This window comes from Triticum aestivum, chromosome 2A (assembly GCF_018294505.1).
Source record: "Triticum aestivum cultivar Chinese Spring chromosome 2A, IWGSC CS RefSeq v2.1, whole genome shotgun sequence".
Classification (NCBI taxonomy): Eukaryota; Viridiplantae; Streptophyta; class Magnoliopsida; order Poales; family Poaceae; genus Triticum; species Triticum aestivum.
Genome location: NC_057797.1, coordinates 624,457,055 through 624,529,143, shown reverse-complemented (window position 1 = coordinate 624,529,143; position 72,089 = coordinate 624,457,055). Strand labels below are relative to the sequence as shown.

Below are 72,089 nucleotides of genomic sequence, written 5' to 3'. Positions count from 1 at the left end.
TGTCCAAATATAGTCATCCAATATATCGATCTTTACGTCTCGACCATTTCGAGACTCCTCGTCATGTCCCCGATCTCATCCGGGACTCCGAACTACCTTCGGTACATCAAATCACATAAACTCATAATACAATCGTCACCGAAACTTTAAGCGTGCGGACCCTATGGGTTCGAGAACTATGTAAACATGACCGAGACATGTCTCCAGTCAATAACCAATAGCGGAACCTGGATGCTCATATTGGCTCCCACATATTCTACGAAGATCTTTATCGATCAGACCGCATAACAACATACGTTGTTCCCTTTATCATCGGTATGTTACTTGCCCGAGATTCGATCGTCGGTATCTCAATACCTAGTTCAATCTCATTACCGGCAAGTCTCTTTACTCGTTCCGTAATACATCATCCCGCAACTAACTCATTAGTTGCAATGCTTGCAAGGCTTAAGTGATGTGCATTACCGAGAGGGCCCAGAGATACCTCTCCGACAATCGGAGTGACAAATCCTAATCTCGAAATACGCCAACCCAACAAGTACCTTCGGAGACACCTGTAGAGCACATTTATAATCACCCAGTTACGTTGTGACGTTTGGTAGCACACAAAGTGTTCCTCCGGTAAACGGGAGTTGCATAATCTCATAGTCATAGGAACATGTATAAGTCATGAAGAAAGCAATAGAAACAAATTAAACGATCAAGTGCTAAGCTAACGGAATGGGTCAAGCCAATCACATCATTCTCCTAATGATGTGATCCCGTTAATCAAATGACAACTTATGTCTATGGTTAGGAAACATAACCATCTTTGATCAACGAGCTAGTCAAGTAGAGGCATACTAGTGACACTCTGTTTGTCTATGTATTCACACATGTATTATGTTTCCGGTTAATACAATTCTAGCATGAATAATAAACATTTATCATGATATAAGGAAATAAATAATAAATTTATTATGGCCTCTAGGGCATATTTCCTTCAGTCTCCCACTTGCACTAGAGTCAATAATCTAGTTCACATTGCCATGTGATTTAATACCAATAGTTTACATCACCATGTGATTAACACCCATAGTTCACATCGACATGTGACCAACACCCAAAGGGTTTACTAGAGTCAATAATCTAGTTCACATGGCTATGTGATTAACACCCAAAGAGTACTAAGGTATGATCATGTTTTGCTTGTGAGAGAAGTTTAGTCAACGGGTCTGCCACATTCAGATCCGTACGTATTTTGCAAATTTCTATGTCAACAATGCTCTGCATGGAGCTACTCTAGCTAATTGCTCCCACTTTCAATATGTATCCAGATTGAGACTTAGAGTCATCTCGATCAGTGTCAAAACTTGCATCGACGTAACCCTTTACGACGAACCTTTTGTCACCTCCATAATCGAGAAACATATCCTTATTCCACTAAGGATAATTTTGACCAATGTCCAGTGATCTACTCCTAGATCACTATTGTACTCCTTTGCCAAACTCAGGGCAGGGTATACAATAGGTTTGGTACACAGCATGGCATACTTTATAGAACCTATGACTGAGGCATAGGGAATGACTTTCATTCTCTCTCTATCTTCTGTCGTGGTCGGGTTTTGAGTCTTACTCAACTTCACACCTTGTAATACAAGCAAGAACTCTTTCTTTGACTATTCCATTTTGACCTACTTCAAAATCTTGTCAAGGTATGTACTCATTGAAAAACTTATCAAGCGTCTTGATCTATCTCTATAGATCTTGATGCTCAATATGTAAGCAGCTTCACTAAGGTCTTTCTTTGAAAAACTCCTTTCAAACACTCCTTTATGCTTTGCAGAATAATTCTACATTATCTCTGATCAACAATATTTCATTCACATATACTTATCAGAAATGTTGTAGTGCTCCCACTCACTTTCTTGTAAATACAGGCTTCACCGCAAGTCTGTATAAAATTATATGCTTTGATCAACTTATCAAAGCGTATATTCCAACTCCGAGATGCTTGCACCAGTCCATAGATGGATCGCTGGAGCTTGCATATTTTGTTAGTACCTTTAGGATTGACAAAACCTTCTGGTTGCATCATATACAACTCTTCTTTAATAAATCCATTAAGGAATGCAGTTTTGTTTATCCATTTGCCAGATTTCATAAAATGCGGCAATTGCTAACATGATTCGGACAGACTTAAGCATAGATACGAGTGAGAAACTCTCATCATAGTCAACACTTTGAACTTGTCAAAAACCTTTTTGCGACAATTCTAGCTTTGTAGATGGTAACACTACTATCAGCATATGTCTTCCTCTTGAAGATCCATTTAATCTCAATGGCTCGCCGATCATTGGGCAAGTCAATCAAAGTCCATACTTTGCTCTCATACATGGATCTCATCTCAGACTTCATGGCCTCAAGCCATTTCGCAGAATTTGTGCTCATCATTGCTTCCTCATAGTTTGTAGGTTCCTCATGGTCAAGTAACATGATCTCCAGAACAGGATTACCGTACCACTCTGGTGCAGATCTCACTCTGGTTTACCTACGAGGTTCGGTAGTAACTTGATCTGAAGTTACATGATCATCATCATTAGCTTCCTCACTAATTGGTGTAGTAGTCACAGGAACAAATTTCTGTGATGAACTACTTTCCAATAAGGGAGCAGGTACAGTTACCTCATCAAGTTCTACTTACCTCCCACTCACTTCTTTCGAGAGAAACTCCTTCTCTAGAAAGGATCCATTCTCAGCAATGAATATCTTGCCTTTGGATCTGTGGTAGAAGGTGTACCCAACATTTTCTTTTGAGTATCCTATGAAGATTTACTTCTCCGATTTGGGTTCGAGCTTATCATGTTGAAACTTTTTTGCAGTCCCAAACTTTAAGAAACAACAGCTTAGGTTTCTCGCTAAACCACAGTTCATACGGTGCCGTCTCAACGGATTTAGATGGTGCCCTATTTAACGTGAATGTAGCTGTCTCTAATGCATAACCCCAAAAACGATAGTGGTAATCGGTAAGAGACATCATAGATCGCACCATATATATATATATATATATATATATAATAAAGCATGGTTACGACGTTCGGACACACCATTACACGGTGGTGTTCCAGGTGGCACGATTTTGTGAAACTATTCCACATTGTTTTAATTGAAGACCAAACTCGTAACTCAAATATTTGTCTCTGCGATCAGATCGTAGAAACTTTATTTTCTTGTCACGATGATTTTCCACTTCACTCTGAAGTTTTTGAACTTTTCAAATGTTTCAGACTTATGTTTCATCAAGTAGATATACCCATATCTGCTCAAATCATCTGAGAAGGTCAGAAAATAACGATACCTGCCGCGAGCCTCAACATTCATCGGACTGCATACATCAGTATGTATTATTTCCAATAAGTCAGTTGCTTGCTCCATTGTTCCGGAGAACGGAGTCTTAGTCATCTTGCCCATGAGGCACGGTTCTCAAGCATCAACTGATTCATAATCAAGTGATTCCAAAAGCCCATCAGCATGGATTTTCTTCATGCGCTTTACACCAATATGACCTAAACGGTAGTGCCACAAATAAGTTGCACTATCATTATTAACTTTGCATCTTTTGGCTTCAGTATTATGAGAATGTGTATCACTACAATCAAGATCCAACAAACCATTTTAATTGGGTGTATGACCATAGAAGGTTTTATTCATGTAAACAGAACAACAATGTATTTTCTTACTTAAATGAATAACCGTATTGCAATAAACATGATCAAATCATATTCATGCTCAACGCAAACACCAAATAACACTTATTTAGGTTCAACACTAATCACGAAAGTATAGGGAGTGTGCGATGATGATCATATCAATCTTGGAACCACTTCCAACACACATCGTCACTTCACCCTTAACTAGTCTTTGTTCATTTTGCAACTCCTATTTCGAGTTACTACTCTTAGCAACTGAACCAGTATCAAATATCGAGGGGTTGCTACGAACACTAGTAAAATACACATCAATAATCTGTATATCAAATATACCTTTGATCACTTTGCCATCCTTCTTATCTGCCAAATACTTGGGGCAGTTCCGCTTCCAGTGACCAGTCCCTTTGCAGTAGAAGCACTTAGTCTCAGGCTTAGGACTAGACTTGGGCTTTTTCACTTGAGCAGCAAGTTGCTTGCCGTTCTTCTTGAAGTTTCCTTTCTTTCCCTTTGCCCTTCTTGAAACTAGTGGTCTTGTTAATCATCAACACTTGATGCTCTTTCTTGATTTCTACCTTCATCGATTTCATCATCATGAAAAGCTCAGGAATCGTTTTCATCATCCCTTGCATACTATAGTTCATCACGAAGTTCTACTAACTTGGTGATGGTGACTAGAGAATTTTGTCAATCACTATTTTATCTGGAAGATTAACTCCCATTTGATTCAAGCGATTGTAGTACCCAGACAATCTGAACACATGCTCACTGCTTGAGCTATTCTCCTCCATCTTTTAGCTATAGAACTTGTTGGAGACTTCATATCTATCAACTCGGGTATTTGCTTGAAATATTAACTTCAACTCCTGGAACATCCATATGATCCATGACGTTAAAAATGTCTTTGAAGTCCCGATTCTAAGTTGTTAAGCATGGTGCACTAAACTATAAAGTAGTCATCATATTGAGCTAGACAAACATTCATGACGTCTGCATCTGCTCCTGCAATAGGTCTGTCACCTAGCGGTGCATTAAGGACATAATTCTTCTGTGCAGCAATGAGGATAAACCTCAGATCACGGATCCAATCCGCATCATTGCTACTAACATCTTTCAACTTAGTTTTCTCTAGGAACATATCAAAAATAAAACAGGGGAGCTAAACGCGAGCTATTGATCTACAACATAGATATGTTAATACTACCAGGACTAAGTTCATGATAAATTTAAGTTCAATTAATCATATTACTTAAGAACTCTCACTTAGAAAGACATTCCTCTAATCTTCTAAGTGATCACGTGATCCAAATCAACTAAACCATAACCGATCATCACGTGAAATGGAGTAGTTTTCAATGGTGAACATCACTATGTTGATCATATCTACTATTTGATTCACGCTCGACCTTTCAGTCTTAGTGTTCCAAGGCCATATCTGCATATGCTAGGCTCGTCAAGTTTAACCTGAGTATTCTGCGTGTGCAAAACTGGCTTGCACCTGTTGTAGATGGACGTAGAGCTTATCACACCCGATCATCAAGTGGTGTCTGGGCACGACAAACTTTGTTAACGGTGCATACTCAGGGAGAACACTTTTATCTTGAAATTTAGTGAGAGATCATCTTATAATGCTAACGTCAATTAAAGCAAGATAAGATGCATAAAAGATAAACATCACATGCAATTAAAATATGTGACATGATATGGCCATCATCATCTTGTGCCTTTGATCTCCATCTCCAAAACATCGTCATGATTTCCATCGTCACCGGCATGACACCATGATCTCCATCATCTTGATCTATATCAATGTGTCGTCACATGGTCGTCTCACCAACTATTGCTCTTGCAACTATTGCTATCGCATAGCGATAATTGTAAAGCAATTATTTGGCGCTTGCATCTTATGCAATAAAGAGACAACCATAAGGCTTCTGCCAGTTGCCGATAACTTCAACAAAACATGATCATCTTATACAACAACTTATATCTCATCACGTCTTCACCATATCACATCACAACATGCCCTGCAAAATCAAGTTAGACGTCCTCTACTTTGTTGTTGCAAGTTTTACGTGGCTGCTATGGGCTGAGCAAGAACCGTTCTTACCTACACATCGAAAACCACAACGATAGTTTATCAAGTTAGTGATGTTTTAACCTTCTCAAGGACCGGGCGTAGCCACACTCGGTTCAACTAAAGTGCAACACCCCGGATGTAACTTTCCCAATTTGTACTCCAACTCTTGCCGTTTCCGGCGTTAAGTTATTTTATTTCCTCGGGTTCGGGTTTTGTCTCCATGTGTTGTTATCATTGTCATGCATCTCATATCATGTCATCATGTGCATTGCATTTGCATACGTGTTCGTCTCATGCATTCGAGCATTTTCCCCGTTGTCCGTTTTGCATTCCGGCGCTCCGTTCTCCTCCGGTGGTCATTTCTTTCTTTCTTTCGTGTGTGGGGATTAAACATTTCCGTATTGGACCGAGACTTGCCAAGCGGCCTTGGTTTACTACCGGTAGACCGCCTGTCAAGTTTCGTGTCATTTGGACTTCGTTTGATACTCCAACGGTTAACCGAGGGACCGAAAAGGCCTCGTGTGTGTTGCAGCCCAACACCCCTCCAATTTGGCCCAAAACCCACCAAACTCTGCTCCATGTCCTAGAGCGTTCGATCACGATCACGTGGCCAAAAACTGCACCTCATTTGGACTCTCCTAGCTCCCCCTATGCCTATATATACACCCCCCATTCCAATTCGCGGATCCTCTCCCCCCTAACCCTAAAAAATCCCAGATCCGCCGCTCCGGACGTGTCCGGGCGGAGCCGGACAACGTACGCCGCCACCGCCGCCCAACCGCGTCGCGCCACCTGTCCTGCGGGGGACCGCTTCGCCGCCGACCGCGCCAGGCCCGCGAGGCCCACGCGCGGCCCTCCCCGCCACCGAGCCGGGCCTGAGGCGCCCACCCGCGCCGCCTCTTCCCCTCCCCGCCGCCTCGCCGGCCGGAGTTCGCCGCCGGCCGGACCCCGCCGTGCCCCGCCGCCGCACCAACGCCCGCCGCCCGGAGCCGCCTCCGCCCGGAGCTCGCCGCCCCGCCGCGGGACTCCGGCGACCGGAGCCGGGCCCGGCGCCGCCAGCCGCCGACCCCACCGACCGGACCCGCGCCTCCCCGCTGCTTCTTCGCTCGCCGGAGCCGGCAAGGCTCGCCGGCGATCCTCGGGCTCCGCGCGCCCCGATCCAGATCGGATCCGAGACGGCTACAGTAAACCCTAATTTTCGCGAGGTTTTTTTTTTTGCTAAGTCCTGAAATTCTTGATCCATATGCCCCTGTTCGAGGCTCCGTAACTTTGCATCCGTAGCTCCGATTTGAGCGTCTAGCATATAAAACTGTTCATCTCAGAGAGTACATCATTGCATTCCATTGCATCATTTTCATTTGAGCTCATCTTGATGCCCAAAATGATGTTAGAAAAGGGATACTTGAGTTAATTGTCAGATCTGCTACTCCGTTTAGCACTTTTGTCATTTTTGCCATGATTATTGTGTGCATGATATGCCCGTGAGTTCTACATATGTTTTGTTAAGGGTTTTGTCATCTTTCCAGAGGTGCAACCCATGTATTTTTAGGATGTGTGTGGTGACTTGTGCAAGCTTGCAAAGTGGTGCACTTGCTATTTCTGTTTTCAGGGACTTAGTGATTTCACTAAGTCCTGGGATTGTTTAGTTCATGATGCCATATGTTCATGTTGTTTCCTAGTGATCCGTGCCTATTTTGAGGATGATCAGTAAGGGAGTTTTGTTAATATTGTAGTGCTCTATCCATCCATGTCTTTGTTTGCAATTATGGAGCACCCTAGCTTGAGTCAATCGAGCTCTACTTTTGCTTCGTTGTGAATCTGGGCAGATCGTCAACTTATTTGCGATTTTGCCTATGTTATTGTAGTTGTTCCGTGCATGCTATGCCATTGTCTTGCCATGTCTAGCTTTCATTTTGTGCCTTCTTAAGGGATGTATGCTTGTCTTGCCATGACTTGCCCCGTGGTGAGTGCATCGAGCTCGCAAACATGCCTTCGTGAGTTATGTTTCAGCATGTCCCAGTTTTCGCTAAGTCTGAAAACTGATTATGTTTTTGCTATGTTTGTGTGCTTGTTAGTATATTTTGTGATCCCTTTTGGCTCAAGGTCACTAAGGGACTTTTGTTAAGCTCTTTGAGTAGCTCCATGTCATGCTTTGCTTTGTCATGTTCAGGTCCTGTAGCATGTAGTTTTGTTGCTCCGAAGAGGGCTATATGATCTGAAATTCCAGACAAGTGTTAATTTCACTAAGTCTGAAATCTGTTTTCCGTTTGCATTTTTGCCATGCTTGTTTGAACCTGTTAATGGATGAATTGGCCGTAGCTCAGTGCTAGACTTTTGTTAAGCATCCTGTGTGCATCCCTGCCATGTATTTTGTTGTCATGTTTGGGTGCTGTAGCATGTTCATTTCGTTGCATTTAGATGCCTACTTGCTGTAAATCGCAGACCGGTGTCATTTAGGAATCGCTTGCCTTTTCCAAACCGTAACTCCGATTCCGGCGTTCTTTACATCGTTTTCAAGCGATTTCATCTCATCTTTCCAGTGGCACACTTGGATTTCCAAGTTGAGGCCAGGTTCATGCATTTTCCTGTCATATCTTGCATTTTGCATCCCGCATAGCATATCATCTTTGCATCGTGTTGTTTGAGTTTGCACGTGGTTAATTGTATCCTTGTTGCTTGTTTGTCTTGTTTGGGTAGAGCTGGGAGACGAGTTCGCTACCGAGGAGCCCGTTGAGTTTGCTTTCGAGGATCCAGTCAACTCTGACAACTGTGCAGGCAAGATGATCATACCCTCGAAATCACTACTATCTTTGCTATGCTAGCCTGCTCGCTCTTTTGCTATGCCATTGCTACGCTGCCTACCACTTGCTTGCAAGCCTCCCAAATTGCCATGTCAAACCTCTAACCCACCTTTGTCCTAGCAAACCGTTGATTGGCTATGTTACCGCTTTGCTCAGCCCCTCTTATAGCGTTGCTAGTTGCAGGTGAAGATTGGAGGCCGTTCCTTATTGGAACATCTTTTATTTACTTGTTGGTATATCATTATATTGCCATGTTATCTTAATGCACCTATATACTTGGTAAAGGGTGGAAGGCTCGGCCTCTCGCCTAGTGTTTTGTTCCACTCTTGCCGCCCTAGTTTTCGTCATATCGGTGTTATGCTCCCGGATTTTGCGTTCCTTACGCGGTTGGGTTATAATGGGAACCCCTTGATATTTCGCCTTGATTAAAGCTTTTCCAGCAATTCCCAACATTGGTCTTACCATTTGCCACCTAGCCTTTTCTTTCCCTTGGGTTCTGCAGACTCAAGGGTCATCTTATTTTAACCCTCCCCCCCGGGCCAGTGCTCCTCTGAGTGTTGGTCCAAACTAGAGCCCCTTGCAGCGCCACCTCGGGGAAACTCAAGGGCTGGTTTTAGTTGTACGGATTGCTTATTTGAGTGTGCCCTAAGAAAGAGATATGTGCAGCTTCTATCGGGATTTGTCGGCACATTCGGGCGGTGTTGCTGGTCTTGTTTTAACCTGTCGAAGTGTCTTGAGTTACCGAGATACCGAGTCTGATCGGAACGTCTTGGGAGGAGGTCTATTCCTTCGTTGATCGTGAGAGCTTGTCATGGGCTAAGTTGGGACTCCCCTGCAGGGATTGAACTTTCGAAAGCCGTGCCCGCGGTTATGGGCAGATGGGAATTTGTTAATGTCCGGTTGTAGATAACTTGAACATTAACTTAACTAAAATGAATCAACCGAGTGTGTTACCGTGATGGCCTCTTCTCGGCGGAGTCCGGGAAGTGGACACGGTGTTGGAGTAATGTTTGCACAGGTTGCTCTCTAGTTTCTCGCTCGTGCTTTGCCTCCTCTTCTCGCTCTCTTTTGCGAATAAGTTAGCCACCATACTTGCTAGTCGCTTGCTGCAGCTCCACTCATATTTTACCTTGCCATTCCTATAAGCTCAAATAGTTTTGATCACGAGGGTGCGAGATTGCTGAGTCCCTGTGGCTCACAGATTACTATTACACCAGATGCAGGGCCTGATGATTCCGCTCCGGGAGACGCGTACGAGCTCAAGTGGGAGTTCGACGAAGACTCTCAACGATACTATGTTTCCTTTCCTGATGATCAGTAGTGGTGCCCAGTTGGGGGTGATTGGGACCGTTGTCGCATGTTGGGTTCTCTTTTATTTTGGCGCCGTAGTCGGGCCTTGAGTGTTTGGATGATGTAATGTTATTTATGTACTTGATTGATGTGGCGAGTGTAAGCCAACTATGTTATCTCCCCTTTATTATTCATATTACATGGGATGTTGTGAAGATTGCCTAACTTGCGACATATGCCTTCAATGTGATTATGTCTCTAAGTCATGCCTCGACACGTGGGAGCTATAGTCGCATCGAGGGTGTTACATAAAGTTGGAGAAACTGACACCCGCTAGTCACCTGTATGCATAGCACGGCAGTAAAACCAGTCTCGCGTAAGCGTACGCGTAATGTCGGTCCGGGCCGCTTCATCCAACAATACCGCCGAACCAAAGTGTGACCTTCTCGTAAGCAGTATGACTTATATCGCCCACAACTCACTTGTGTTCTACTCGTGCATATAACATCAACGCATAAAACGTGGCTCGGATGCCACTGTTGCGGAACGTAGTAATTTCAAAAAAATTCCTACGCACACGCAAGATCATGGTGATGCATAGCAACGAGAGCGAAGAGTGTTGTCCACGTACCCTCGTAGACCGAAAGCGGAAGCGTTAGCACAACGCGGTTGATGTAGTCGTACGTCTTCACGATCCGACCGATCAAGTACCGAACGCACGACACCTCCGAGTTCAGCACACGTTCAGCCCGATGACGTCCCTCTAACTCCGATCCAGCCGAGTGTTGAGGGAGAGTTTCGTCAGCATGACGGCATGGTAACGATGTTTATGTTCTACCGACGCAGGGCTTCGCCTAAGCACCGCTACAGTATTATCGAGGTGGACTATGGTGGAGGGGGCACCGCACACGGCTAAGAGACGATCAACTTGATCAACTTGTGTGTCTAGAGGTGCCCCCCTGCCCCTGTATATAAAGGAGCAAGGGGGGAGGCCGTCCGGCCCTCTATGGGCGTGCTAGGAGGAGGAGTCCTCCTCCTAGTAGGAGTAGGACTCCCCTTTCCTACTCCTACTAGGAGGAGGAAAGGAAGGAGGAGAAGGAGAAGGAAGGAGAGGGAGGAAAAGGAGGAAAGGGGGGCTGGCCCCCTAGTCCAATTCGGTTTGGGCTAGGGGGGGCGCGCGCCCTGCCTCCTCTCTTCCACCACTTGGCCCATGAGGCCCATTACTTCTTCCTCGTATTCCCGTAACTCCCTGGTACCCCCGAAAATACCCGAATCACTCGGAACCTTTCCGATGTCCAAATATAGTCGTCCAATATATCGATCTTTACATCTCGACCATTTCGAGACTCCTCGTCATGTCCCCGATCTCATCCGGGACTCCGAACTATCTTCGGTACATCAAATCACATAAACTCATAATACAATCGTCACCGAAACTTTAAGCGTGCGGACCCTACGGGTTCGAGAACTATGTAGACATGACCGAGACATGTCTCCGGTCAATAACCAATAGCGGAACCTGGATGCTCATATTGGCTCCCACATATTCTACGAAGATCTTTATCGGTCAGACCGCATAACAACATACGTTGTTCCCTTTGTCATCGGTATGTTACTTGCCCGAGATTCGATCGTCGGTATCTCAATACCTAGTTCAATCTCGTTACCGGCAAGTCTCTTTACTCGTTCCGTAATACATCATCCCGCAACTAACTCATTAGTTGCAATGCTTGCAAGGCTTAAGTGATGTGCATTACCGAGAGGGCCCAGAGATACCTCTCCGACAATCGGAGTGACAAATCCTAATCTCGAAATACGCCAACCCAACAAGTACCTTCGGAGACACCTGTAGAGCACATTTATAATCACCCAGTTACGTTGTGACGTTTGGTAGCACACAAAGTGTTCCTCCGGTAAACGGGAGTTGCATAATCTCACAGTCTTAGGAACATGTATAAGTCATGAAGAAAGCAATAACAATAAACTAAACGATCAAGTGCTAAGCTAACGGAATGGGTCAAGTCAATCACATCATTCTCCTAATGATGTGATCCCGTTAATCAAATGACAACTCATGTCTATGGTTAGGAAACATAACCATCTTTGATCAACGAGCTAGTCAAGTAGAGGCATACTAGTGACACTCTGTTTTTCTATGTATTCACACATGTATTATGTTTCCGGTTAATACAATTCTAGCATGAATAATAAACATTTATCATGATATAAGGAAATAAATAATAACTTTATTATGGCCTCTAGGGCATATTTCCTTCACGTACATCTCATCAAAATATCGAACGAATACCAAATTCACATGACTACTTATAACAAGACTTCTCCCATGTCCTCAGGAACAAACGTAGCTACTCACAAATCATATTCATGTTCATAATCAGAGGGGTATTAATGTGCATAAAGGATCTGAACATATTATCTTCCACCGAATAAACCAACCAGCATCAACTACAAGGAGTAATCAACACTACTAACAAGACACAGGTACCAATCTGAGGTTTTGAGACAAAGATCGGATACAAGAGATGAACTAGGGTATGAGAGGAGATGGTGCTAGTGAAGATGTTGATGGAGATTGACCCCCTCCCGATGAGAGGATCGATGGTGATGACGATGGTGACGATTTCCCCTTCTCGGAGGGATGTTTCCCCGGCAGAACAGCTCCACCAGAGCGCTAGATTGGTTCCGCCAAGGTTCCGCCTCGAGACGGCGGCACTTCATCCCGAAAGCTTCCTTATGATTTTTTTTCCAAGGCAAAAGACACCTTATACCAGAAGATGGGCATCAGGGGGCTTCCAGGTGGCCCACGAGGCAGGGGGCGCGCCCTCCACCCTCGTGGACAGTGGGTGGCCCCCCTCTGGTGCTTTCCTTGCCCAATATTTTTAATATATTCCAAAACTGACTTTCATGGAGTTTCAGGACTTTTGGAGTTGTGCAGAATAGGTCTCTAATATTTGCTCATTTTCCAGCCCAGGATTCCAGTTGCCGGCATTCTCCCTCTTCATGTAAACCTTGTAAAATAAGAGAGAAAAGACATAAGTATTGTGACATAATGTGTAATAACAGCCTATAATGCAATAAATATCGATATAAAAGCATGATGCAAAATGGACGTATCACCTATCATCTGCTAACCCTGTTTTTCATGCTAGAACAAAGCACATTGAAATAGACTTTCACTTTGTACAAGAAAGGGTTGCAGAGAGGAAGTTAGAGATATGGTTTATTCCTTCCAAGGATCAAGTTGCAGATGGGTTCACCAAAGCTTTGCAAGTTAAGCCATTGGAAGAGTTCAAGAACAATCTTAATTTAGGATAGTTGAGACTAAGGGAGGCTGTTAGACATAGAGTTATAAACAAATTGGACATGTAATCTCAAATCTCCTCTATCTCCTCCTGTATCCTTATATCGTTATGTTTCTGTAACAACCGAATCCTAGAGATCGGTAACCTTCTTGTAAAAATAAACCACGACAGAGGTGTTTTCTACCCACAATCAATATAAATGACGCGGCTCCTCCATGGAGGAGTAGGAGCGCTTCCACTATTTTCTATAGCGGCTGGCACCGTGGCGAGCGGGCATGATCTATAAAACCATTGGAAGGTGTCACGGTAGTGCGTGATCTGGGCGGGCTCGACCTGCACGAGTAGAGTGGCTGGCGAGGAAAATGTTGTAGTTGTCCATGGTATCTTCCTATATATTCATGGATGTTTCTGTATTGGTTTTCGATTTCTACCTGTGTCAGTTCATTCACCCTCATGAGGTGTTTGCTCTTATGTCTCCTCATTGCGATACCTTAAATTTTCTTTTCTTTTCTCAGAAATCGCACTTGTCAGTTGATCATCAGATTTGGTTCGTTGTTTCATCTACTTAGTTGGTCGTCTCTGTCATTCAGGTACGATTTGCAGCGCCTTTCTTACCGCTTCAGTTTGTTATGCTTTCTCTTGTATGAGATTTGAGCAAGACTGTTCGTATGGTTTTGGTTTTTCTTGTGTGAAATTTGGAGCAAGATTGTTGTATGTGGCTATGTGAAGATTGATGTGAAATCAGATGTGTTGTGATGCGCACTTTAAGACCAGGTGAACTTAAGTGGGCTTGTTACTATCATTTAAAATGCAGTGATCTACACAGAAACAACCGACACCATGCCAGTTTTATAAGTGGTACAGTATATAGTGTGTTAGATGGATTGAACAACTGCAACTATATATGCTGAAAAGTGACTACATGCAAGCAAAGTTATGCATGAGTACAACATGACAGAAAATAATAACATAAAACAGTTCAAATATATTGTTAAACCAAAATAACAAGTTGATTACAAAGTCTCTGACTTCGTGATGAATATCACATGATCATAACAGATTTCGTAAGAAACTCAATGTTACTGAATATAGCGTCTAGTTCTCATCATGTGTTTGCTCTTAAAATTAACCCATATGGTTGGATTACATTACAATTTTTTATCAGAAATTGCCGTGATCAATTGATAATCAAATCTGGCTCGTTGTTTGATCTGCTCAGCAAATCGGCTCTGCGACTAAGGTGCGGTTTGCACTTTCTTTTATCGATTTGGCCATATCTGCTACTCTAGTATTCATGTCTTGCTTGTTACCAATTAAGCTCAGCTTGATGAATGGCCTTTTGTTTTTATCGTGGTGTAGGATTCTAGCTTGTCTACAAATTCGGATTTGGGGAGACAGATCGGGGATGTGCATAATTCCTTTTGGGGACAAGCGTGTAATGCAAGGCATCAGCTTCAAGGTGAGTCCATGTAGGAGCTTGTGAATTTTCCACTTCTTGCTGATTGTTCTGGTCAGTACCTGTCATTCATGTTGCATCTTAGTTACTAGGTTTTCCTGTGCATGTTCAACTTATTGCTAATAGTGCCTAAACTCTCAGACTATTGCTAACTATTTTGGTTCAGTGCCTAAACTATTACTGCTAATAGGGCTCACTGTCCAGGCAGACGCTTCTCTCGTCCTCGTCTTGGATGGCCAGATCGTCTCTCTGTCCTGAGGGTGGAGATTTGTTCTTGTGCAGGATTATTAGAGGCAGGATCACAACCATGGAGTGCTGGGACATCAATGCCCAGTGGCACCAACATCAACTACATGAGGTAGGCGACCTTGTAGTGCATTGTCCATGTTGTTTTGGTAGAGGTCGCGGAGTATATGCACTTGGTTAACTCTATTGAAGTTCTGTAGTTAATTTTCTTGCATAAGTATGCCATGAACTATATGTGTCACTACATAAAGTTTTCTCTTATGAGCAATTGTTCACTTTGTTTTATTATCTTTCATTATATTTTTAATAATCTCTGAGTGCAAGTTTTGTGGACATCTGATAATTATTTATTGTTTGTGAACCAGAGATGGTGATAATAGGATCCAAGAATTCAACACTACACAATGATAATATATAATATTTTCTTGATTTCTTTTTGTTTTACAGTTTAGAAATGATGGGCATGTTTTCCTTTATGATCTTGGAAGCACGCATGGTTCTTCCATCAACAAAACTCACACATAGTCTCTTTCCTTGTCTTACTTTAGAGTAGAACTGGATATTTCCAATTCATCCAGGACTTCTAATATGTTTGTTCGAAAATGTTGATACCGTGCAACTATATGTGTTCTCTTCTCATGTATGCACCTCATTGTTAATTTTTTTCTCAAACACACATTTTTGTATTAAGGAGAAGAACATTAATATATATGATGCAGACCACGTCATTGTTCATGCTATTTTTGTTTTAAGAAGCACTACATTTGTGTTGATGGCATTCTTATTCAAGATGCACTCCATTAATCTATCTGACTAGGCATGAAAACAGTTTGATGAATCCTAGGAATTATTGTTGTAATTGAATATGTGTTTTATCAGGAACTTTTCTCTCAGTCACCAAGCAGTTGGATAGTGGTGATCACCTGACACTACAACTACTTATTAGCCTGAGGACAGAGACTGTAAAATGTCAGAAAGTTATCTATTTCAGCTCGAACGAAGGTATAACTTGCAACATCCTAAACATTTATCAAACTCACTACCTGTAAGTAATGCATATCCAGATGATTGGCCAGAGTATGCATCTCTGCAAGTCCTCTTTGTACCCTTCCAACTCACTGGCATCACCACTGGAGATTGGGAGGCGAGAGCCGGCGCCACCGCCATGTCTACTGGTGACTCTCACACAGGAATCCAGAGGCAGCATATTGGTCCTCTCCCTGTGAACACCACCTCTCTCGCGATGCAGCCGCGGCTCGAGGGCGGGGGATCAATGCCACCATCCTGCCGATGTCCAACCAGCGCCATACAACTAATCGTTCTGCCACCATGACGACGCCCACCTCCGTGCTGATCGAGTTGTTCAACCTGCCCGAAATGGACTAAGGTCATTCAGGTATCTGCTTTTGATGTGCTATTTGCTCTCTTTTCATAAGAAGTCAAGTGGCCTCCATGATCAATTTTGTACGTGCATAGTACTTCTGTGTTGTATCTTTCTCTTCAAAGAAGCAGCAGCATGCTCCTTCTAGTGTTATTTTATTTATTGCTATCCATTGGCATGTGCTACCCAGATTAGAAAAGAGAAGTGAAAAGGATGTATGTGTTGTACCAAGCTAATAAATTTACATGCTTTCATCAGTTCAGCAACAGTTACCAGCACAAGTGTTATCCAGACCACAAAAGGCAAATGAAAGCTGCTGCCACCTACCAGGCACAGCCAAACTCCCTTTCAGGTGGCGCACCAATGGCGCGCCCCAACTACTAGTATACAACAAGTGTCAAGCCCATTCTCAAATATCGAAACACACACAACCAAGCCCACTCTCCATCGAAGGTGTGCTAAAAGGAGACCTCCTAATCGGCGCCTTCTGCGTCCGTTAGGGGTTCTGGCGCCCACACGCCCACAGATATAAGCCGGCCCATCACAAGGTGACGCGATCGTTCGCCAGGACGAACCCAGATCGCTTGGTCAACAGTTGACCACTTGAACGATCAACCATTGACTTCTAAAAAAGAATCCAACAAAAAATGGCAAAAATTTGAGAAAAACATGAATTCAAACAAGTTCATGGATTTGAAAAAAGTTCATAAATTAAAAGGTTCATGAATTCAAAAAAGATCATGATTTTGAGAAGAAAACACAACTTTGAAAGTGGCTCGAAGATTTGATAAAAAGGTTTGAGCATCTGAAAAAAGTTCGAGGATTAGAAAAAAGTTCAATGATTTTGAAAAAAATGTTCATGAATTTGAAAAAAAATGTTCATGAATTTGAAAAAAAATCACATTTGAAAGGTACATCTTGACAAAGAAGTTCACGGATATGAAAAAAGTTTGTGGATGTGAAAATAGTTCACCGATTTGAAAAACTGTTCACAAACTTGAAAAAGATTGCGGATTTTGAAAAAGAACACAAATTCAGGAAAAAATGAATTTGAATATATTCATGCATTTTTAAAAATTACACAGGATTGGAAAAAAGGTTCTTGTGTTTAAAAAAACATGAATTTGGGAAAATAATAGTTTTGAGGAAAATTTTAAAATTAAAAAAAGTCTGCACAGCTAAAATGAAAAGGAAAAGAAAAAGAATGAAAAAGGAAAAATAAAGAAAAACAAGAATAAAGGAAACTAAATAAAACTAAATAAAAAACTAGTCTACAAAACAAACAAAAAACAGGCCCGAAATATCCTAAAACTGGTCTGGAAAGCTTCACAAAACCTAGGAGGAATCTTCTCTCTTGTGTGCTCCATGGGTCGGCCCATTTAGAGTCGAATGAAGGGAGGGGGTGTGCGCTGCTTCGCGAAATAGCCTTAAACCGGCGCTTAATACACCAAATTGGCGCCAGCTCCCGAAAGCCACAACTATGCCGACCATAAAATGACACAAATATAGACCAACAAGGGAGCCCGCTCTGTTGGACAAGTCAACCTTCTACTAGTGGTGGAAACAAAAAGTTGTGACGACCATGGGAGGAACAGGTCTAGGGTTCTCCTGCACTCGCGTGAAGAAACATGCACTCCATATGACCTTTCGCCAATTGCATCAACATTTTTGTGGCAATATGGCAAATCTTTATTAGGTTGTCATAATGTTTACACGGATGAAAAGTAGACCGCCGAATTTCCTAAACAAACATGGCGGCCAACCCCCAATGATAGTGCATGCTTTGCAAGATTGTGAGCCTCGGTGTTCGAGGTTCTAAACTAATGGCTAAAATTACAACATTAAAAGTAGAGGATCATTCTATTATTTCATGCACCACAACTCCATAAGTTCCAGCGCCGCCTTCTTTTATAGCTTCGATGATGACCTTGCAATCAGATGCCACAAAAATCCGTTGTATATATAGGTCCGGCCAAAGCCAAGGCCTCCGTGATAGCCAAAGTTTCAAGAATTGTTGGATCACCTATGTTCATGAAAACAATGAGCCCCATGGAAGGTACATGTTTGGTCACAACATGTTGCACTTACAACCCCAAAGCCGCCTGCTCTTGCAAGTGAAGCATCAACATTAATATTAGCATGATTATCCAGATGGGGTAGCCAGTTAAATCAACATTCATGCCGATGACGAACCTCATCGCCCACATGACTCAAGGCCATGAAACTTTCGGTTGGCGCCCACAAGCATTTTTTTAATTTTTTGCTAAAAATATATAAAAATTATAATCAATTCAATAATGAAAGAACCAAAATATTTGTGTGCTATAAAAAATATCAATCAATCAATAAATTTCTTGTACTTGTAAAATATGTTTTGTGTATTTTTAAAAATGTGTTCACTTATTTTGAAAAAGGTTCCTGTAATTATTATTTTTTCTTTTTTCGCAATATATATATATATATATATATATATATATTTTAAAATCTCCAAATAACCATGTATTTTATAAAATGTAATTTGAAAAGTTCTCACACCTTTTATTTTACTAAATGTTCGTATTATCAAAAAGTGGTTGTCGATTTTTAAAGTATTTGTATAATTTTAAAATGGTCCATGTCTTTAAGCAAAGTATTCTTGTATTTGTCAAATAATTTCCTTCCTTTATAAAACAAATGGAAAAGGGAGGAAATACAAAAAAGGAAAATAAATGAAAGCCAAAAATAAAAATAAAATCAAAAGGGAAGTTCACCAAGGGGATTCTGTCCTATTTTGGCCAAGTTGTTGGAAATTGTGGGAGTATGATATTCCACTCCAAGAGAGGTTTAAAAGACATTTTTTTTCATATGTTGTGGATGGATCTTTCTCTGTTGAGGAGGTGTTTGACTGTGAGGACAAAACCATTTTGTTTCATTTGCCTCTATCTAAACAGCCTTTTGCCGAATTCTGTTCTCTATAAAATTCTAGTACTGGATCATAGTTTGCATTTAGACTGATAAATGTCATTGGAAGCAAGGTGATGGTGTTTACAGAGCCAAGAGCTATTATATGTTGATACACAATCTATTGTTTCAATCCCTCGCTTAATTGAATCTAGAAGAGTGGTTGCATTCTCAACATTAAAGTTTTTGCTTGGTTGTTAATCATGGATAAGCAGTACACCAAAGATATGTTGTAGAGAATAACATGATGGTACTCACTGTATGACTTGCCCAACTAGAGCCATGGAGGACACACGACAGGAACCAATCATAAATTTAAGGGTAGGGAGGCGGGCTAGACCGCCTCCCCCCTCAGCGAAGTCCTTCTTCTTCGCTGATAGTGGCTGTCATAGCCAGATTTTCTCACGCCATGAGAGATTTGCCGCCTCCATGAGCAAACTCGCTCCCTCTATGCATGAAACTTGGCTCGGTTCCTGATTGTAATGTCGGTCACATTCTAGCGATGGTGCACCAAGAGCTTCTTGGGAGATAGAAGATGGTTGACATTTCTGAAGTCTCTTGACGGCATCGCCATTCGAGAACTTTAGGGTCGCGATCCAAGAGGGGTGGAGATTTGCATTGGTCGACAACCCACAACAACAAGTGCGGCGTTGTTCGCGGTGGCACCTGTTCAAAGTCTCACAACGGCGCTTTGTTTCTATGGTTTGTTGAGTAAATAGGCAATTTCTCGATTAAATTAATCCACGAGTAAATCACTAGCACGACATTGACACAAATAAACACATACTGATATTCAGTCAAGCTAGCACATACTACGCTAATTGCAGAAAGATCTACGTATAACGCTAGCATGGCTAAAACAGAAAACAGTAGGAGTGGGATAAACCAGTTATACCCTCCAGTAGGCCATGCAGAGGCCGCGGCTTTGGTGGCGGCAGTGGCGTCCTCGGCGGCCTTCTCGTCGGCTTCGGCTTTCTCGGCGGCGGCACGTTCGGTGTCGGTGGACATGGTGATGATGAAGGTGACGCGGACGTAGAGGAAGTAGACGATCGGAAGCGAGAAGTCGCGTAATCGCTGCCCAAAAACCTATTCGCCCCTCACCCCGTACAGGAACCAGAAGGGTGTGGTTTCAGAGACCTGCTCTCATGTCGACCGTGTACGCGGCGGACGGGATGGAGTCACCGGCGGCAGCAGCAGGGGAACGATGGTGGGCGTGTGCATGGAGCAGATGCGATTTGTTCGTGGCGGCTAGGGTTAGGAGACACCTCACACTTATATAGACGCAACTGCATGGAGAGACGTAGGCTCGACCCACGTCCGAGTCCGTGATAGCCCATGATCCGACGTCTCAGATCGTGGCACAACTGCCAGAGAACTCTCCGTTAGTGACTGGCAAAAATAAGCGCGTAGGTGTGCGCTCGGCTCGGCTCAATCCCGCAACCCGCGCCGCGTCGTGATGAGGCATGGCGTGGCGAGGCGGGCGGCGGAGGAGGAGTGCGCGAGGGCCTCTTCTCTTCTCAAGCTCCAATAGCATGTAGAAGAGAAACCCTTATAAACCACTCCAACTCTCCTTCCACTAGCGGGGTGGGACTAAACTTCCCACTACACCTAGTGCCATATAACCCACATGGGCCCTTAGAGATTTTTCAGAAATTGCTATATGGGCCTAGAGCCCATCTCAAATTTCAGCAATCCCCCACCAGATCTCGAGGGCCCATTGTGCCCTCTGTTCCAATTGTTGTTTTGATATACCAGTGTGTCAGTGAAGACCTGTTAAGGTTGAACTTCACCTAGAGCAGGTAGCTACACTCCTTCACAACTGAATAATGGACTATGCCTTGAATTGTCAGTTTGGCGTAAAGAAGTTTCACTATATGTCTTACTAGTACTAGGTTGCCGAAGGCTGACCCCTCGGGTGGAGCATATAAGTCACACTCCTGGCCTATTCATGAGCTTACTAGAGATCACCCCAATCTCATAGACTATGACCAGCAGTCGGGCTCACATAGGTGTGTTCCTCCAAAGATCGCTCTGTAGGATAGCATCTTGCTTACATAAGCTTTGAAACACATTAAGACAATAGTCATCCTACCATACAGTATCGAGAGTATTGCATCTCCAACGGAGTGGGTTAGTATAGTTACTCTCCTCAGTTCACCACTGGCTTGTTTTCCCAGGTCCTAATTCACGGGATCTTCGATCACATAGGTTGGGTTACTACCATGGCACCTCATGTGGGTCTCATACCCGTCTCCCTCGATGCATTATCTATCACAACACATGATAGCCCTTTCGTAAAGGGATCTGCCAGATTCTTAGCCGTATGGACATAGTCCAACTCTATCACTCTGGAGTTTCTTAATTTTCTGACAGCTTTTAATCTCATTCTTATGTGTTTGGTGGACTTCATGTTGTCCTTTGAACTCTTCACCTTGGTGATGACAGTCTGATTGTCACAGTTCATAAGGATAGCCGGAACCGGTTTATCAACCAATGCAAGTCCATCAAAAGATCTCGAAGCCATCTCGCTTCAACACCAGATGTGTCTAATGTTGTTAATTCTGCTTCCATTGTCGATCTCGTTAAGATCGTTTGCTTGCAAGACTTCCAGGAAACGGCGCCACCTCCAAGAGTAAACATATACCCAGTTGTGGCCTTCATCTCATCAGCATCAGAGATCCAATTCGCATTACTATACCCTTCAAGTACCGACGGATATCCGGTATAGTGAAGTCCATAGTTCATAGTACCTTTCAGATAGCGCATAACTCTCTCAACAGCATGCCAATGTACATCACCCGGTTTGGAAACAAACCGGCTCAGTTTGCTCACAGCAAACGCAATGTAAGGCCTCGTTGTGCTCGCTAGGTACATCAGTGAACCAATGATTTGAGAGTATCTCAATTGATCTTTAGCCATGCCTTTGGACTTTCGAATCAATACTCTAGGATCATATGGTGTTTGAGATGGCGTGCAGTCCGAATATCCAAAACGACTCAACACCTTCTCAACATAGTGGGATTGCAGAAGTGTAATTCCACCCTCATTATCTCTCAGTAGCTTGATGTTCAAGATAACATCAGCCACACCAAGGTCTTTCATCTCAAAGTTCTGAGATAGAAACGATTTGACCTCCTCAATGACTTTGAGGTTTGTTCCGAATATCAGTATGTCATCAACATACAAGCACAGTATAACTCCTTCGCCCCCACCATGGCGATAGTATACACATTTGTCAGCCTCATTAACAATGAAACCAACAGATGTCAGAGTTGTATTAAACTTATCATGCCATTGCTTAGGTGCTTGTTTCAGGCCATATAAAGATTTTATCAACCTGCACACATTTCTTTCCTGACCATCTATCACAAAGCCATCAGGCTACTGCATGTAGATTTCCTCCTTTAGCTCTCCATTTAGAAAAGTCGTCTTAACATCCATCTGATGGACGAGAAGACCGTGCGAGGCCGCCAACGAGAGTAATACTCGAATGGTGGTCAGTCTAGCCACAGGTGAATAAGTATCAAAGAAATCTTCCTCTTCTTGCTGGTCATAGCCCTTCGCCACAAGCCTAGCCTTGTACTTTTCAATAGTACCATCGGTCCTAAGCTTCTTTTTGAACACCCACTTACACCCTAGTGGTTTGCAACCATAGGGACGATCAGTGATCTCCCATGTCCCGTTAGCCATGATGGAATCCATCTCGCTACGGACCGCATCCTTCCAGTAGTCAGCTTCTGGAGAGGCATACGCTTCTGAAATAGAAGTGGGAGTATCATCCACGAGGTACACAAAGAAATCATCACCAAAGGTCTTTGCAGTCCTTTGTCTCTTGCCCCTACCAAGGGTTTCCTCATCATCCTCCTCAGGATTTTCATAATGTGTTTGTTCATAATATTCCATAGGAATGGCAGGTTCAGGAGTCTCCTCAGATTCCTGTCTAGAAGTGCTTTGCATATCTCTCATAGGAAAAATATCCTCGAAGAATGTAGCATCCTTAGACTCCATAATTGTACCGACCTTCTGGTCAGGTACCTCAGATTTCACTACTAGAAATCTATAGCCAACGCTGTTCTTAGCGTAACCCAAATTAACGCAGTCCACAGTCTTTGGTCCAAGCTTACGCTTTTTGGGGATTGGCACATTGACTTTCGCCAAACAGCCCCAAGTACGCAAGTACGAGAGTGTTGTCCTTCTCTTTGTCCATTTCTCATAGGGAGTGATCTCATTATCCTTTGTCGGAACATTATTCAGGACATGACATGTCGTCAATATAGCCTCCCCCCACCATGCCTTGGATAAACCCGATGTATCTAACATGGCGTTAACCAAATCAGTTAGAGTACGGTTTTTCCGCTCGACAACCCCGTTTGACTGGGGTGAATAGGGAGGCGTCCTCTCATGAATAATGCCATGTTCCGCACAAAAATAATCAAACTCACTCGAGAAGTACTCTCCACCACGATCTGACCGGACTCGTTTAATTTTCTTTTCAAATTGTTTCTCAACTTCTGCCTTATAGATTTTAAAGTAGTGTAGAGCCTCATCTTTAGTGTTTAACAGATACACATAGCAATATCTAGTGGAGTCATTTATCAATGTCATGAAGTATTTCTTTCCACCTTTAGTCAACACACCATTCATCTCACAAAGATCAGAATGTATGAGTTCTAATGGTGCCAAGTGTCTCTCCTCCGCGGCCTTGTGAGGCTTGCGAGGTTGCTTAGCTTGCACACATGAAAGGCACTTAGAACCTCTGGCTAAGGTGAAACTCAGGATTAAATCCAACTTGGCTAGCCGCGTCATAACACCGAAACTAATGTGACAAAGACGTGAATGCCAAACTTCAGATTCATTAACATTCGAATGAATATGGTTCACTACTTTATTACAAAAATATGCGAGGGAAAGGCGGAACATCCCTCCGCTCTCATAACCTTTTCCAACAAAGAGTCCATATTTCGTAACAACTAATTTATTAGACTCGAAAACCAACTTAAACCCTTCTTTACATAGAAGGGAGCCACTAACGAGGTTCTTCTTGATGGCGGGGACATGCTGCACGTTCTTCAGCTGCACGATCCTTCCCGAAGTAAACTTCAGATCGACTGTGCCAACACCATGAACAGAAGCACTCGCGCCATTCCCCATCAATACGGACCCGTGACCTGTGACCTAGTAAGAAGTGAACAATGAAATGTCAGCACACACATGAACACCTGCACCTGTGTCCACCCACCAATCGTTGGGTTGAAACACTGAAAAACAGTAAATAAATTACCGTACCCAGATGCACCATTCTCATTATTGCCCACAATCATGTTGACAGACTTGGAGTCCTGTCCTGGCTTCTTGTACTTGTTTGGGCACTTGTTGGCCCAATGTTCAACCGAACCACAAGTAAAGCAGCCCTCATCCTTCTTGTTCTTTTTGAAGGTCTTCTTACCCTTCTTCTTAAAGTCGGTATTTTGTTGCACACTGTTCTTTCCCTTGGGCTTGTGGGAGTTATGGTTCCTCTGGTTCACCATGTTGGCGACAGAAGTCCCTTCGGTCCCTTTTCCATGCGAGTCTTTTGCCCTCGAATTCTGCTCAACACTCAGATGGCCAATGACATCCTCCACGGAGAATTCACGCCTCTGATGTTTCAGAGTGGTGGCAAAGTTCCTCCAGGAATTAGGGAGCTTAGCGATTATGCAGCCCGCAACAAACTTGCCCGATAACTCGCACTTAAGAAGTTCAAGCTCCTTAACAATGCATATTATCTCATGAGCTTGCTCCAATACAGGACGGTTTTCAACCATCTTGTAATCGTGGAACTGCTCTATAATATACATCTCGCTCCCTGCATCGGCGGACCCGAATTTAGATTCGAGCGCCTCCCACAAGTCCTTGGCGACATGCACATGTAAATATGCATCGACCAGTTTATCTCCGATCACGCTAAGAACTGCTTCGAGAAACACAACGGTAGCCTCCTTGAACGCCTTCTCCTGTTCAGGAGCAATCGTTCCCGTGGAGACACCGGTGACCCAGAACACGTTCATAGCCGTGAGCCATAACATGGTCTTAGTCTACCAACGCTTAAAGTATGTACCGGTAAACTTATCCGGTTTCAGTGCAGCGGCAAAGCCACTTGCCGAAAAATTCCTACACATAATAGGTTTTTGGATTGTTGAGTAAATAGGCAATTTCTCGATTAAATTAATCCACGAGTAAATCACTAGCACGACATTGACACAAATAAACACATACTGATATTCAGTCAAGCTAGCACATACTACGCTAATTACAGAAAGATCTACGTATAACGCTAGCATGGCTAAAATGGAAAACAGTAGGAGCGGGATAAACGAGTTATACCCTCCAGTAGGCCATGCTGAGGCCGCGGCTTTGGTGGCGGCAGCGGTGTCCTCGGCGGCCTTCTTGTCGGCTTCAGTTTTCTCGGCGGCGGCACGTTCGGCGTCGGTGAACATGGTGATGATGAAGGCGACGCGGACGTAGAGGAAGTAGACGATCGGAAGCGAGCAGTCGCGTAATCGCTACCCAAAAACCTATTCGCTCCTCACCCCGTACAGGAACCAGAAGGGCGTGGTTTCGGAGACCTGCTCTCCCGTCGACCATGTACGCGGCGGACGGGATGGAGTCACTGGCGGCAGCAGTAGGGGAACGACGGTGGGCGTGCGCGTGGAGTAGATGTGATTTTTTCGTGGCGGCTAGGGTTAGGAGACACCGCACACTTATATAGACACAGCCGCGTGGAGAGACATGGGCTCGACCCACGTCCGAGTCTGTGACAGCCCACGATCCGACGTCTCAGATCGTGGCCCAACTGTCAGAGAACTCTCCGTTAGAGCATCTCCAACAGGCGCCGGTCGCGCCGCGCGCAAAAAACACATATGCCGCACGCGCATCGGCTGGTTTGGCGCGGCGCGCAGCGCTGGCTCCAGCGGCCGCGCTAAAATGCAGCGCGCACGCATCGCTCCAGCAGCGCGCCAAAATGCAGCGTGCGCGACTCGCCAGTGCATTGCATATGGCATATTTCAACACAAAATGATGCACATTTTCAACACAATAAAAATTTCACACAAACAAGTTGATGAAGTTCATGCCCACAAGTTCATCCAACCAAGTTCAAAATGCAAATCAAGTTCAATACACAAAGGAAAGACACATCATTCCTCGTCCTCGTCCTCGTCTTCGTCCTCGTCCTCATCTTCGGAAGACGATTCTTCCGCCTCCAAAGATGAATCTTCCTCCCTCTCCTCATCGCGCACCGCATCACGTGAAGCTCCGACGGTGTTGGCAAGATCTTCAACGGCATATTCATGGGAATGTGTGCGAGGAGGCTCATCGAAAGAAATTCCGCCCATGGAGGCCGGAGGTGCACCCATGCCTCCCATGAGAGAAGCAAAACTCATGCCTCCCATCGTGGCCATAGCGTCGGGGGGTGCTCCAAAGCCACCCATGCCACCCATGGCGCCGAAGCCACCGCCACCCAAGCCACCCATGCCACCCATGGCGCCGAGGCCACCGCCACCTATGGCGCCGATGCCACCGCCACCCATTGCGCCGAGGGCACCGCCACCCATTGCACGAACCATGGCTCTTTTTTGGATCAAGACTTCTTGTTGGGCAAGATTGACATACTCCTTTTGCGCCGCATTGAGGTTAGTTGTGTCCAAGAAGAACAAGTGCTTCTCCCATTCCAACTATCTAGTTCGCTCCTCATTGCTCACCTTCCTCTCCTCCAAAGCCACCTTCCTCTCCTCGGCCGCCACTCTCCTCTCCTCGGCCGCCAACCTTCTCTCCTCGGCCGCGGCATCTTGGGTCCTTGCCATTTTCCTCACCTCGTTGGCTTCTTTTCTTGCCTTCACAATAGCTTCCATAGCATTTTGGAGCTCATCATCTCCTTTCCTCTTCTTCTTTTCGGTTTTGTCTTTCTTGCACCCATCCGGCCGCTTTGGCTTCGAGTATGAAACCGAGTTGGGTGTGGGGCTTCTCTTGCCATCATCACTTGATGCATCATCCTCATCATCATCATCATCCAACTTAATTGTTCACTTCCGTTTGTCGCTCAAATGCAAATCATCCAAATCTTCATGCTTCTTCCATTTCTCATCATCCTTCAACACATCATAGCAATGAGGCAAAGTAAAGACCCTTCCTTTCTTGATCTTCCCCTTCTTGGTTTTCCTCTCCTCTTCTTTGAACAAGTTTTGCGCAATGTTGTACTACATGAAAACAAAGCAAGTTAGCACCAACAACAAGCAAAACAAAGCAAGTTTAGCACCAACATGTAAGATGAAATGGCACTTACTCTATCGTCCTCATTTGTGCCACTTGGGTTCAACTTGTCAACCGCCTTTTGACAAGCCGCCCACCTTTGACAATCCGAGTTGATTGTCGACCACCGGGACCTAAGTGATCGGTTGGAGCGGTCAATTCCACTCATGTTGCGAGCATCAAAGTGTTCCTTAATCCGGTTCCAATAAGCATCTCTACTTTGATCACCTCCAACGGATGGATCCCTCGACACTTGCAACCAAGTATTGCATAGTAAGATGTCATCGGTGTTGGTGTAATTTCCCGCTCTTCCTTTCGGTGCGTCGACAATGCCCTCACCCTCCTTGTCCACCTCGAACTCATGGTCTTGAAAATGCATGTCATTGGTTTGAGACCAATGCGAATTGTTGGAGCCAACACCCATCGTTGACATGTATGCATCATCATTGAGACTACAAATTTTTTTGCACAATGCAAATAAGCTATCTATATGTGACGAATGCATTCAAAAAATAACAAAAAATGAGAAGTTAGAATTTTTTTACCTTGGAGGCATTTCGTCGAACATGTTGTGCGCGCCGGCCGCCAGCTCAACGAGTGAGCTTGCCGGCGCTTCGGCAGCCGCCGCGCCCGTCGCACGCCCCACAAGCTTCTTCCTCTTCGCCTTGGAGGTGCCGGAGTCGTCCGCCGCCTTGTTTTTCTTCGCCGATGTCTTGCCCTTCTTTGGCCGCGCCGCATTGGGGAGCTTTGAGGAGGAGGGGGCGGCGGCTCGGGCCGGCGCCGGCGCGATGCCACCCGCCGCCGAGGTCATCCGCGGCGGCATGAAGAGGCCACGCACGAGGCCGCTCGTCGGAGGAGCTCCGGCGGAGGCGAGGCCAACGCCACCCGGGCTAGGATTTGTGGCGGCGGCGGGGGAGGGGGGGGTTGCGACTATAGGACGGGGTGAGCGGGGTGCCGGCGCGTGCGTCCGTGGGTGCGGGTCGCCGGCGCCGGCGCGCGCGGGGCTTTGGAGGGGGAGAAGAAGAGCGCAGCGCGAGCGTCGTGTGTGCCGCGCACGCGGTTATTGCGCGCCCGCTGGAGCCATCCGTCGGGTTGCGCACGCGCTAAAACGGGGGATTTTGCGGCGTGACGCCTGTTTAGCGCGCCTGTTGGAGATGCTCTTAGTGACTGGCAACAATAAGCGCGTAGGTGTGAGCTCGGCTCAATCCCGCAACCCGCGTCGTGCCGAGGCGGGCGGCGGAGGAGGAGTGCGCGAGGGCCTCTTCTCTTCTCAAGCTCCAATAGCATGTAGAAGAAAAACCCTTATAAACCACTCCAACTCTTTTTCCACTAGCGAGGTGAGACTAAACTTCCCACTACACCTACCGTCATATAACCCACATGGGCCCTTAGAGATTTTTCAGAAATTGCTATATGGGCCTATTGTCGTGGTTCTAAGCCTGACAGTAGAGTGGGGGGTAGGTATGGAGAGGCAAGGTCCTAGCTATGGAGAGGTTGTAAGCACAAAAGATGTACGAGTTCAGGCCCTTCTCGGAAGAAGTAACAGCCCTACGTCTCGGAGCCCGGAGGCGGTCGAGTGGATTATGAATGTATGAATTACAAGGTGCCGAACCCCTCTGCCTGTGGAGGAGGGTGGCTTATATAGAGTGCGCCAGGACCCTAGCCAGCCCACGCAGGAGAGGGTTTAAGGTGAGTTAAGTCTGGGGCGTTACTGGTAACGCCCCACATAAAGTGCCTTTACTATCATAAAGTCTACTTGATTACAGGCCGTTGCAGTGCAGACTGCCTCTTGACCTCCTGGTGGTCGAGTGAGTCTTCGTGGTCGAGTCCTTCAGGCCAGTCGAGTGTGTCCTCATTGGTCGACTGGAAGGCGACCTCTTCTAAGGATGTCTTGGGGTAAGTTACTTGGAACAGGTCCATGACCCTACCCTAGGTACATAACCCCATCATTAGCCCCCGAATGGATTGAGGCTTCGAGTGAAGAAGGAGTTGATGTCGTTTCCGATTGACCTTTGCGCTCTAGTTGTGCACTGTTCTAGACCAAAGAATCTCTTCGTTGACAGGGAGCAATTTGCCTTCAGTCGACTCGATCCATTCTGTTTTTGCGTCGAGTGACCTTTCGGGCTTCGACGATCTCCGAGCGACGGATCGCCGGAAACACCGCGTCTGACAGACTGATTTGTTGCTCGCGGATTCCGCGGGATGCGAAATTTGAGGGCGCGCGCGAAGCGGGGCGGACCGCGGCGTTCGGATGGGACGGGGCATAGACGCCTCGATCTCCGTGCCGCCTTTTTCGCCACGTATCCAGCCTGCATAACTGCTCTTAGATATGATTAGATCGACCGGGACCACATGTCAGCCACTCGGAAGGGACCTTATAAATGCGCCCGGCGAGGATTTCTGTGCTGCGCCCCAGCATTCTCCCTCTCTCTCTGCTTCCTTCTTCCCAGCTCAGCGTGCTCGCTCTCGCCCCCGTACCACTTCCCTTCGTGCATCTCTCCGGCGACCATGGCCAAGGAGAAGACGGCGGCGCTGGAGCGCGCCAAGAAGGCGTCGGCGTCGGAGAAGGCGAAGGGGAGATCCACCAGCCGCGGAGGGTCCTCGTCCAGATCCCGCCTGCCGAAGGGCTGGGTCCAAGGAGACTGGATCCAGTCGACCATCACAGAGAAGGACCTCCTCGACATGGCCAACGAGGGCTTGATCCCTCACGGAGCTGCGAGGTTGCCGGGGGAGGAGTGGCAGCCACAGCCAGAAGAGGGTGAGTGTGTGCTTTTGGCCACTCATGTTGATCGTGGGTTTTCCTTGCCGCCAAGTATTTTCTTCCGTGGCTTCTTGAATTTCTTCGGAGCGCAGCTCCACCACTTTACCCCAAACTCCATTGCCTATCTTGCCGCGTTCGTGTCCATGTGTGAGGGTTTCTTGGGCTGTCGACCGCACTGGGGTTTGTTCAAACATATATTCACGTGTCGATCTCAGACCATGAAGAAGGCGAGCCCAGGTGATGAGAGAACCCGAGTCGTCCAAATGTGCGGAGGCCTGGGGATTCAGGTGAGGAATAAGAGCACCTTCCCGCCCATGACCTTTCCCGAGTCCGTCAGAGGCTGGCAGTCGACTTGGTTCTACTGCCAGGTCCAGTCGACGCCAGGGCAGTCGAGTGGACTCCCTCCGTTCACCATGGACCGAGTGAGCAAGCCTTCCCCTCTGAAGCTGATTCCGGAGGAGAAAGCTGACGTGAAGATGTTGATGGAGCGTGTGGTGTAGTTGGTTCGGGAGGGAGTGACGGGCATGGACCTCCTGGAGGTTTTCCTCAGGCGTCGCATCCAGCCTCTCCAGTTCCGGAGCCACTGCATGTGGTTGTACTGTGGGACCGAAGACGAGACTAGAGTCCATCCAGAAGCAGTCGACGACGTCACTCTGGAAAGATGGATGGTAGCCGTTACCGGAAACAAGGACAACCCGCACGGAGCCAGAAGGATTCCTCCACTCGACCACAACAGCGACCCAAACAAGGTACACTTACTCCGCTCTCCATTGCGCCCTTGTCGTATTCATTTCTGTTAACCCTGCCGACTGGTCGACTGATCCTTGTTTGGGCATCTGCTAGGCCCTCACCGAGCTGTACTCGATGCCCAATGGGGCACAAGCTTCGACTGAGGAAGGCGAGGCGAGCGGGGGCGAGAGCCAGGAAGAGGGGGAATGGGACTCGGATGTTGCAGAGGATGATGACGACGATGATGATGATGACGGCGATGAAGACGACGTCGAGGACGAGGAAGAAGAGGAGGAGGAGGTCGTACCACCGCGCTCAGAAAGGCGGTCGAAGCTTGTCCACGACCCTTCGACCAAACGTGGTAAGGGGGTTGCGACCGCCACTCAGTCGACCAAGCGCCCTCGGACCACCTCTCCGGTGCCGACTGAAAAGGCGCCGAAGCAGCCCAGGGCGGCCCCGTCGAAGCCGATCAAGCTCTTGCCGAAGATGAAGGTGTCCATCCCTACCATATCAGGGTAACCGTGCTGCTCATATTTTCTTATTCTGTGTGAACTTTATCTCTGGTCGACGCTGAAGTTAGTCGACTGATCCTTTGGAGTTGCAGTGCTGCTACTTCTGAAACCTCGGCCCGGGCTGATGACCACGAGATGGAGGATGCAGCAACTTCGAACCCAGGTACTGTATTCTTAACATCGTTCTTAGTCGACTGACTCGCGATCTCTGATCCTAATTCTTCTCCGTAGCTCCACCCAATACTGTTATCAATCTCCCTGATGACGACGAGGATGAAGAACCACTGGCACGCAGGAGGAGTCGGAAAGCGTCCGCCAGTAAGGTACCTCAGGATGTGACGGCGCCTGAGATTCTGACTGTGGAGGAAGAGAACACCACTCGACACACGGTGTCCTTCGCAAATCCACTGACGAGTGCTCAGCAGCCCTCCCTCTTCACGACGCACCACGTCCCAGAGGACCAAGCTGGCGCAGCGAAGGAGGCAATACGCCAGGCGGGACTCATGATGGAGCAGCTGAAGACCATCCGGGACGCGAGCCAGGCAGCTTATGACGCCAGCTCTGCCCTCCAAAGCAATGTCCAGGTCAGTCGACCGCTGTTTGTTCTGTTGGATATGCTACCAAAAACTTTTCTTTTCCGGTATTTATAGTAATCACCCACTGGGTGTGTCGAATAAACTCCGTGTTAGCGGGGGCACGCTGAGTGCACCCGCTGGGTGTAGTCCCCAAGGCTAAGGTCGACTGCTGGCAGTCGGCCTTAGGCTTTATGATGTCAATCTTTCTGTCAGTCGACTGGTCGACTGGATTTCACAAACCGGTGGGGGCACGCTGAGTGCACCCACTGGGTGTAGTCCCCGAGACTGTGGTCGACTGCTTGCAGTTGATCACAGTCTTAGAGAATGCATCTCGCACACTTTTTTTTGAGGTCGACTGGTCGACTTTATCTTCAACAGGATTAGTGGGGGCACGCTGAGTGCACCCACTGGGTGTAGTCCCCGAGACTACGGTCGAATGCTTGTATTCGGCTGTAGTCTTAGAAACGTGTGTTTTTCCCTTTTTCACTCGGAAGTGAATTATATTTGACATTTAGTCGATTGGTTCTTCGCAGAACTCTTGTGATCTTGTGGCTCGCTACTCAGAGCTGGAACACAAGCATACTCAAGTCGAGCTGAGCTTGAAGCTAGTTCAGGAGAAGCTGACAAAGGCAAAGGAGGAGACCGAAGGTATGTTTGGTGAGACCCTGACGACTGCTTTTCCCCTTGCTTGTTTCAAAATCTGATCTTGCTGTAACTTGTAGGTAAGGTAAGGGAGGCCCAGCAGAAGAAAGACCTTGAGCTAGCTGAGAAGATCAAGCTTGCCGACGAGAAGTTAGCTTCAGTCACCAAGCTTGAACAAGACAATACCAATCTGAAAGCTGCTCTTGGGATTGCCAACAAGGAGGTCAGTCGACTGAAAACTGATAAAGCTGCACTGACCGACCAAGTCAGCAAATTGACTGGGAAGAAAACTGATCTGGAGGCCTTCCTGAGTGGACTTGCCAAGAAGCTGTTTCTTATGCTTGAAGGTAAACCTCTATGCTTGGCAGACATTTCCAATTGTGATTTTTCCATTCGACCATCCTCTTGACTTAGTGACCACCCTTGCAGAATTTTGTCAAAACTTTGAAGAAGAAACTAGCCGGCTGGAGCCAAACCTCGACCCCGTCAATTCTCCGGTGAACGACGAAGTTGCCATGGAAGTTTTCCGACTGGAGTCCCGTGTTGCAGCTGTCGTGGACTATCTCGCAAAGCTGAAGGCCGCCACATCGCGCATCGACTCGACGCTCTGGCCTGAGGAGACACTTCAGAATGACCTTGAGTCGCTGATGGCCCGCTTGAACACGATCCCTGGTCGAGTGCAGGAGTGGAAGAAGTCCTCAGCTCGGTGTGGTGCAGATGTCGCTCTGTGTCTGGCCCGAGTCCACTGCAAAGATGCACGAGAGGAGAAGCTGGCGGCCCTTCGGGTGGCCAATACCAAGAAGCACGACTTCAGGTCCTTTATGGAGACTTTCCTTGCGGCTGCCACTCGGATCGCCGACGGAATTGACCTTGATGAATTTGTTGCACCTTCCAGCCCTCCACAGGAGGGGTAAAAAACTTCTTCTGGCTCGACGCTTTAAATTTGCCTCGGTATGCCGAGTGGAATTGTAACCGACAAACCTTAACAGGCTTGACGCCTGAGCACTTTCGGTTCCTTTAGATGTCGATTCAAACTTGGATTTGGTGCTTGAATACGATTGCCTTCGGCTCGGAATGTCTTTTGCAGGTTCAAAGCAAGGTGCCTGCACTGCAATCGACTTATTCTTTAGTCCACTTAGGCGAGCACTGGGTTGCAGCTAAGCCCCCGAGTGAGAGGATTGCTCTTCACTCGGTAGGATTTTTGTAACTTAGGCGAGCACAGGGCTGCAGCTAAGCCCCCGAGTGAGAGGGTTGCTCTTCACTCGGTAGGATTTTCACAACTTAGGCGAGTGCTTGGACTGCAGCTAAGCCCCCGAGTGAGAGGGTTGCTCTTCACTCGGTAGGATTTTTATAACTTAGGCGAGCACGAGGCTGCAGCTAAGCCTCCGAGTGGAAGGCTGGCTTACCACTCGGTAGGATTTTGATAACTTAGGCGAGCACGAGGCTGCAGCTAAGCCTCCGAGTGAGAGGATTGCTCTTCACTCGGTAGGATTTTCACAACTTAGGCGAGTGCTTGGACTGCAGCTAAGCCCCCGAGTGAGAGGGTTGCTCTTCACTCGGTAGGATTTTTATAACTTAGGCGAGCACGAGGCTGCAGCTAAGCCTCCGAGTGGAAGGCTGGCTTACCACTCGGTAGGATTTTGATAACTTAGACAAGCACGAGGCTGCAGCTAAGCCTTCGAGTGAGAGGATTGCTCTTCACTCGGTAGGATTTTCACAACTTAGGCGAGTGCTTGGACTGCAGCTAAGCCCCCGAGTGAGAGGGTTGCTCTTCACTCGGTAGGATTTTTATAACTTAGGCGAGCACGAGGCTGCAGCTAAGCCTCCGAGTGGAAGGCTGGCTTACCACTCGGTAGGATTTTGATAACTTAGACGAGCACGAGGCTGCAGCTAAGCCTCCGAGTGAGAGGATTGCTCTTCACTCGGCAGGATTTTGATAACTTAGGCGAGCACAAGGCTGCAGCTAAGCCTCCGAGTGAAAGTCTGGCTTACCACTCGGTAGGATTTTGATAAACTTAGGCGAGTGCTTGGACTGCAGCTAAGCCCCCGAGTGAGAGGGTTGCTCTTCACTCGGTAGGATTTTTATAACTTAGGCGAGCACAGGGCTGCAGCTAAGCCTCCGAGTGAAAGTCTGGCTTACCACTCGGTAGGATTTTGATAAACTTAGGCGAGTGCTTGGACTGCAGCTAAGCCCCCGAGTGAGAGGGTTGCTCTTCACTCGGTAGGATTTTTACAACTTAGGCGAGCACAGGGCTGCAGCTAAGCCTCCGAGTGAAAGTCTGGCTTATCACTCGGTAGGATTTTGATAAACTTAGGCGAGTCCTTGGACTGCAGCTAAGCCTCCGAGTGGGAGGCTGGCTTACCACTCGGTAGGATTTTTATAACTTAGGCGAAACGGATTCGCAGCTAAGCCTCCGAGTGGGAGTCTGGCTCACCACTCGGTAGGATTTTTACAAACTTAGGCGAAATGGATTCGCGGCTAAGTCACCCACTGAGGGGGAATTTTATTGGACAAAAATAAAAAGTGACAGAAATTATGGAGGAACTTTGACACTATTATTTTGAGGTCCATGAACTACAGAAGTACTTTATTGCAACTCATCCGAGTGATAAACTTAAGTGTAAAATGGGCGGAGTAGCTCCGCGTTCCAAGCTCGGGGCTCGTCGATATTATGCTCGATGTTGTAAAGACGGTACGCCCCGTTGTGGAGAACCTTGGTGACGATGAAGGGGCCTTCCCAAGAAGGAGCAAGCTTGTGTGGTTTGTGCTGATCCACTCGGAGAACCAAATCCCCTTCCTGGAAGGCTCGACCTCTCACATTTCGGGCGTGGAAACGGCGCAGATCTTGTTGGTAGATGGTCGACCGGATCAGAGCCATCTCCCTTTCTTCCTCTAAAAGGTCGACTGCGTCCTGCCGCGCTTGTTCAGCCTCTGCTTCGTTGTAGATTTCAACTCGAGGAGCATTGTGGAGAAGATCACTCGGCAGAACTGCTTCAGCTCCGTAGACCAAGAAGAATGGAGTTCTTCCGGTCGACCGATTAGGTGTGGTCCGCAGCCCCCAAAGCACCGAGGGAAGTTCGTCGACCCAAGCTCCAGCTGCGTGTTTGAGATCACGCATCAGTCGAGGCTTCAGTCCCTTGAGAATCAGTCCATTAGCTCGCTCTGCTTGTCCATTCGACTGCGGATGGGCGACTGATGCGTAGTCGACCCGTGTGCCCTGGGAGTCGCAGAAAGCTCTGAATTCCTCTGAGTCAAAGTTTGACCCATTATCCGTAATGATGCTGTGCGGGACTCCATATCTGAATATTAGTTCCCTGATGAAGCTAACAGCAGTACCGGTGTCAAGGCTCTTGATTGGTTTAGCCTCGATCCACTTGGTGAACTTGTCGACTGCCACCAGTACATGCGTGAAGCCACTTCGTCCTGTTTTCAAAGGACCGATCATGTCCAGCCCCCAAACTGCAAAAGGCCAGATGAGTGGGATGGTCTTCAAAGCTGACGCAGGCTTGTGCGACATATTCGAGTAGAACTGACATCCCTCGCACTTATCTACTATCTCTTTTGCCATCTCATTCGCCTTGGGCCAGTAAAATCCGGCTCGGTATGCTTTGGCCACGATGGTCCGAGAGGACGCATGATGACCACAGGTCCCCGAGTGAATATCATTGAGGATGAGTCGACCTTCTTCTGGTGTTATGCACTTCTGACCGACTCCAGTCGCGCTTTCTCTGTATAATTGTCCTTTGATTACGGTAAAGGCCTTAGATCGACGGACGATCTGTCGAGCCTCTTCCTCATCCTCCGGAAGCTCTTTCCTCAAGATATATGCGACATACGGAATCGTCCAGTCGGGAATGACCACCAAAACCTCCATGATCAAGTCGACCACCGCTGGGACTTCAACTTCAGTCGGATCTGTGGCGCTCTTGGGCTGCGGAGTTTCTTCGGTGAAAGGATCTTCTTTGACTGACGGAGCGTGTATATGCTCCAAGAACACACCACTCGGAATGGCTTCTCTCTTGGAACCTATCTTTGCTAGATCATCAGCTGCTTGATTTTTCAGTCGGGGTATATGATGGAGCTCCAACCCCTCGAACTTCTTCTCCAGCTTCCTCACTGCACTGCAGTATCCAGTCATGGCTGGGCTTCTCACGTCCCACTCTTTCATCACCTGATTGACCACTAAATCCGAGTCGCCATAGACCATTAGGCGACGGACGCCGAGTGAAATGGCCATGCGCAACCCATATAGGAGGGCCTCATATTCTGCCTCATTGTTGGAGGAATCAAAGTGAATCTGGAGCACATATCTGAGCTTATCTCCTCTGCGGGAAACCAGGATAACCCCAGCACCGGAACCATTCAACATCTTAGAGCCATCGAAAAACATGGTCCAATGCTCCGAGTGAACTTCAGTCGGCTGCTGTTGTTCAATCCACTCGGCGAGGAAATCTGCTATCGCCTGGGACTTAATGGCTTTCTTTGCCTCAAACTTGATATCAAGGGGAAGAAGTTCAATCGCCCATTTGGCCACTCGATCAGTTGCATCTCTGTTGTGCAAAATCTCTGATAGTGGAGCGTCGCTGACGACTGTGATGGAATGGTCAGAGAAATAATGAGCAACCTTCTTTGTGGTCATGTATATTCCATACACAAGCTTCTGATAATGAGGATATCTCTGCTTGGATGGAGTCAAGACTTCAGACAAATAATACACTGGGCGCTGAACTTTGAGAGCTTTTCCTTCTTCTTCCCGCTCGACCGTTAGCACAGTACTGACGACTTGTCCTGTGGCTGCGATGTAGAGCAACAGAGGCTCTTTGCTGATTGGAGCAGCAAGCACCGGCTGGGTGGAGAGCAGAGCTTTTAGCTCGGCAAACGCTGCATCAGCTTCTGGAGTCCACTCGAACTTGTCAGCCTTCTTCATCAGTCGGTAAAGAGGCAGTGCCTTTTCACCGAGTCGTGAGATGAATCGACTCAATGCGGCCAAGCATCCAGTAAGCTTCTGGACATCGTGCACTCGCACAGGGCGTTTCATTCGGAGAATAGTGCCAATCTTCTCTGGGTTAGCGTCGATTCCCCGTTCGGAAACGAGAAAACCGAGTAACTTGCCACCAGGAACTCCAAATGTGCACTTTGATGGATTGAGCTTGATATCATACCTTCTGAGGTTGGCAAATGTTTCGGCAAGGTCAGCGAGCAGGTCGGAACCTTTTCGTGACTTGACAACAATATCATCCATATAAGCTTCCACATTCCGACTGATTTGGGTGAGTAGACACTTCTGAATCATTCGCATAAATGTGGCTCCGGCATTCTTGAGGCCGAATGGCATGGTGATATAGCAGAAGCACCCGAATGGAGTGATGAAAGCTGTTTTTACCTCATCGGGCCCGTACAGATGGATCTGGTGGTACCCGGAGTAAGCATCTAAAAAAGACAACCTCTCGCATCCCGCGGTCGAGTCAACAATTTGATCTATGCGAGGGAGAGGAAAGTGATCTTTCGGGCAGGCCCGGTTGATGTGCTTGAAATCAATGCACATTCGGAGCGACTTGTCCTTCTTAGGAACCATGACGACATTAGCGAGCCACTCGGAGTGGTATATCTCTCGGATAAATCCTGCCGCCAACAGTCGAGCCACTTCTTCACCGATGGCCTTTCTCTTCTGGACGGCGGACCGCCGAAGATGCTCTTTGACTGGTTTTGCAGACGAGTCGACTCTTAGGCGATGCTCAGCCAGTCCCCTGGGAACACCTGGCATGTCAGCGGGCTTCCATGCAAAAATGTCCCAGTTCTCACGGAGGAACTGGATGAGCGCTTCTTCCTATTTTGGGTCGAGTGTTGTGGAGATGCGGGTCGGAGCTGCTTCGGGGTCGGTCGGGTGAATGTGAACAGGCTTCGTCTCACCGGACGACTGGAATGCAGACTCTGTGGCGGGCTTCTTGGATCGCAGCAAGTCACTCGGATCTGCGTTTTGCTTGTATTCTTCGAACTCGACCACTGTCACTTGGGAATCGGCAATCTTGGAGCCCTTCTGAAAGCACTCCTCTGCCTTTTTCCTATCACCGGTGACAGTGATCACACCTTTGGGACCGGGCATCTTCAATTTGAGGTACACGTAACATGGTCGAGCCATGAACCGTGCATAGGCTGGTCTCCCCAAAATGGCATGATATGCACTTTGAAAATCCACGACCTCAAACGTCAACTTTTCTTTGCGAAAATGCTTCGAATCACCAAACACCACGTCCAAAGCTATCTGGCCGAGTGACTCGGCCTTCTTCCCTGGTATAACTCCGTGGAAGCTCATGTTACTAGTGCTTAGTTGGGACATCGGAATGCCCATACCTTTCAATGTGTCCGCATACAATAAGTTCAGCCCACTTCCACCATCCATCAGCACCTTTGTCAATCGAGTGCCTTCGACAACTGGATCGACCACCAAAGCTTGCCTCCCGGGGGTGGCAATATGAGTCGGGTGATCAGATTGGTCGAATGTGATGGGTGTTTGAGACCACTTCAGATAATTTGCCTTTGCTGGGGCAACCATGTTCACCTCTCGGTTAATCACTTTCAGTCGACTTCTGCTTTCCACATCTGCAAAGATCATCAGAGTGGAGTTGATATGCGGATATCCTCCCTCACTGTCCTCTTTGTCTTCGGCCTTGTCCGACTCCTTCTCCTTGTCCTTAGACTGTTTTCCCTGAAACTGCTGGATCAGGAGTCGACATTGGCGAGTGGTGTGCTTTGGGTAAATGATATTCCCCTCTTCATCTTTCTTCGTGTGAATGTGACACGGCATATCCATCACGTCGTTCCCTTCTTTATCCTTTACCTTCTTGGGGTTCCAGGATCCTTTTGGTTTCCCCTTAAACTTTCCTTGAGTCACGGCCAGAGCCTCTCCAGGAGCTGCCGGTTCAGCCTTCCGCTTCTGTTTCCGACTGGTGTTTCCTTTTTCCGACTGACTCGGCTTGTGCTTGCCGCTTCGGAGTCGGTCTTCTTCTTCGCCGTTGGCGTACTTGGTAGCAATCTCCATCATCCGACTCAAGGTCATGTCACCGGTTCGACCAAATTTCAAACTCAGTTCTCTGTTCTTGACGCCGTCTTTGAAGGCGCATACTGCCTGATGATCAGAGACATTTTCCACAGTGTGGTGCAAAGTGATCCACCTCTGAATATACTCTCTGAGAGTCTCATTAGTTTTCTGCACGCAGACTTGCAACTCTGTCAACCCCGCTGGTCGCTTGCAAGTCCCTTCAAACGTTCTGACGAACACTCGGGACAGATCCTCCCAAGTGTAAATGCTGCTAGGAGGTAATTGAGTCAACCATGCCCTGGCAGAACCTTCCAACATGAGGGGCAAATGCTTCATGGCCACCTCGTCGTTCCCACCACCGATCTAAACTGCCACTCGGTAGTCTTCAAGCCAAGTTTCAGGCTTAGACTCACCAGTGAACTTGCTGACTCCTGTTGCCAACCTGAAATTGGGGGGGATAACTGCGGCTCTGATAGCTCTGCTGAAACATTCAGGACCAGAAACATGTACTCGACTGCTCGCGGGTACATCTCTGTCGAGTGCACCTCGATGGGCTCTGTTCCGGTCGACCAACCCTTGCACGATAATGGATCGCGCGTCGAAGCCTGGTTCTCTGGGGTCAACTGGAACCCTACGCCCTGTACTGTACTGACGCCTATCATCTGGCTGCCGAGGAGCGTAAGACCCACCCCTCGGAGGGGAATAGGGCACTCGACGCCTATCATCTCGGTCGAGTCTGTCGCCATATTGATCTCGCCGATTCTCACGCCCTTCGCGCCGCGGAGGCGATCTGGGGCTGTGAGCCGACTGAACCGTATTCACAGTGACAGATCGACTGCGAATTCTGTTGCGCGACTGAGACACGGCTGAATTCTGATCTCCTGCTGCCCGGAGCAGATCCCTGATCTGCAGCAAACCTCTACCAGCTTCCGACTGCGAAGGCTGAATGGACTCTGCTATACGGGTCGCAGCTGCTAAATTCTGAATTGGGGTTCGATATACCTGAGTCGGCGGGAAGAGTTGACGTCGACTGGTGTCGGGAACTCGTTGCCGCGCGCGCTCGTCGAGTGCTCGCTGAAGGTTCTCCAGTCGAGTGCGCTCGGCCAAATTGGCCAGACGCGCCTCCTCCAAGGCACGAGCCTCGGGGGTTTCTCCTGCGATGGGAATACGCAGGGGATCCTCGTTCCTGCGGCGAAGCTCTTCTCTTTGCAGAGAGTCGAGTGGCTCGGGCTGGTACTCTTCGTAGTCTCGTGCAGGGTCGCCGCCGTCACCTGCTCCACCACCACGGGCGAAGCCAGGAGGGCTGTGGGGCCCGTCGACCATCAAGATTTCCGCCGCTGGATCACTGCTTCCGCACTCAGATGCAGTCTCTCCGGAGCCAGTCGACTGATCGAACAAGCCGTAGAGAGATTCGTTGGGCTCGATTGCCGCAACTTGTGTAGTGGCCGATTGGCGAGCCACCGCGTGACTCACCCATCGCTGAAGCCTCGACCGGCCTGAGCGCTTGCGCTGGCGGGAGACCGGGAGGGTGGACGATGGAGGGGCCGACCGATACTGGGTCGACGGTTGCCGCAGCAGAACGCCGCGGACGCATGCGCGAAAATGCGTCGCACCGCGGACGGGGAGCGCGTCTACGTCGAGTGGAGCCTCCTGGAGCCATGCGGAGTCGTCGGCGATGAAGGTGAGAGCGCCGAGACGGATCTCTTGACCCTTGACCAAAACTCCAGCAGACACCATGATGAGAGTACTCGGAAGAATCGCAACTTCTCCACAAAATCGCTAAAACACCTGCCCCACGGTGGGCGCCAACTGTCGTGGTTCTAAGCCGGACAGTAGAGTGGGGGGTAGGTATGGAGAGGCAAGGTCCTAGCTATGGAGAGGTTGTAAGCACAAAAGATGTACGAGTTCAGGCCCTTCTCGGAAGAAGTAACAGCCCTACGTCTCGGAGCCCGGAGGCGGTCGAGTGGATTATGAATGTATGAATTACAAGGTGCCGAACCCCTCTGCCTGTGGAGGAGGGTGGCTTATATAGAGTGCGCCAGGACCCTAGCCAGCCCACGCAGGAGAGGGTTTAAGGTGAGTTAAGTCTGGGGCGTTACTGGTAACGCCCCACATAAAGTGCCTTTACTATCATAAAGTCTACTTGATTACAGGCCGTTGCAGTGCAGACTGCCTCTTGACCTCCTGGTGGTCGAGTGAGTCTTCGTGGTCGAGTCCTTCAGGCCAGTCGAGTGTGTCCTCATTGGTCGACTGGAAGGCGACCTCTTCTAAGGATGTCTTGGGGTAAGTTACTTGGAACAGGTCCATGACCCTACCCTAGGTACATAACCCCATCACCTATAGCCCATCTCAAATTTCAGCATGGTTTTCTTTTGGATTTTTGCTTAGTGGAGACCGTTTCTTCTCCTTTCCGGCGGACACTTCGGGGACAGCGGTGGTCGAAGTTTTTGGTCAATGTGTTGGTGGTTGCAGGAATGAAGAAGGATTTTTCTGCATAATTCCTTTGTTGGGAGTGTTTCATGTACTTTCTCTTGGTGTGCTATCTCTTTAGATTTCTTGAGAGAGATGCTACATTTGCTGTAATCTATTGATGTTATTAATATAAATGTGGCACTTCTCGTAAAATGACTGGGCCACATACAAATTTCGATATCGAGTATTTTCCTCACTTGCTATTATATTTTCACGGGTGATTTGCTTCGAGTTGCCTGCGCCCCTACGTTTAGTGTGAGAGTGGGTCGGACTTCAGACACTTGTTCAGGTATGTTCGCTCTGGGCGAAGGAGGGATTTCCGTTAAACACTGAATACCAACTGCTGTGGGTTTGGTAGAAAGTCAAGAGGTGAAAGTAGGGTTAGAAACTTCAGTCCTTTATTGGCATTTTGGCTTATACTGCAGGAACAATCGACACAAAGAAATTATATTCTCATCCCATTAGCTAAGACTGCCCAGTCGAATTTTCAGACACAAGACTGAATCAATTCCTCTAAATTGTTGTACGACGACCCACCTTCCTTCAGAGAAGCGTTTGCTTTCGCTTTACATGCCAGAGCCTTCCTCCTCATGTCCTCCCCTTCATCCCCTCCATCCATCAGCTTCTCCAGAGCGCTGTTGACTTGCTCCGCCCCAACCTCCGCCTCCGCCTCTCCGCTGCCATGTTTGCCAGCGGTCAGGACGTTGGCCGTTGGCTTTGTCACGCCGACGGACACCCCGATGCCAAGCACGTCCACGATCAGCTTCTCGTTCACGAACTGCTCGGCGAACAGAGGCCAGGTGACCATGGGCACGCCGGCGGCGACGCTCTCCAGGGTCGAGCCCCACCCACAGTGCGTCATGAATCCGCCCACCGCCGGGTGCGCCAGGATGGCCACCTGCGGCGCCCACCCGCGCACCACGAGGCACTTGCTGTCCGCGTCGCCGTCGCCGTCGGTGTTCTCACGTAGCCACACCTTCACGTCGTCGGGCAACGAGTCAGCGCCTCTGATAACCCACATGACAGGCCAGCGGCACGAGACCAGGGCCATGCCGAGCTGCATGAGCTGCGCGGGCGGCATGCACCCGGCGCTGCCGAAGCTCACGTACACCACGGACTTGGCCTTCTTGCCGTCCAGCCACGACATGCACCGCCTCGCGTCATCGCTCTGCGGGTCGAGACTAGGTGCGCAGCACAGAGAGACCGGCCCCACGGCGAGAACTTTCCTGCCTGCGGCGGCCGCGAGAAGCGCCGTGGAGCCGTGCTCCAGCTCGTCGAAGCTGTTCACCACGACGCCGTCCATGGCCATGTCGAACTCCCGGACCTCCTGCATCACCCCGCTCCCCATGGACGTGGATGGCAAGAAATGCGGCGGCAGCTGCCTAACGAGGATCTTGCACTCGAACGCCTGCAGGACTGAGATGTCGACGAGCTCGTCCGGAGACGCAATCCCCTCTTGCCGGCCTTGCCTGTAGAGGTGCTCGATGCAGAGCAAGGCGAACGCGCCGAAGCCGTGGAAGATGTAGCAGGGCACGCCGAGGTCTCGCGCCATGGGCAGCGTCCACGTGTGGCACATCCCGGCGACGATGCAGCTCGGCCGGCGTTGCGCATCCCGAAGGCAGTACTGCGCCACCGCCTCGCCGAACTTCTTGTTGGCTTCGAAGAAGCTAGGCACCATGGCGGGGGACGTGATCAGGTCCAACCTCTCGCACCCCTCCGGCAGGCCGGCTTCGGCGGCCGGGAAGGGGATCGCGGTGACCGCGAGCGCCGTGCCGCCCAGGGTGACACGGTCGACGCGGCTCTGGACAAGCGACGCGTTGGCGGGCGTCGTGATGATGGCGACCGACGCTCCATGGGAGGCGAGAAGGCAGCCGATGTCCGTCATGGGGACGATGTGGCTGATGCTTCCTATCCATGGGACGAGCACAAAGTGAGGCTTTCTGGCGGTCTCCATTGCCTGTTACTGTGCTGCACTATGGTGTCCACAAATTCGACAAAGTTTGGTATGACTGAAAATTATGAGATGGGAACTATGGCTCTTAGTTTGTGTGCGACGAGCTGCTGGGTAGGATCTTGTTTTATATGCAGGTTCCGTGACCCGCGCGATGTGTGTCGACACATTGGGTGCACATGCGTATGCAGACGCAAGTAGCGGTCTTATTGCTCCATGATTGATATTTGATAAACTAGGAAATTAGTTGTCCTGGGCGGTGGTCGGGGCTTCAAAGGGCAAAGACGAACGAACATTCCACGCACACTACTAGAGACATGAGTTTTAGCCACCAAGGTGATCGGTTGCTAAAGGTACAAAATTGGTGGCTAGTGGTCTATTGGTACCAACACTACTTGGTCGCTTCGTGGTGGCTATAGTCTAGTCGCTATAGATATTGAGCGACCAACATTGAGAACCCTGGTCACTAAATGTCATACCAATAGCTACCAACCAAATCTGGTGACTAATGGCATCTAGGGACCAAGGGAGACTTGGTGACTGATGACATCTAGAGACCATGGACGACTTGGTTGCTAAAAATGTACAGCAACCATGTACATGGTTAGTGGCTAGAGATATCAAGTGACCAGCCAAGGCTTGGTGACTAAAAGAATGTAGAGACCAACTACATGTTGGAGACTAGACATCTTTTGTAACCAAAAAATTGTAAACCTTGGTAACTACAGGCATGAGAAAGCAACTATATCATAGGTACAGTATATTGTCACACGCTGACATTTGCAGTATGCAAGAAATCTCAGAATTTTAGACATTTGGCAGTTCAAAACCAACATTCAGAAGTTCAGAATCAACATTTGTAAACTTATGATCCAAACATTACATGCTAAACTGAATTTTGTTTTGCAAGTAGGAAATACCACTCTAGCATTTGCAAAGTACAGTACCACGTTTAGTACTGATCTGAACATATGATCCAATCAGTAAACCCCAATATGATCCAAACATTACATTTAGCATTTGTACACTGAATTTTCTTTAGATCCAACTAGTTTTCTCTTCTCAGTCTTTAGCGCGAGTATTGCTTTCCGCTGCTCCTCCAAGGTCATCTCCTATATAATGGTGGCCAGAGCACATGTTATTTCATTAACAACACCAGACATAACAAACATCAGAAAGAGTGCAAGCATGCCAATAAACTAAGCTAGAGACACCAAATTGCCAGTCACTTGATCAGCTTTGCCATAGCTCAGAAGCTCAACAACACAGGAAGAAAAACTGCACACATACATAGGAAATACATTTGTACGTAGCTAACTCTGAATCACCTACCTACTTTGCCACCTACCTACTTTTAATTTCTACTATACATTTGTACATAGCTAACTCTGAATCACATTATTCTCCAACTCCCATGGGTCAGAAACCAATAACTATCCAATTGTCCACCAAGAGACGTCGCTGGATAATGAACTAACGAATCGTGTGAAACCAACATTAAGGAACATGGTCAGGTCAGGTCTAGCAAAAGTAAACAGACTGCATACGTGATTACATCCAAGACTTGAGCTAATCTACGTACACTTAATATTATCAGCGTCGCAGCAAACTAATCAAATAAAAATGAGCGCATTAAATTAACTTAAACTGGTGTTAATAACCAGAGTGCATGGGTGGTGGCAGAACTCGACTAAGCGAGAGTAAATGTGGTCAAGAGAATTCAGTCAGATAAGTAGATTGATCTGGCATTTTGAAGAAGCAACGGGGTGGATCTAGGTGCACCGGCACACCCAAAAATTCAGAGGCCAGTAGTGTTTAAGGCTAGCTAATCGTCAATGAAGAAATGGCAAGTTAACTAGTGCCAAGCCGTGTCATTCGCCCAAGACGAGAAAGACAAGCTTGTGCCGGGGATTAACTAATAGAATGACTAGGTAAGGCAGAGAATTAATCGGCAATGCAATGTGCCTTTCTTGAGATGTGGTAGCAGGCACGAAAAGCAGGGAAAGTGCAGCATTGAATCGTGTCGGCCAGGGGGAAAGCACTGCAGGAGCGTGTTTGGTTGGTGAGGTAAACAACATAAAATAAAGCTAGCAACCTGATCATGAATACCTGGACCCTCCATCCGACACCAGAGAGCCTGTGATTCACAAATTTGGACCATCAAGATTAAGATCATGAAGAAATTTGCCAAATCACATAGTATTTTGATTGTTTGAAGGAGAGGCAAACTGATCATACCATTGCCATCAGAAGAAGAAGTTGGAGCAGGTCTATATCCTGGCCTCAAATGACTGTTGAAAATGTATACATGTATTACTAGCTATACATTGGAATTTGTAAGTCCATATATTCATGATGAGTATCTTCATTTTCTGTTACAGAATTATTAGCAAGAACTATCGTGATTAGAAGATCTCGATACCAAGTACACTGCTATATCTAAGCAAGCTGCAGGTGTAGGAGGCATCATCTAAAATACCAGAGCATGGGAAAAATAACATTACCTTGCAAATGATCTTGGAAAACTTGACATCCTTTCTACAGTGTTAGATATCAGCGAACCTGTGGCAGAAATTGGAATGCTTTATAAAAGGCAATATGCTACATGTATTTTCAGTGAATAAAAAATGCCAAAAATAGTTGAGATTGATGTGTTGCATACCTATTCCGTCAGATGGCATTGGCCGCTCAGTTGTGAAACCTAGCCCTGTTGCACTAGTGCCGTCCATAGGAGGTGAAATGCCAACCAAGTTAGACACGACACTTTGTAGCCAATCGATCTTCTTCTGTTGAGCTTCAAGTTGAGATTGTTGAGCCTCAATTTGAGTTTGCTGCGTAGCAACAATCTCCTTTGTAGAGGCCAATTCTTCCACTACATGCTGAGTTGAGCTTGATGCGCTTGAGTAAGCCCTTCTATTTGGTTTTGGTCCATGACCCCGACCTCTGACGTAACCATATGCCTTACCTAGCACATGCTCGCAAATCTGTTGCTCTGTTAAAGGTACTTCACCCTCCTCTATAGGTTCCTTTTGCTTCTGCAACATTTCTTCCTGCATTAATAATTATTTGTACCTATATCATGCACATCTTCCTAATAATAGTGCATCATCTAGTTCTGCCATCACTACTACTTAAAAGTACAAGAACCATTTCTTGCTCTCTAGTTCTCATTTGTATCTAAGTATTCCCATTGCTTAATCTCTCTCAACAGAAATTAATTTGTTACATGGTACTTACATGTTTATTCCTGGCATCTTCTGATGCCCATCCCTTCTTATCACTAGAGTAACACTCCTTGTATAGTCTGATATCGCCACAATTCTGATAATACAAGATTCAAAGTCAAAAGACATGAACATAATAAGACAGCTACAAGTTTTGATATTCTGCTTTCACCACAATTGTGACACAAGATAAAGATAAGTAATAGTGACTTACTAATTCATGTTGAACCGCTACAAATGACTTTGTTCCCTTCTTGTGAACATAAGGTAGGTTTGAGCGGTTAGCCTTCCCAATTGTGGACCGTTTCTGCATATGGTAGTTTTTTGTAAACAAATAAGGCAGGGTCAAGTGATAAGATAGATGCAAAACTGTTGACATCCATTCAAAGACTACCATACCTTAAATTCTTCTGTTTCAAAATGATCACAGAGCCAAATCCAGTCTCCAACTCTATTATCAATAAGGGGAGGATATGGATTGCTTCTAGCATCATCACCAGATTTTACATAATGTTCATAACACTTGTGACGGAAACTTTTGTAGCTTGAAGAGAATAGCAGATCCACACAGCCTTTGATATGATCTTGGGTGAAATCAAGATTGAACTTAAGCTACGAAGAAAGAACTCAAAGTTAAAACTATACATATTCTAAGTTAGAAAGTTTGATAATCTTACATACCTTTAGAAGTTCATACAACGGCTCCTTATCATCCTCAGTCAGACTATGCCACCCGGCACGTTGGATAGGTGCATGGTACCGTGTAAGAAGTCCAATCTCTCTGGAAAGTAATTCATTATTTTCTCCAATAGGTCTTCTCTCTTCGGAGATGGTCAAGTTTAGTGGATGACCTGCCCTTTTGATCAAACGCTCCAAGCCCTTTCCCTTATTTATCCCACGTACCTTCCTGGATTTTGATGCTGAGGTACTCCCAGAATGTTGACCTTGAGATTGCGGGGCATTTCTTGGTGGCCGGACTGTTCGTCCAGGTCCCATCTGCCATAGAATTAAAAGAATGGAACAATACCCAGATTGTTTATATTAGGAAGATAGGGAAATCAGATTTGCTACGTCAACAGAAATAAACCACGAGTTACATAGTAATTAGATATATTGTGGCAACATAAATAAATCATAAGTATCAATAATAATTCGAAATAACCTGAGACAGGACATATATAGTCTAATATAACCTAAAACAAGATACATATAGTCTGATATAACCTGAAACAGGATACATATAGTCTGATATACACTGAAATAGAACACCATTATTCTAATATAACCTGACACGGGACACATGTAGTCTAACATAACCTGAAATAGGAGACATATAACCCGATACAACACATAATTATTCTACCACTCTGGTTCCTCTTCAGAATTATCCTGAGAGACATGGCTCTCCTTCAAAGATGCCAACTCTTTTGGATCAGTAACAGTTTCTGGTGCAACATCATGTCAACAAAACTAAACACGCAACTTGCTTATGTAATTATTTTATATGTAGTAACATTATACTAAAATATAATATCACAACAACAGCAGCCATGGAACTCTATAATTTTATACTAGAATTGTATACAAAGACAGTCTTCAAATATTATACTACAACATTATACAAAGACAGTCTTCACAGAACAGTATTTGAAGATAGTCATCATAGAACTGCATATCCTTTCTAAACATTGTACTACTAACATATACTACAAGTCCTGATGTTGTAAGTATCAATATGCAGTAACATTATGCTGTATATTTTACTACAAGCAAAACCAAGACTATATGTATATTATGGCCCGGTTGGGCACGGCAGTATTGCCATTATTCTACTACTCTGGTTTTGAAGAGGATAATCTAACTCTCAGGATAATCTAACTCTCAGTATTGTCATTATTCTACACAACACATCAACCGGACCAAGCCAATATTGACATTATAGTCAAATCACACAACCGAACTCTACATGGTAGGCCAAGCCAGTTTCCAAATCACAAACCGTAAGCTACATGTATATTTTACTTACACATTTCCACAAACACTTGAAGTGCATGATCTAGCCATCAAGTACTCCAAGGAAATTAATGGAGAGACACAGGGAAGGAGGCAAGGACAGAGAGGAGATCAGTCTTACGGGTTGAAGCTTTTTCTGGTGTTGACGGTGAGAGCGAGATCTCGTTGGCGAGCTTGGGGCGTCGGTTCCTGCAGAGCTGGTTGGGGTTGGGGAAGGAGGAACCCTAGGCGCCCCTTCCCTTCGACCACGCGGCCGCTGCCGCCGCTGCTTCACCTCCCCCACGCAGCCGAGCTGCCACCACCGCCGCAAGGGACAAGCCCGCCGCTGCCGTCGCGAGGAACATGCCCGTCGCCGCCGCCGTCGTGAGGAACACGCCCGCCGCTGCCGCAAGGAAGAGCCCCCTCTCTTCTGCCGCGAGGAAAACGCCAGCCGTCGCGGGGAGCGCGCCCTCCGCCTTCCGCCGCCCCCTCCGCCGACAGGAACGAGTCAGCCACCAAGGAACGCGTCGGCCGCCGCCAGGGATGTCGATCTGATTTGGGGGATTTGGGGAGACGCTAGGAAGGTGACTTGCCTTTTTGCATACTAGCCCTTGGTTGCTATTTCTCCACTGGATACAAAGTCGTGAGGGTACAACACATAGGCCTATGGTGACCAAGGAACTAATTAGCTGGTTGCAATTAGTACATCTTCAGCCACCAAACCGCTTGGTGACAAAATATCTGGTGGCAAATGATATATTTTCTTGTAGTGGCAGTGCAGCAGAACTGCCTTCCCTTCTTCCGTAGCTCGACTACCTGCTCTTAAACAACTGTTTCTCCGGTAGTTGTATTTTGATGTCTTCCCTAGCACATCAACGCGGACTCATAAACCATCTGCATACATGTGGTATGTCATCCAAGGCAGACTTGTATCAGTCTGTCAAATGATCCGACCACACTTTTTCTTGTCAATGAAAGCAAAGTCGGGGGCTTTATGTGAGTCCGGAAATCAGGCACGTAAGACTTCGACATCTCGGGCCCATTAAATTCCCATCCGGTCATATTTTCTTCCATTTCATCCCTTCTCCCTTTTACTTTGCATCTACACCCTCCTCCTTCGACGTCCCTGTTATACCTCTCCAGCTCGCACACATGCATTGCCGAACCTCCGCAACCAACACTGACACGTCCGCTCTCCTTTTACGATGGCGTCGTCCATCCAGGACCTGTACGTAGGCAGGTACCCTCCCCCCTCCCCCCCCAGCCACCTATCCATCCTGATCGACGTTGTCCATGGAGGACACCACACCGGATAGGTGTTCGATCAAATGCCATTGAGCTTATGTTCGAACATCATGTCATTTTTTAGAGTATGAAGGAAGGCAGGGTACTCGACCATGAAAAATGAGTTGTTGTGCGATGCATGGTTGACTGTATTCGTGGATTCCGTAGGTAGGAGTAGACGGGATCTTCTGGCAGCACGTGCATAATTCGTTTCACGTTCGAAAGCACATTGTACCATACGCCATGCACATCATCCAACAATGCAAATGTGAGGTTGTTATTGTATCGGTGATATGCCATCCAGACCTCCGTCACCAAGTTTTGTGACGCGGTTGGTCCGCTGGAGGAAAGGTGACCATTGCGCTCTGCAGAGGAGGAGATCGTAAGTTTTGATTCTGCTTGCTCAACTTATTGATTAAATCATTCATTTAATGTTGGTCTACACATTATGTAGCCCCGCATGCGCTGCCGTGTTGTATGACACGACAGAGAGACGACCATTTATGCACATACACTGTTGGATGAAGTTGAAGAGACAGTGTGTGTATGGGGCGACATGATCCGTTCATGAAAGACTTGTTGAACATCCGGTTAGTCTTGTTGAATTTGAACTATTATTTGTACTAGATTTATTTGATTGCTATGTACAGATGATTTGTGTTATTTTCTATTTGAATTTTGATGAAATCTGCCGTTTTGCATCCATTTTGTCCGGTTAATTGAAATCCGGCTTGAAATATATGCGGGCAATGTTGAACGGCGGCCTTCCGTATTCGTGCGTGTAGATTGGTCCTTTCTGTTCATAGACGAATGCCTGAGAAAATTTGTGAGTTATTAGTGTTAGAGATGCTCGGATGTTGCTTTTTTTTGTTAAGCTACTCCCTCCGCTGCACAATATAAAATTGTTTTTGAGTACCATTTTCTCGCTAGCAGACTGCATATTTTTTTCGGAGGAGAGGCTTTCGATCTATTTATTTTCAATCATGATAGTACAATGAACATCAGAAATAATAACAATACATTCGTAGACCACCTAACGACGATTATAAGCACTGAAGCGAGCCGAAGACGCGCCCCTCGTCATCACCCCTCCCTCATTGGAGCAGGGCAGAATTTATTGTAGTAGACAGTCAGGAAGTCATCGTGTTAAGACCCCATAGGACCAAGCACCAGAACATCAACCTCCGCCGATGAAGAAAAGTTTAGATCGCAAGGATACAACCTGTAGACACATGAACAAAGAGGAACAAAGACCGGATCCAAGCGGATCCACCAAAGACAACTACCGACCGAATCCTGCGAGATCCGCCGGAGACACACCTCCACATGCCCTCCGATAATGTTAGACGCACCATCAAGACGGGGCTAGGCGGAAAGAAATTTATTCCATCTTCAAGAAGCTGACATCACCTTGTCTTTCTAAGCAGGACGCACACCCTAACAAAACATGAAGAAACACCTCTACAAACGAAGCCCTCCTGCCGGCAAGCATCAGAATCCACCATGCACCCATGATTCTAAGGTCACAGAAGATGTGATAGATTAGCAACGCCGCTGACGGGACGTAGAAACCCTAGTCGTCCTTTCTTGCATAGATTTGTTTTAAACTGCGGAGTAGTAGTTCTTTAGAAGGAACCGACAGGAAAACTCATGGAAGGCCAAATTGTCAACGAGTTGTTTGACCGTGCATGATTTGTAATTTTGTATGAGGACATCGTGGACACACAACGAGTAGCAGAATTTTGTATGTCCAGGCGGTCGACGCTGTGACCACGAGAATAGTCAGAACCCAGATCCGTTCTTAGCTCAAGTAGTACAATTCCAAAGTTGTACTTCAGGCCGTGTGATCCCTTGACTCCGTCGTCTCTTATTTGGACACGGCTGTCGGGCCACCCCGGTTCAAGCAGACCACGTAACGGGTGACGCAACAAGGTTTGCATCAATAATAAAGGGGCACCGCTATAGGACAAAATCTTTGTTCTAACCTTTTGTGCTAACAAAATCAGAAATTGACCTTGTTTGCAAAGAAATTTCAGATCTGACCTTTTTTATCACGTCAACATCTTTGACGTTTGATTTCATTAGAGACGCCAGATTTGTGGCATTTGGTCCTCACCTACACTATCCTAGCTGGCGCTGAAGTGGCACGGCTAGACGCCATGCATCTTGGCATTTGGGCAAACGCCAAGAAGCCTGGCGTTTTGAGCCCATCTATTATGAGTAATAAATAAGAAAAGCACATATATTGGCGTTTCGGAGCTACGCTTCACGTACAAACTATGCTACATGCATGAATTAATAATGGACTTGCTTCCATCAATAATTGTAGTAGGTTAATTAATTTTATCAGGAAACTATAAAGAATTAGTAGTAGGCTTTTATTTAGCAAAAAAAAAGTAGTATTGTAGAACTTATGAAACCATCCAAACATATTATATGGTTACACGGGCGGCACCTTCGGATGTGTTGGCTTGTTCGTGGTCGTGGCGCCGGAGCGCGGCCTCCTCGTTGTTGGTGTCACCGAACAACGCCTCGCCCGCCTCGTCGCCGCACTCCTTGGCGGCGGCCGCCACTTCTGCCACTCGCTGCCGGTACCGCCAGCGGGCGAGGTGTCTCTCGCGGGCGGAGCGGTAGGATTCGAGCAGCGCTTCCTGCTCCGCCAGGTCTTTGTTCGGCCTGGCGGCCCTGCCGGCGGTGACCTACTCCTCCGCCTGCAGATGCTTCTAGAGAAGGTTGTGGTTGTAGTTGGCATCGGTCTGCGCCTTTCGAAACTGGTCCTCCCGCTCCTCCTACATCATGTCCATATAGTGCGCGGGGGTCTTGCCGATGGTCATGATGCAATGCACCGGTGAGGATGGAGTGGATGAGGAGGGTGCCGCCGAGGAAGAGGAGGGTGGCACTGGCTCGTCGGAGGAGGCGTCCTCCAGCTGCCTGCCGACCTGCCAGTCGGTAGTAATGGCGGCCATGGCCTTCTTCTACTCCGACATCAGCCCGTCCCAGAGAGCTTTGGCTGCGCGGGGGAGAAGGGGGGAGGGTGGATGGGGAGGGTCCATGGCGGGGAGTGGTGTGGAGAGGGATGACTATGGCTATGACCGGGGCATCGGGGTATCGATTTATATAGCACCGGTGGACGGCAGACGGACGGGTGGCGTCGAAGGAGACGCCTCGGCAACCGCGTGTCATCAATGGGCGGCGGACAGACGAACGGGCAGCCATTGTGTCTTTTGAACGCACGACAGTTGCCTAGAATGGGATGTGGCGTGGGCGGCGCTCTCTCGGTCGGCGCGCCGCTTCAATGCTGGTGCCAGTGAGCGGTTGGATCCGTTCTGGCTGGGCATGAATGCGGGCGCTGACCCTCTGAAACGGCGCTGATTGAAAACGCGCGGGAGGCGGGAGAGGTTTCTGGTGGGCAAGAGCGGTCAATAACGGGTTTGAGATCTGTCCGGACTTCTACAAACCTACCTCACTTTTATCTCTGGTTTGTGAAAAAAATCATGTTCAGATTATGCCGCAGACCGATACAGATCGGCGTTGAATTACTTTCACGGTCCGGATGGTAGCAGGAGATTTGCGGATCTATTGGATATGTCCTAAACAAGTTTAGGTACACGGCCACTTAACAAGTGATTAATCCATCCAAACCGCACGTCTTTCTAAGAAACCGTAAATTGCCTGCTGACGTGATACTTTGGCTTTCTGCCTCCTCATTGATTAAACAACTACACTAATCAAACAGGTTCCACATGATTTTCTTGTCTACTCATAGTGGATAGGCTCAAAACGCCACGCTCTATGGCATTTGCCCGAACGCAAGACACATGGCGTCTGACCGTGCCACTTCAGCGCCACCTAAGTTAGTGTGGGCCAGGGCCAAACGCCGCAAAGCCTGGCGTCTTCAAAGCAAACTAAACGTCAAGGATGTTGGCGTGACCGAAAAAGGTCAGATTTGAAATTTCTTTGCTAACAAGGTTAATTTTTTATTTTTTAACACAAAAGATTAAAACAGAAATTTTGTCCACCGCTATGTCTCGTGGCAGGCGTTCAATAAACGATAAATTCTAAATTCACGAACATTTAGAGCAACTCCAACGCATCAACCTAAAACGAAACACGATTTTGTTCGCCTTTTGTCCGTTTGGGTCGGTCTGGCGGACACCCATGTCCGCTTCCGTGTTTGAGTTGGCGCATGCGCCCAACGCTAATTCGATCATTTTTTTGTTCGCGCGAAAAAATAGACCACACATATTTCAAAAATAGAAAAACATTAATAGCAGCCACAAAGGCTGACAAGAGTCCTCGCATCCACATTACATTAACTAAAAACATTAATTAAAACTAAACTGCGAGGGTGCGCGCTGCCCTAGGCATCGCCCTCGTCGACGTCGGGGTCGGTGAGGTGGATCAGTGTCGGCGCCGGGACAGCCCAGGGGAACACCGTGTTCCAGAGCCTAGCGATGTCGTTCGGCGGGGCTGTGCCGCCGCCTGTTGGGCAAGGCACGCGTCCTCCTCTGCCTCGCGGCGCTCCTCCTCGGCGTTGTCTTCGAGCATTTCTCCACGCGCTGGGACGCTCATGCGCTGCCTCGGCCGGCGGGAAGACGCCGACGGGAGTGGGAGGGGGGAGAGGGTGGCAGGGTCCTTGCCCTTCCCTTTGCCAAAGAAGAAACCCATCCTGGCGGGGAGACAGCGGGGGGGGGGGGGGGGGGTTGGCTAGGGTTGTCGCCGACGGGGGAGCAGAGGGTGGCGAAATGGGAACGGGGGGCTTCTAGAGCGGATGAGGACCCCCCCTTGCACACTTGGATTAAAAAAGGCCGACCCCGCCTTCGCTGACGCGTGGGCCCGAGGTGGGAGGTCGTCATAAATTAAGTTGACCGCGGTGAAAAGATCGATATGGTTGACTAGAAGGGGGGTGAATAGGCAACTAACAATTTTTAGCCTTTCTTTACGAAATTAAAGTTTGCATCAAAGTAGGTTGTCTAGATGTGCAACTAGGTGAGCAACCTATATGATGCAACAACAACAAGCACACAAGCAAGCACGGGAAGTAACACTAAAAGGCTTGCACAAGTAAAGGTGTGAGATAATAAAGAATGGAGCTGGTGAAGACGAGGATGTGTTACCGAAGTTCCTTCCTTTTGAGGGGAAGTACGTCTCCGTTGGAGCGGTGTGGAGGCACAATGCTCCCCAAGAAGTCACTAGGGCCATCGTATTCTCCTCACGCCCTCACACAATGCGAGATGTCGTGATTCCACTATTGGTGCCCTTGGAGGCGGCGACAGGACCTTTACAAATAAGGTTAGGGCAATCTCCACAACTTAATTGGAGGCTCCCAACACCACCACGAAGCTTCACCACAATGGACTATGGCTCCGTAGTGACCTCAACCGTCTAGGGTGCTCAAACACCCAAGAGTAACAAGATCTGCTAGGGATTGGTGGGGAAATCAAATTTCTCTTGGTGGAAGTGTAGATCGGGGCCTTCTCAACCAATCGAGCAAATCAACAAGTTTGATTGGCTAGGGAGAGAGATCGGGCGAAAATGGAGCTTGGAGCATTAATGGAGCTTTTGGGGGAAGAGGTAAATCAACAAAGAAGAAGAGGACCCCCTTTTATAGAAGGGGATCCCACCCAACCGTTACCTTCAAAATAGCCCCGCAGAGGGCGGCACTATCGCAGGGGGCAGCGGTACTACCGCTGGACCTAGCAGTACTACCACTCCGCCATGCAGTACTACCGTGCGGTACAGGAGCCGAGCCCAGTGCGGTACTGCCGCGGTGGTAGGGCGGTACTACCGCTCTCGAGTGGTACTACCGCTTCTACTACTGCTGCAAGTACCGCACAACCCAACACGAGAGGCGACCCCCTCGAGTCGACACGGAAGGAGCCCGGTACCGCAGCGGTAATGCAGCTGGGATCCACAAGCGGTACTATCATTGGGTACCGCGGTACTACCGCTTGGACCCAAAACTGCACACTGAAAGGGGAAAGAGCACTCCATTGAAGCGGAACGGCTCAGAGGGTGAGGAAAGGATGTGTACATGTTGATTCCACCCAAGCCTTACCAAAGCGGACCCCTTCTTGATAGTACGGTGACTCCTACGAAACTAGTCCACCAAACAAGGAACGAAAGAGCTACACCATCTTGAATAACACTCCGAGGGGAAAGAAATCGTCTCGTGCCAAAGGATGAATCTCTGAAATGCTCAACGCACACGATTAGTCCGCAAACATGTTGTCATCAATCACCAAAACTACATTGAGGGAGATATGCCTTAACAATCTCCCCCTTTTTGGTGGATTGATGACAACCAGGGATTTGCACAGTGATAAGACATGAAAGTAAAGATACTAAGAACTACAAAATATAGACGGTCTCCCCCTGAATGTGTGCACCTAGTTAGTAGTGCCTTTGGAATGCAAGACACACACACATTAGGATCAACACTCCCCCTATATTTTATAGTCCAACAATCTAAGCATAGGATACATGAGAGCAGGGTATATAACAGGATAAGCATGCAACTCATAAGATACCCAAGTACTAGATAGACATAGATAATGAAGATAAAGATAAGGTAGCATATGTCTCACACCATATGTCTGGAACTTAGGTCTCACTGGCACAAAACCAAACAAAGCAAACGGCGAGAAAACACAACGACACCACAAACCACAAAGACACACTCGCAACACGGCAACAACAACAACATAAATCCCTAAACTCTCTCCCCCTTTGGCATCGAGACACCAAAAGGGAAAAGAGTGTTGCTACGGCTCCAAGTGATAGCAAGCTGAGGATCACGAACATCACATCCTAGCAGGATCGTCTACACCGCCGTCATTGGTCGGAAACTGCTTTGTGTCTGAATCGGTCCACTGGCAATGCTGCTGAACCCACTCCTCCTCATCAGTGATCCTCTCCTCAGATCCGCTGTTAATAGTGGCACCCAACTGGCGCATGAGCTCCTTGTGACATCTACGGGCCTTCTTCTCAGAGACATGAGACATGTACTGGCCACGAGACTCCATGCAAAAAAGTTTCTTCATCTTGCGCTTAATCCTCTTAGCCCACGTGGGCTCCACACCGGGGGGCTCATAGTCCTCATCCTTGTCGGCCGCAGCCTCGTCCTCGGTCTCCATGTCAGCCTCAGAAGGTGGATCACCAGATCGAGGGGCCTAGGTGCCCCAGTTGTCCTTCTTCCTCAAACGCTTGATATCATGAGAAATCAACTCTCTAGTTTCCAGCGCAGTCCTGGGATGGTGATGTGCCTAGGCCTTCTCAATGAGCAGCATGATGAAAGGACCATAGATCGGGCACTTGTGCTCAGAAGTGGCAGAAAGAAGTTCAGACCACATAACATGAGAAATGTCCAGGGACTCTCCAGTGTTTTCTTCCTTCTCATGCTGGCAGAAGAGAAGCATGTCCACGAGATAGGAGTGGACCATATCCAGATTCCCAATGCGAGGGAAAAGAGTCTCTCGGAAGACACGGTGAAGGATGTCCAGATAGGTAGACAACTCATAGGTTACCTTCTTTGTCTTGGGGTTAACCTTCTTAGAACAGTAGGGCCAGAGGGCTTGCTTGTGAGTGGAGGTGACATTGCGGTGAGGACGGAAGCCGACTGGATTCTCAAGCCCGAGATCTTCCACCCCAAGTAACTCCATGAAGGCCTTCCACTTGACAGTGAGCAATTTTCCATTCGTCATCCAAGTCAGAGTCCTTTCTGCATCAATTCCGAGATGGACAGTGGCATAGAATTGACATATCAAATCGGCATCAAAGTCCTTGTTGAACTGCATGATTCTGAGAATGTTCAACTGAGTGCACATCTGAAGGGCTTCACCAGAGTACTTAGGGCCCTTTTCCATAGGATCGATGTCGATGGAACGAACATCAACAAAGTGATTATTCTTAGACTTGATCACATCAAAGAAGATGGCGAACTGAAAGCGGTTCCAGAACGGGCGGTTGACCAAAGTGGGATCTTGGTCTTCCTCATAGGGGTTGCGGCGACGCTTTGCCCAAAATTCCTTGGCAGTCATCTCAGACACAGTCTTTCCCTTTGGCTTGCTTGCCGATCACTAAAAGAAATATGTCAACTTGTGACCACCACTATTGGTCACTGAATGGTCACAAATTTCCATTTGTGACCTTTTTGTGACCAAAAACATAAGGTCAAAAGCTGGCCGTCATAAACTGACTATAGCGACCTTTCTTCTGGAATGGTCGTAGACGTTTATGACCAAAATACGTCTACTATGGCGTTTTGGTCACTAGCAACCTCCCCAGGCCACGTAGGCATCCAGCGTGGCAATCTGACGTGGCACAAGATTCAGCCCGGTCCAATTCGATTTTCTACATGGGCCTAGCCCAACAATTCGGCCTTTTCAATATATATTTGTTTCTGTTAATTTTCACTAGCTACATGGGCCTGGCCCATTTTATTTTCTAGGATGTTGCCTTCTAAAATTCATTTCTTTTTTGGGCCTCGGCCCTTTTACAATCCAATCTATTTTGGGCCTCCACAACATACATTTAGAAGCTTGACATCTCAGCATGTACAAATGTATCCAAACCATTTTATTTCTTTCAACACAAAAGGATTCATTACACAGCCACGATAATAGATAGTAGATACATTCGACAGAGACTGAATTAACATAGAAATGAAGCAACAAAGGGTAGTCTGAGAAAAGGAACTACATGGGACTACAACAACATGGGACTAGAGCTGCCATTTCTATTTCTACCAGCATTTGTAGACGCTTGCAAGAGAGGGAGAGAGATCATCCATCATCAATCAGTGATAATAGCGACGTTCGAGAGACCCCCTCCCCCTGCTGCTTCGCGTGCCCGCTACTGCTTGTTGTGCCGCATCACTAGTCGCCCTGCACACAAGAATTTTAGCTTTACATAAGGTTTACAAGAACAGGACCCTGATACATGAGATTGACATTCACAAGTTATTTTCATTTTTATTAAGAACTGTGTCACACCATTTACATTACTAGTTATGTATTGACATACTTATCTACAAGAACATATACAGAAACATATGAATTTTATTTCTGAATACCAATACAGAAGTACTAAAAAAACAAGACTAAAAATCAGTAGAAGGTAACAAGAGCTCATTACACAAGTTTTGCTAGCAATTAGGGGACCCTGGTTCCTATACTGACCACATTTGGGCATATCCTACCCTACCAGTGGCTAAATAATGCAACTTTATGACTGTCAAGTAGGCCTACAGATCGATGATGGAGCAGACTCAAACATTACAAACACAACAGCTGATGCGCGCCATGGAGCATGATCTGAATGTTGTTCCTCGTTTATTAAACTTAAGGACAAGAAAAGCACTCAGGTTGCATCTTTCGTAGACACGACAACATACATGAGCCAAATTAACAAACAAGAGGTGCAGATCTGGAACCAGTCATCATCATCGAATGAAGCGTTTCATCACCATGCACTGATTGAAGGGCACATGCTAACCTATACCAATGTTGATGACCCCCATAAACAGACCACCATGGCTCAACACACCGACCGGCCAGAGTCTTACCTTTGTTTTAGCCATGCACGCTAGCTGTTGAGTAGAGCAGAGCAGCGGGAGGAGGACTGTCGCAGCAAGAAGAGAAGGTTCCTTGACTTGATGACCACCAGATGTACATCATGCCTGCCCAGAGTAAATAGAAGGAGAACGAGTGAGACAATGCAGCAAGGAGAGACAGTGAAGATAGTTCTTGAAGGTCAGAAGATAATACACCAAATGTGCATGAAAGACAATACAGTAAACACCATCTTGTTTATAGCAAGGCAATATAGTAGCATGTCTCTAGCACATCATCTCGTTTAAAGAATGCATTCAGGCAAGAAATGGACAGTTGGTCTAATTTTCTCACACTTGGCATTTTCACAGTTAACACCATAATGTAAAACACCAAGCTGCTCCAGGCTGGCCAATTGACTCATACTACTGGATAAGCAAAGTAAACTACTACCAAAATAAGAACCAGACATGGCAAGCAAACCACTGGGTTGCTCTTATTAACGATAATCACAGCAGGAAATAAGCCCAAACGATTGGACAACATTGAATTCTGCACCAGAATCAAGTGGATTCTGCAAAATTACATTGCTACAAAAGCACAATCACATGGCACAGATCACTGCTAAAATGAATCACTACTTTTGATATGTCAGTTTACCAAAAGAAAAACACAAGTTTAGTTGTTACAACCAAAGAACTAACAGGGCTTTGGCAATCATTCAACAATTCCCATCTAGCCAGCAGCAATACCACTAGTACTTAACCAAAGTCAACAAGTAGTAAGCAACAGAACCAGCTAGTAGGTACAAGCAACCACTCTAAACAGGAATTGATTTTGATGTCAGTTTCTAGTTTACCAAAAGAAACTGACATATGTAGCATCAAGGAACACCTGAAGCTGCAACATCGATTTGATTGTGAGAAAATTTGTGGAGGGGAATGGGTGAGACAGTGTAGTGGGGAGAGAAATCTCAAGTACCTCAACTCAGCGGCGTTAGGAACAGACGACAACAGCATCCTGCGCCGGCGTCCCTTGTATGACACCAGACACGGCTGCATCGCTGCTGGCAGAGGGCTCTCCCAACGCGCGACCATCAAGAAGGAGGTGAGCAGGCCCGGCTCGATGGCGCAGACGGGGGAGTGCGGTCGGAGACGGCGGAACCGGGGACGCAGCTGATCTGGATATGGATCAACGGTGGGATACCTACATCAAGATTCAAGAATCAAGGTTTCATCAGTAAATCATAAGAAAGAAAATCTCAAGTCAAGTTTCCTGAATCAACTAGACTTCACTGTGTAGGTACTACCAAGTACCAACAACTTAAATGGCTAAGTACCACACTTTAGTTCTACATCTCTACAGTTCTATATCTACCAGCCCAATTTCCCACAGACCGATTCACAATTATTATAGCTTGCAGGTTAAGCCTAGGGAATCAAGGAAATACACATCAGAAATGCTAGGTACATGTTTGTACAACACTACAATGTTCCACACTTATTTTGCACAAAAAACCATAGGAGGTTTGTTGTACTCGATTAGGAAAAAGTGACAATGGCGGGGTGAATAAGTTCATCTGTGCATATACAAGGATGACATTGTGAGGTACTAGCACACACAAAGCACTAGTTTACCAATCAGGCTATCGCTGCTCGAAATGCATTGCTCGTTGCTAGAATTCACTGCCAAGGTACTAACAAAATAATAAATACCTAAGTGTCAAGCTATAGATCTACATTTCTACATGTTCTCAAGCAGAAAAAAATGCTTTGTGTGTGCACTGCATGCCTACTCCGGCCTCCTTACATTGCAGATCAACTCCCCATGGAAACCACCAACCGCCAAGAGGTTGTCTTTCACCATCATGGTGCTGATCTTCCCCTGGACAAGGGACGACCTCCCTGCATATCCTGCACAGTGTGGTCGCACAGTGGATCAGAGATTGACCGAAATTCCGACGATAGAGGACTATCACATCGCTCTATGGTAGATCACCTGATTTGGGCCTGCCACATTGAGCACTTCTTTTCCTTTGCGGAGTAAGGACGACCAATGCATCACAGAATAGTTCTACATCACGTACACATCATGCTTGGAAGTAGCCCACATGATGTTCCTCAGCTGCACATTTACAAGTATACGGTCAGTGCGTTCGTACCAGAATTCTTCTTAAAACTCTACAGAATTCTTCTTAAAACTCTACAGAAATACAATGATGCAAATGAGCGCCATTTTATTCAAGCACACCAAATTCTACTGCGATAACAAACAAGATCGCCCGATGGAGGACATAACAGTGAGCTTTTGTTAAAATTTCTTGGGTAATTACAACTATGTGATTCTACTGTTAATCTAGATCTCCCTCAGGTTTTGATTCATTTAATCAAACAATAGAACACAACTGCTGGAAACTGTTAAGACATACATATTATGTGCACGCCAAAAAATAGCAGATCTGTGAAGGGGGGTGTCTATTAGTAAATTTTGGTCTAAATACAACTTAGACATGCAAATGCTTAGTGTAACTAATGAACTGATGTTGTTTGCGTTTCTGAACTTTGCTAAATGAACTCTAGATGAATACACCAAAAACTAATGAACTCTATGTCCATAGACTCCATCTCTAGACAAATGATACATTCTCATTCAAATTCACTGGAGAATAATCAACATCATTATTGGCAATTTGTGGCACCTTCAAGATTTTTATATATATAAACAAAATTTTCAACGGTGGGCAATCAGTCAATTAGGCACCCAAACACAATAGTAGTATAATCGTCGCTAACCCAGCTACTCAGATCCGATCGATGAGGCCAACTACTAATCATAATGTTTCCCCTGCCTGCTATGGATCCTTGCTACTAACAACCCATCCAGACTCCCTTGCAAGATGCCAAAAAGAATCGGATCGATCGGAAATAGCTACTGGCCAACTACCTACTACTAGTGCTAGCCATCAGTGGGGATAGATCGGACTGAGTAATTACCTGTGATGGCGGCCACGCACGGCTCGGCGAAGTGCCCACTGCAGACGACCACAGCATCCAACCTCCTCCTCCAGCTCGCTGCCAGCACAGGCGAGCCTCACCCTCCAGCCCGCGTCGTCGTCCCTGCTGCGGCAGACGCTCACCACCTCCGTCCCAAATCGGACCAGCCCGAGGGGTCGAACCGCCGCGCAAACTCCTCGAGGTACCGCGGGTCGGTGGAGGAGCGGTCCGCGACGACGACCGCCGCATCCCGAAGACCTTGGCCGCGATCTCCTCGTTCTACGGTGGCAAGTTGGATCTGGGAGTGGGGAGAGGATCTGGGGTGGGGAGGGGAGGTGTGGCGGAGGTGGGTGGCGGCGAGGAGAGGGGTGGGTGGTGGAGGTGGGTGGCGGCGGGGGAGGGGTGGTTGGCGGCGGGGGGAGGGGAGGAGTCTGGATCGGGGAGTGCTAGGGTTTGCCCGCGGGGGAGAGAGAGGACGGGACAAGGAGTGGTGTGCGGGAGAGAGAGGAGCTCCCGGTGGGTGGGTGAGAGGGTGAGAGGGTGTGGGCCGTTGGATCCGGGAGTATCCAACGGTCTCTAATGCTTGATCCGCGTGACATGCTCGTAGACCAATCAGAACGAAGTACAAGATTTGATGACGTTATGACCATCTAAATTGGTCGCAATCGATTAACAATAGGTGGCTGATACGAGTCAGTCAGATGATTTTGTCTCGAAATCATCCGCCTAGCTAGGCGCTTGATCTGCGCATTGGTGATCATTCGATCACATCAATATGTCACGACAACACCGAGCATGAAAAAAGTTCAACGCAGCACCGATGACATTCCCACGAAGCTCCATTGCGGCTCTCAACGGCGCGCCAAGAGCTCCAACGCAGCACCACGGTGTCCGGCGAAGCTCCATTACAGCGTCGGGGGAGCTCCAACGCAGCACCACGACGCCCGGGGGTAAGTTCCCTTCTCTTTTTATGACAATGTCTAAGTACGATTCCCTCGAATAACTAGAGGTACTTTCATACTAGGTGGGATTTTCGTCGATTCACTAGGAAGCGGGTCAAATTTTAACTACAGCTGCCTCATAGTTTGTTCAAATGATCTAATATTATGTACAAGGGTGCATCTTGGAATGGCAAACAATGTTGTCTAAGGAAGTTTTCATTTTTTTTGCATGGAAAATTCATTTTCCATTTTCCGAGTGCCTGAAACGAGGCTTTTTTGGGAAGGACCTACCATATATTTGTTGCAAAATTGGACCAAATTATTTTTATAAAATACTAGGCCATATTTAATGCACAATTGACCAAATGTTTGGGTGTAAAAAGCTTTGACCCACCTCTCGTGAAAAAGACAAATTCCCGCCGATTCAGTTGGAAGCGGGTCAAATTTGAACTGTAGTTGCCTCATAGTTTGCTATTTATTTTTTCCAAAAATCATTTCTAGGTACATAAGTATCTATTAAATCAGAGAAACACCAAAAAAATTCCAAGATTTAACCACTAGCTAGGAACGCTCAAGCCCGCCGTTTTGACCGCATTTTGAAACGGGCATAAAAAATTCAAAAAAAATCAAAAAATTGGAAAACCTTCGCATTGTGTCATTATATGTGGCCAAGTTCACAGGAAAATTAATAAACTTGTAATACGACAATTATTTTAAAAAAGTGTTCTCAGAAACGAGCTATCACGTGTGGAGATCAATGTCTTTCAAGCCAAATGATCAATCTTATGGCCATATTGATGGCATAGTTTGCTTAAATGATCTCATATTGTGCACAAGGGTGCATATTGGAATGACAAATAATTTTTCCTAAGGAAGTTTTCATTTTCTTTGGACGAAAAAATCATTTCCCATTTTTCGAGTGCCCAAAAGGAGGTTTTTTTTGTGAAGGACCTCCCAAATAATTGTTGCAAAATAGGACCAAATCATTTTTCTAAAATACTAGTCCATATTTAATGCACAATTTACCAAATGGTTGGGTGTAAAAAGTTTCGATCCACCTCTGGTGAAAAAGACAAATTCCCGCCGATTCAGCTGGAAGCGGGTCAAATTTGAACTGTAGCTGCCTTGTAGTTTTCTCTTTATTTTTTCCAAAAATCATTTCTAGTTACATAAGTATCTATTTTCTCAGAGAAACACCAAAAAAATTCCAAGATTCAACCACTAGCTAGGAACGGTCATTCCCGCCATTTTGACCGCATTTTGAAACAGGCATAAAAAATTCAAAAAAATCAAAAAATTGGGAAACCTTCGCATTGTGTCATTATATGTGGCCAAGTTCCTAGGAAAAATAACAAAGTTGTAATACGGCAATTATTTTAAAAAAGTGTTCTCAAAAACGAGCTATCACGTGCGGAGATCAATGGCTTTCAGGCCAAATGATCAATCTTATGTCCACATTCATGGCATAGTTTGCTTAAATGATCTCATATTGTGCACAAGGGTGCATATTGGAATGGCAAACAATGTTGCCTAAGGAAGTTTTCATTTTCTTTGGACGAAAAAACCATTTTCCATTTTTCGAGTGCCCAAAAGGAGGTTTTTTTGTGAAGGACCTACCAAATAATTGTTGCAAAATTGGACCAAATCATTTTTCTAAAATACTAGGCCATATTTAATGCACAATTGACCAAATGGTTGGGTGTAAAAAGTTTTGATCCACCTCTCATGAAAAAGACAAATTTCCGCCGATTCAGTTGGAAGCGGGTCAAATTTGAACTGTAGCTGCCTTGTAGTTTGCTCTTTATTTTTTCAAAAATCATTTCTAGGTACATAAGTATCTATTTAATCATAGAAACACCAAAAAAATTCCAAGATTCAACCACTAGCTAGGAACGGTCATTCCCGCCGTTTTGACCGCATTTTGAAACGGGCATAAAAAATTCAAAAAAAATCAAAAATTGGGAAACCTTCGCATTGTGTCATTATATGTGGCCAAGTTCCTAGGAAAAATAATAAACTTGTAATACGGCAATTATTTTAAAAAGTGTTCTCAAAAACGAGCTATCACGTGTGGAGATCAATGGCTTTCAAGCCAAATGATCAATCTTATGGCCACATTCATGGCATAGTTTGTTCAAATGATCTCATATTGTGCACAAGGGTGCATATTGGAATGGCAAACAATGTTGCCTAAGGAAGTTTTCATTTTCTTTGGACGAAAAAACCATTTTCCATTTTTCGAGTGCCCAAAAGGAGGTTTTTTTGTGAAGGACCTCCAAATAATTGTTGCAAAATTGGACCAAATCATTTTTATAAAATACTAGGCCATATTTAATGCACAATTGACAAAATGGTTGGGTGTAAAAGTTTTGATCCACCTCTCGTGAAAAAGACAAATTTCCGCCGATTCAGGTGGAAGCGGGTCAAATTTGAACTGCAGCTGCCTCATAGTTTGCTATTTATTTTTTCCAAAAATAATTTATAGTTACATAAGTACCTATTTAATCATAAATACATGGTTTGGTGGCGATACGTCGAGGTTTGGGCGGTGGCCGAGGGCCCCAACTCTAGAGCGCGTAAACTCGCATGCCCGCGCGTGGTCACCGCGTGACCGTAGTGTTGCCATGTGTTCTGGGCGGCCTAGGCATGTCTAGTGGGTTGGGCACTCCCCAGGTTGGTTCTAGGAAGAAAATTACAACATAAGATTCTCAAGAGGAGACCGATCGATGCTCAAACATGAATTAGCAGCCAAGTGTTTGATTAGCGGTACGGGAAATGCACATGGCCAATGGGCGTGAGTTTTTGGCTGAGGATGATCATCTACTAAGAAGAATGTCTTCACAAATTTTAGCTCAAAAGGAGGATCCTAGGTGGTACTTGCTTTGCAAAGTACCACACTGGACAAAAATATGAATGTTGAAGTTGGGCTCAAAATAATGAATGGATTGAGCTGAAATTTGGTGGAGGATGGTTATTTGGGCATTGGAAAGCACCGTAGAAAATTGATACCATTTGGACATGCCAAAGTAGTACTTCCTTCACAATGCTCTTCTATGGACAGAAACTTGGGAAAACTAGTGAGAGAAATTGGATGAATGGAATGAGCTCAAATTTGGTGTAGGTAAGTTACTTAGGTATGGTTATGCCTTGGTAAATTTTCAGATCATTTGGGTAAGCCTAGCTAGTACTTACTTCACAAAGCTTCTCTCGAGGTAGAAACTTTGAAAATTTCCCGAGAAAGATTTACTAGGAAAATTGAGCTGAATATTATCATGTGGCAATGATTTGGGTATGGAAGAGTGCCCAAAAGTTTGAGGGTAATAGGAGGGGTCTATATAACACTTGCTTTGCAACGTGCCAATTTGGCCATAAAATATAAATTGAACCTGGGTTCACATAGATGATTTTCTGAGCTGCAATTTGGAGGAGGGTGATAATTTGGGCATATGAAGGAACTGTATACATTTCATGTCATTTAGAGATATAAAAAAGGTACTTCCTTCACAATGCTTCTAGGTGGACAAAAACTTTGGAAATTTGCCGAGGAAGATTTGCTAGGCAAATGGAGCTGAATTTTGTCATGCGGTAATGATTTGGATAGGAAAGAGTGCCCAAAAATTCCGAGGGCAATCAAGAATATATAAATAGCACTTCCTTCTTAAAGTGCTGTCGTGAACAGAATAGGAAAATGAATATTGTTGAATTAGTTTTGAACTAGGCAAGGAAGGATTTTTACATATTTGATGAAGATATGACCCAAAGAATTTATGAGATTTTTTTGGGAATTTTGGGAATGACAGAAATATAGGTTGCTTCACAACCTAGGGCAAAAACTGCCACATGGACATGACACATAGGCAAAACTGATGAGGTGGCACCTAGTCATAGCAACCCACCACAATTTACAAGGTTATGACCATCTATATTGGTCATGATCAGCTAGAAATAAGGCAGCAGACCAGTGCTATCTGCTTTATGACCATTTCGTGTAAGGAAATTACGACCTTTCTGACCAAAATGGTCGTTATAGTTTAGGTTTTGGAGCCCCCCGAACAACTTTTGACCAATTGGTCTAAAATGGTCATAGATCTATGACCAATTCTTCCAGGGTCACTAACAGAAGGTCACAAGTTGACATATTTCTTGTAGTGGATCTCTTCGTGAGCCGAGGCAGCGGTGGAGCACTTGAGGTATCCCCCGCTGGCGGCAGAGGAGCACTAGAGGAACCACCTGCTGACTCAGATGTGCGGTAGCGCTTTGACGTTGCACGACTGGGGTTGACACGGAGGACCTACTGCTTAGGATGATCATCACCTGGAACCAAACACACGAGGAGAAGAAACAACACGAAAGAAAGAGCATAAGCCACCAAACAAAACAACAAGGATCAAAACGTGGTAGGAAATGATGGAACTGGGCATGTAGCAGTAGTACCGCGACCCAACCACAGCAGTACCGCTTGCGCGGTAGTACCGCTCAAGGAGGGCGGTATTACCGCTCAAGACAGGGAATGACGGTTCCCTTACTGCCGTGGACAGATCCGACACTACTGGAGATGCCAAATTCAAAAATAAGCCTACCAAACATCAACCCAAAGGGCCTAGAAGCCATCTCCATCCTACTCAAGCCTCTACTTAGCCAAAATACGAGAAAAACAATGCCTATTGCCCCTAAAAACTAGATGCAAGATCTAGGCAAAGAGAGAACAGGATCGGGGGCAATACCGACATCCATGGCTAGAGGACGTGGTGGGGATCGACTCCACCGGAGGAAATGGAGAGGGACGACACAAAAATGGCGGCCGACCGAGGCCTTCCTGCAGCGAGGCGTCGCTGGAGCGACGAAGAAGACGAGTGAGTGGGGGAGAATGGGTATGGGGGAGAAAACAACTCCCCCTGCCCCGACATAACCCCCACTGCCCGCCCCACAACGGTAGTACCATTGGGGTGGGCGGTAGTACCGCTTGACGCTTGTCAGCGGTAGTACCATGCACGCCGCGGTAGTACCGCTCTACCGCAAAGAGGACTGGCCAAAAGTCTTAGCTCAAGAAAATAAACGGAAACGAAAGCGAGAACAAACACACACACACAAAACTGACAAAAACAAACCTCTCCAAGAGAGGGCGGTGGCCGAGGCCACCTATGTTTGAGTTCAGAGGTATGGCGCCGCGAAGATTTTAACCTTGGGCCCATGACCAACACTCATCTTTGAAGCACAAGTACCATCAAAAATGGCTAAAGTGAAAGAGTTTGATTAGTTTATGCATTATGGGGGGAGGGAAAGTTCATTGAGAGAACAACACTCCCCCTATGTCCATGCCTACACCTAAACTAGACAACAAGTTGAGTGTGGTGGGATGTGCAAGGGTTCAAGTCACATTGCTCGAATCAATGATATTTAGCTCATGCCTTAACTCGCAAAATCTTGCTTCATCCAAAGGCTTCGTGAAAATATCTACAAGGCTATCATGAGTGTTGACATAGTTGAGATCGATCTCCCCTCGCCTAATATGACCCGGATGAAGTGATACCGAATCTCAATATGCTTCGTCTTGAAGTGTTGCACCGGGTTGAGAGAGATCTTGATGGCACTTTCATTATTACACCAAAGAGGCACTTTGTCACAAATGACACGGTAATCCTTTAAAGTTTGCCTCATCCACAGAAGTTGTGCACAACAACTACCAGCATCCACATACTTCGCTTCCGTGGACGAGAGAGACACACAACTTTGCTTCTTGGAAGACCAGCTCACCAAAGAGCAACCAAGAAATTGGCACCCTCTGGAAGTGGACTTCCTATCCACTTTGTCTCCTGCCCAATCTGAGCCCGAATAACCTACAAGCTTGAAGTTTGCTCCTCTTGGGTACCATAAGCCAAAGTTTGGGGTATGAGCCAAATATCGAAAGATTCGCTTGAGCGCCACAAAGTGACTTTCCTTAGGTGCGGCTTGAAACCGTGCACAAATCCCACACTCAACATGATATCCGGTGTATATGCACAAAGGTAAAGCAAGGAGCCAATCATGGAGCGATATACCTTTTGATCCACCGCTTTACCATTGGGATCAATGTCAAGTTGGCACTTGGTGGGCATGGGAGTGGAAGTCGGCTTGACATCACTTAGCTTGAATCTCTTGAGCATGTCTTGAGTGTATTTGGCTTGGTTGATGAAGGTTCCTTCTCTCCTTTGCTTCACTTCGAACCCGAGAAAGAACTTCAACTCTCCCATGGAAGACATCTCGAACTTTGAGGTCATGAGAGCGGCAAATTCCTCATTGAAAGATTTGTTAGGGGAACCAAAGATAATATCATCAACATATAATTGGCACACAAACAACTCCCCTTTGACCTTCTTAGTAAAAAGAGTGGGGTCGATTAGCCCAACTTCAAAACCACGGTCTTGTAACAACTCGGTAAGGTGGTCATACCACGCACGTGGGGCTTGTTTAAGGCCATAGAGTGCCTTATCGAGTTGATACACATGATCGGGAAAGTAGGGATCCTCGAACCCGGGGGGTTCCTTGACATATACCAATTCATTAATCGGACCATTAAGAAAAGCACTCTTCACATCCATTTGTTGTAACTTAAAGTTATGATGAGAAGCATATGCAATCAACGTGCGAATGGATTCAAGACGAGCAACGGGAGCAAATGTTTCACCGTAGTCGATACCCTTGACTAGGGAGTAGCCTTGTGCTACCAAACGAGCCTTGTTGCGAATGATAATCCCATGAGCATCTTGCTTGTTCTTGAATATCCACTTGGTTCCAATGACATTGTGGTTCCCGATTGGCCTTGGCACCAATCTCCACATTTTGCTGCGCTCGAAATTGTTGAGTTCTTCATGCATGGCATTGAGCCAATCCGGATCTTCGAGCGCCTCATAGACCTTTTGGGGTTCAACACACGAGACAAACGTGTGATGTTCACAATAGTTTGCTAATTGTCTACGAGTGCTTACCCCCTTTCTTAAGCTTCCAAGCACATTTGTCATGAGATGATCCTTGGTGGAGAGCTTGGAAGCAATCTTGGCGGCATGACGCTCCAATTCCTCCTCGAGGGTGAGACGAGGAGTGATCACTTGATCATCTTGAGCGTCGTCTTGAGCTTGTTCTTGATCTCGAGGAAGCTCTTGATCTTGAACTTGCTCGGAGGAGAGAACTTGACCTTGGGCATCACTTGATGTTACAACACCATCTTGAGATTGACCTTGCCCTTGGTCTTGGTCTCGAGGTTGAGGGCCTTCACTTTGTTCTTCGGAAGCGTGTGGGTCTTGGGTTGGTGAAGGTTCCACTTGAGTGGAACATTGTCCTTCTCCTTCGGCCACAAGGGGTTCCTCAATGGGTAGGATATGACCAACACCCATTCTTCTTATGGCTTGGGGAGGAATTTCATCACCTACATCACAAGTACCACTTTGCTCCACTTGGGAGCCGTTATTCTCATCAAACTCCACGTTACACGTTTCCTCAATAAGTCCCATGGACTTATTGAGAACACGGTAAGCATGAGAGTTTGTAGCATAACCAACAAATATGCCCTCATAAGCTCTAGCCTCAAATTTAGACAAACGGACACCTTTCTTGAGAATGAAACACTTACACCTGAACACCCGGAAGTACTTGAGGTTGGGCTTGTTACCGGTATCTCATATGGAGTCTTGTTCAAGACTTTGCAGAGGTAGAGCCGATTAGATGCATGACACGCGGTGTTGATGGCTTCGGCCCAAAAGTTGTAGGGAGACTTGAACTCCGCCATCATGGTCCTTGCCGCATCCATCAACGTCCGGTTCTTCCTCTCCGCTACACCATTTTGTTGAGGGGTATAAGGTGCGGAATATTGATGCTTGATTCCCTCATCACTCAAAAACTCATCCAAGGTGTAGTTCTTGAACTCAGAGCCGTTGTCACTTCTTATAGTCAAGATCTTTGT

General features: G+C 46.7%; 2 protein-coding genes across 7 annotated transcripts; both read right to left on the bottom strand.

Moving 5' to 3' along the window:
• Positions 1 to 42,598: 42,598 nt before the first annotated feature.
• LOC123189856 (UDP-glycosyltransferase 73C6) lies at positions 42,599 to 44,248 on the bottom strand. Its single transcript, XM_044602361.1, has one exon. It carries the CDS (start codon positions 44,169 to 44,171, stop codon positions 42,705 to 42,707), a length of 1,467 nt encoding a protein of 488 aa, XP_044458296.1. The 5' UTR covers positions 44,172 to 44,248; the 3' UTR covers positions 42,599 to 42,704.
• Positions 44,249 to 45,011: 763 nt separating this feature from the next.
• Positions 45,012 to 50,000, bottom strand: LOC123189857 (uncharacterized). Of its 6 annotated transcripts, none has more exons than XR_006496022.1 (10): positions 49,527 to 49,999; positions 48,074 to 48,388; positions 47,792 to 48,004; positions 47,607 to 47,699; positions 47,406 to 47,489; positions 46,831 to 47,218; positions 46,673 to 46,730; positions 46,407 to 46,540; positions 46,264 to 46,305; positions 45,012 to 45,280 (listed from the first exon to the last, which is right to left on the bottom strand). XR_006496022.1 is itself a non-coding variant. In XM_044602365.1 (10 exons), exons 2-10 carry the CDS (start codon positions 48,386 to 48,388, stop codon positions 45,274 to 45,276), a joined length of 1,224 nt encoding a protein of 407 aa, XP_044458300.1. In that variant the 5' UTR covers positions 49,527 to 50,000; the 3' UTR covers positions 45,012 to 45,273. The 6 variants fall into 6 exon arrangements, 4 of the variants coding, with proteins under 4 accessions (XP_044458300.1, XP_044458299.1, XP_044458297.1 ...); XR_006496023.1 differs by having other exon boundaries at positions 46,278 to 46,305; XM_044602365.1 differs by having other exon boundaries at positions 46,278 to 46,305; positions 46,407 to 46,459; positions 46,831 to 47,203; positions 49,527 to 50,000.
• Positions 50,001 to 72,089: the final 22,089 nt, after the last annotated feature.

Excerpts from the sequence above, each read along its gene's own strand:
- LOC123189856 (XM_044602361.1), bottom strand. The coding sequence starts at position 44,171 with ATGGAGACCGCCAGAAAGCCTCACTTTGTGCTCGTCCCATGGATAGGA.
- LOC123189857 (XM_044602362.1), bottom strand. The coding sequence starts at position 48,388 with ATGGGACCTGGACGAACAGTCCGGCCACCAAGAAATGCCCCGCAATCT. Across the intron at positions 47,490-47,606 it reads TAGCGGTTCAACATGAATTA|AATTGTGGCGATATCAGACT; the intron begins GTAAGTCACTAT and ends TTGTATTATCAG. Across the intron at positions 46,460-46,672 it reads TTTCCAAGATCATTTGCAAG|TCATTTGAGGCCAGGATATA; the intron begins GTAATGTTATTT and ends CATTTTCAACAG.